The sequence below is a fragment of the Helianthus annuus genome, chromosome 15, assembly GCF_002127325.2.
Source record: "Helianthus annuus cultivar XRQ/B chromosome 15, HanXRQr2.0-SUNRISE, whole genome shotgun sequence".
In the NCBI taxonomy this organism is placed as follows: domain Eukaryota; kingdom Viridiplantae; phylum Streptophyta; class Magnoliopsida; order Asterales; family Asteraceae; genus Helianthus; species Helianthus annuus.
This window is the reverse complement of record NC_035447.2, coordinates 21435041-21507129: the sequence shown is the minus strand read 5'-3', so window position 1 is coordinate 21507129 and position 72089 is coordinate 21435041. Positions and strand designations below refer to the sequence as shown.

Genomic DNA, 72089 nt, shown 5'->3' with positions numbered 1-72089 from the left:
TCTTTTTTTAATTGGTTGCGAATTATTCGGTCATCGCCCCACAACATGGACGGGCATCTACTAGTTAGATTAAATAGCCCATTTGTCTATTAGCCCACTCATCAAGTTATGCCTTATAAGAAACTGAGTTGCCCTAATTTTAACTGACTAGATACTTTCCAGAATTTAAGCAAACACTCTGCCAACAAATGACTTCCTTCTTCACATAACCGACTTTCCTCTAAATCTCGTTTTTTCTTCAAGGTGTTGTTCATATTCAAATGGTCGTATGCATATGTAGATTGAAGTCAGGTATGATCATCTTTTTTCCCATTGATCTGTCTATTCAACTTGGGTATGCCTTAGTTCTAACATGATCATGCTTCTGCCTTAGTATGATCATGTTCTTTGCATTACAAGTTCTAAAACTCAACGGGTTTTAACGTGGTCATGTCTTTGTTCCAACATGATCATGCTTTTATTTTAGCATGGTCATGCCTCTGCTTTAACACCCGGAAGAACAAAAATGAAAAGAATTCTAACTAAAACATAATGATGTGAAAACACAATTGAGGTTTGATAACATAAAACACAATGAAAATAAAACTTACAAAAGAACCCCGATTAATGACAGTGGACGGAGAAAGAACTCCGACACGCCGTGGGGAAAGTTGTTGCGGTAGCAGTGGGCGGTGGAGTGGTGGTGGTGGATGGTGGAATGGTGGTTTCAGATCTGAAAAACCCAACAGGTGGTTGAAGGTGGCGGTGGTTTCAGATCTTATTTCCGACAAGATGGTGGCGATCACAGGTGGTGGTGTGTTGGTTATGATGTGATAGTTTATGGTTTTGAAAATGGTGGATTTGAGTATACGGGGAAGAGAAATGAATTGTAGGATGAGTTTTTTTTGAAGATAGTGAGTTTTGACTAAAATGCCCCACCTAAGACCATGGGGTATGGTGGGGCTTGGGTTGGGGCTTGGGTTGGGCATTTGGTGACACGTGGATCTTGAATATTACAAACCTAAAGCCAAGTTTTTTAGGGGTATGGTGGGGCTTGGGTTGGGCATGGCTGGGCGGCGTGGCCTAGCCACATCAACATTTTTTTATATATATTTTTATTTATAACTAAATAAAAAATAAACATACATATATTTTTTTTTAAAAAAATACATAAACATACATAATAATTATCAAAATAAAAAACAGTCATTCTTCGTCGTCTTCGTCGGTTTCGAACCCAGGAATCGTTGAAACATGTTCCACCAAATCAGCTCGAAGGTTCTGATGTATATCCCTTGATGTCACACCCCAACCGATGGCGGAATCATCGGGGCATGGCACTGAGCGAAACAGATTGTTCAAAGAAATTCCATAACAACTATTATTACCAAATAGTTTAAGTATCACGTCCCATACCGTGACCCATAAGACAAATTTAGTTATTACAGACATAGATATCCTTTAAACAAAACATGTTCCGACAACTCAGATTTAAACACATAAATATAAATTGTCTTGGTTTCTAGACTCTTTCCTAGCCTCGATTTCACAGCAGAGAAAGCAAGTAAGCATCCTAAACACCTGTCACATACGTTAAAATAAAGTCAATACATAAAATGTAAAGGTGAGCATACAAGTTTGATAATAGCATATAGAGTTCGAATAGTTTACGCATAACCAACACGTACACAGAGGAAAACGAAGCATGTTAATTATCGACATGGACCTATCGATACCAATGACTGCGGGTTGAACGTCCGAGACAATTCGCAATACATGATTACCACCGTAATCCATGCAAGTAATTGTCCTTAACAACCCCCGTGTGAATGGGTGCTGAGTCCAAACTATAGTACTACGTCGTTAAGGCAGGTAGACAACATTCCACGTGTAAACACAATCAACAAGCATTCATTAAGTCACGTAATACATGCATATTGGTTAGCGTTCAAATAGTTTGAGTAGTGTGATCGTTTATGTTTTGATATAGCAACGCATGTAACACCCAAAAGTGCTAAAAGCAAAAAGGGATCGAGTATACTCACAGTGATTGATGATGGATTGAAGGGAGCGCTGAGAGTAGGGTTAGCCTGAATAGTTCGATAGCACAACAATGAGTAATGTGGAAAATAAGGCAAGTGTGAATGGATCGAATAGGCTGGTCGATCGAACGGCAGGTTCGATCGAACGGTCTGTTCGATCGGCTGGTATATCCGATTGGACAGTCCTGTTCGATCGGCCGGTAGACTCGATCGGCTGGGCCATTCGAGTGGATTGTTTCTTCCTCTAGTGTGTTTGTGTTTGATGATTTGAACTTTTGAAGTTTTCGTTGTAGTATATGAGAACACAAGGATGTCCTTACCTTTCAGGTCGATCGATCGAACGGTCCGTTCGATCGGCCGGCTTAACCGATCGGCTGGGAACTTTTGAAGTGGTTCTCAACAGAATGTCGCTCGATCGAACAGTCTGTTCGATCGGCTGACATTCCCTACTACGAACGAGTTGTGAAAACGATTAAGTGTTGAAGCATAGTATCTCATGATCCGAAGAGTAATGTTTACCAATCGAGTAGCGTATTCGATCGAACATCACTTCGTCAATAGTATACTTCATAAAAATTGAAAGGTGTGGAACCATGTGCTAGCCGATCGGCTGGCCCGGTCGATCGGCTGGCGTGTCCGATCGGCTGGGCTGTTTGAACAGCCTAGCCGTTCGGCCAGCATTTCTGACCTGGTCGGCCTTTCGTCTAACACTTGGCTGTTTGACCACTTGTTGTCATTTCGAGGTAGTTTGATAACGAGTTGAACTATGATATCCTCCGTTCCTACTCGTTTCCTTGGCTCGGACAGGAATCACCCAAGTCCGGCCGGTGAACGGTTCGGAACGTCGGTTTAGAGTTTAACCCATCGTCGGTGAACCTTGTATATAGAATCCGAATCTTGAACCTCTTAACTGTTAGAATGATTAGTTAGCCGGTTCAAGCTCCGTTTCTACCGGTTTTAAGGTTTCGAGTGTAAAGGTTGAAGATTGTTGGAAATTATTCATAAAATGTTAAGATTTGTAAGAATCTTAGTTTGTTTATGTGGAAATCGGTCAGATCTAAGCTATCCATGGTTGAATGAGGCCAAAGTTTGGTGTTCTTCAAGAACACCATGATGACATCACTCAAGAACACTTAGATCTTGGTGATTTCATGGTTAGAAATCGAGTTTTGAAAGATAGAAAGGTGTAGAATCATGTGGTGATAAAAAAACGTACAAGAATTAGAGTGAGAACTTACCGGAGTTGAGAGAAATCTGAGAAAAGGTGAAGAAGAAGGCTGGTTCGGTCAGAGCTTTCCAAAAATGGAAAGTGTGACAATGACAGCCCTATTTATAGGCTCCAAAAGAGGAAAGTGGCAGCCGATCGGCCAGGAGCTCCGATCGAATGGGTTGCTCGATCGGCTAGGAAGATGCTAGCCGATCGGCTGGCCTGTTCGATCAGGATGTCTCCTGTTCGATCCGCCACACATTTTGAGTATTTCGTGACGATTTTCGATGTTTCGATTTCGATGGACGATGGTACGAATACGATAGAGTTCCTAGTCAAATTACTTTCAGTCCCAACTACTATATCTAACATACAATCTTCTATAAGTCACGTTTCGATGTCGGTTTCGATTGAGTTTGATTGCTTTTCGAGTTTCGATTCGATTTTCGATTGATTTGCTTGAATACCACACCAAACATATAATTAAACTCACACAAGTAACACGTAAGGCACACACACACGTATAATAACACCAGAGTTCGCATAATTCGAGTCTCGAGTTTGATTGATGAATCGATTAGCTTGGTTATTGATTGATTAACTTTATCGCATTGTTACTTCCTACTATTCACAGTCGTAAATCGGTCGTATTGATTAAACATTCGATCATTTCATTAGACAACACTTACTCCACATAATACAAAAAGGTAAAAAGAAACCTTAACAGTCAAAGAAGTCAAAGTTTACTTGGACTTTGACTTTGACTTTGACATTCGAAAACAGGGGGTGTTACAGCCTCCCCTTGTTTAGGGAATTTCGTCCCGAAATTAGGCTCGAAGGCTACACAACGCCGTGATTTACCAATTTGATGCTTCAGATCTATTTATTTAAACAAACGCGGGTACTTGGCCTTCATGTCGCTTTCGAGTTCCCAAGTGAACTCCGCGCCTCGTTTGCCTTCCCATTGGACCTTCACGATCGGGATGCAAGAGCGCCTGAGTTGCTTGGTTTGGCGATCCATGATTTCGACAGGCTTTTCCACGAAGTGTAACGTTTCGTTGACCTGAAGATCGTCGAGCGGTACGATTAGATCATGATCAGCAAGGCATTTTCGGAGGTTAGAGACGTGGAAAGTCGGGTGGACGTTACTGAGTTCCTCCAGTAGTTCGAGTCTGTAGGCGACTTTTCCGATTCTTTTTTCAGAATCCTAAAAGGTCCAACATATCGAGGCGCGAGTTTCCTTTTCTTGCCGAATCGGACTACACCCTTCCAAGGTGATACCTTTAGGAGTACGTAGTCACCAACTTCAAATTCAAGGGGCTTGCGTCTTTTATCGGCGTAACTTTTCTGTCTGTTCCGAGCTTTCACCAAGTTGTCTCGAATCTGGTGGATTTTGTCAGTCGTTTCTTGTAGAATCTCGGGACCGGTTAGTTGCGAGTGACTGATCTCGTGCCACACAATAGGCGATCGACATCTCCTACCATACAAAGCCTCGAAAGGTGCCATTTGAATGCTGGCATGATAGCTGTTATTGTACGAGAATTCCACCAATGGTAGGTGTTTGTTCCAACTACCACCAAAATCTATGACACACGCTCAGAGCATGTCTTCAAGAGTACGGATCGTTCTTTCAGTCTGTCCGTCGGTTTGAGGATGGAATGCAGTACTCAGATTAAGCGACGTAACAAGGGCCGCTTGAAACGTTTCCCACAATCGCGAAGTGAACCGAGCGTCACGGTCTGAAATGATGTCATGAGGCGTACCATGATTACGAATGATCTCGTCGGTGTAGATTTGGGCTAGTCGCTCCACCTTGTAATCCTCTCGTATAGGCAAAAAGTGGGCTGATTTCGTTAGACGATCGACTATAACCCAAATACTGTCGTGACCTGATGGCGTGGGCGGGAGTTTCGTTATGAAATCCATAGCTATACTCTCCCACTTCCATATAGGTATCGGCGGTTGTTCGAGTAAGCCAGAAGGTCTTTGATGTTCAGCCTTAACTCTTGCACAAGTTAAGCAGCTTCCAACGTATAGGGCGATATCTCGTTTCATGCCCGGCCACCAGTACTTATAGAAAAGGTCCTGGTACATCTTATCAGCGCCGGGATGAATGGAGTATCGGGATTTGTGGGCTTCGTTCATGATAATCTTTCGCAAATCGGTCTGTTTAGGGATCCAAATTCGATCCAGATAATAGAATATCCCATCGGGTTTGCTTACTAACTGAGCTCCATCGTGGTAGATTCTCTTTTTCTTCAATGTACGCTCGTTAAAGCAAGCATGTTGAGCTTCACGAATAAGGGTTTCGAGGTCGTGCTGGGCTTGGATGTTTCGGGTACTGAGCACGTAACTCTTTCTGCTGAGCGCGTCGGCAACTACATTCGCCTTGCCTGGGTGATAACGAATCTCACAGTCATAATCGTTGAGAAGTTCTACCCATCGGCGTTGACGCATATTAAGCTCTCTCTGATTAAAGATGTGTTGTAAACTCCTGTGATCAGTGTAGATTGTACACCTAGTGCCATACAGGTAGTGTCGCCAAATCTTCAACGCAAAGACAACCGCGCCTAGCTCGAGGTCATGGGTTGTATAGTTCTTCTCGTGGATCTTGAGCTGACGAGATGCGTAGGCTATAACCTTGTCTCGCTGCATGAGGACACAGCCGAGACCAAGGTTAGAAGCATCACAGTAGACAATGAAGTTGTCGCTTCCGTCGGGCAGCGTAAGAATCGGAGCGTTGCACAGCATATGCTTGAGGGTTTGAAAGGCAGTCTCTTGTGCGTTTCCCCACACAAAAGGCCTGTCCTTATGAGTAAGAGCGGTAAGTGGCACAGCGATCTTGGAGAATCCTTCAATGAATCGTCGATAATAGCCCGCTAGTCCGAGAAAAGAACGAACTTCTGACGGGTTCTTAGGCGTAATCCAGCTTTTGACAGCTTCAATCTTCGCAGGATCGACATGGATGCCCTGACTATTCACGATGTGACCCAGAAACTGAACCTCCTCCAACCAGAATTCGCACTTGGAGAATTTGGCGTAGAGTTGATTCCCCTGATGTAACTCGAGAACCAAACGTAGATGTTGCGCGTGTTCGGCTTTCGTTTTGGAATAAATCAAGACATCGTCGACGAACACGATGACGAAACGGTCAAGGTAAGGCTTGCACACGCGATTCATCAGGTCCATAAAGACCGCGGGTGCGTTGGTTAGACTAAAGGGCATAACAACAAATTCATAATGGCCATAACGGGTTCGAAAAGCGGTTTTAGGAATGTCTTCCTCTTGAATCCGCAACTGATGGTAGCCTGAGCGTAGATCGATCTTAGAGAAACATGATGCACCTTGTAGCTGATCAAACAAATCGTCGATTTGAGGCAAGGGGTATCGGTTCTTGATGGTTAGCTTATTCAATTCCCGATAATCGATGCACATCCGGAACGATCCATCCTTCTTTTTGACGAAGAGGACTGGCGCGCCCCAAGGAGAGGTGCTTGGGCGAATAAAGCCTTTTTCGAGTAATTCCTGGAGTTGGTTCGAGAGTTCCCTCATTTCGGAAGGTGCGAGTCGGTAAGGGGCTTTGGCAACGGGGTTAGATCCAGGAATGAGGTCGATGCGGAAGTCGATATCACGACTTGGTGGTAGTCCGGGAAGATCGTCAGGGAACACCTGAGGAAATTCACGAACCACTGGAACGTCTTTGACTTCAGCTTTCTTTTTCTTTTCCTTCTCCGCTACTACAATGTTGGCCAAGAAGGCTCGGTATTCCTTGCGGAGATACATGTTAGCCTGAATACAAGACATGAGCTTGAGACCTTTTGACGCCGTTTCACCGTACACACACAATAGATCACCATTCGCGAGCGAGAATCGAATCATCTTTTCGATGCACACAACTTCGGCATGGTTTTCTCGAAAAAGTCTATGCCTATTATGACGTCAAAGCTTCCGAGTTGCATTGGAATAAGGTCAATTGGGAAGATGTGATTGTTGAGTTCGAGAGTACAATCACGGAGTACTGAATTAACGGCAATAGTTCTTCCCGTAGCGACTTTGACTTCGAATGACGAGGACAGATAAGAGCGCTTACGACTAAGGAGCTTCTCGAATTCAAACGACACAAAGCAGTTATCGGCTCCAGTATCAAACAAACATGATGCATAAATACCATTTACACGGAACGTACCATTAACCACGTTGTTATCCGCCTGAGCCTGACGGGCATTGATGTTGAAGGTTCGGGCATGGGCTGCTTGCTGCTGTTGCTGAGGCTGCTGTTGTGGTTGTTGATGCTGGGGCTCTTGCTTAACCACCCTGTTCGGGTACCTGTTTGCGAAGTGGTTAGGGTCACCACATGCAAAGCAGACTCGAGCGTTGGCTGCAGGTGCTTGAGCTGCTTGTTGACCTTGAGGGGCGGGAAGTAGAGCTTGGTTAACAGTGGCTTGAACCGGGGCTTGACGGGGACCATAGCGGCAGTTCGCAGTGAAATGACCGTAAAGGTTGCAGTGAGCGCAGAAACGACAAGCCAGACCCACTGGGTGATGATATGAACACGTTGGGCAGAGTGGGTGAGGGCCTGTGTATGCACGCTTCGCTGGCGGTGCATTGATCACTGGAGCTGAGCGGTGCTGTTGCTGCTGTTGAGCTGGTACAGCTTGTAGATGAGCAGCAGTAGTTGTCACAGCACAGTTCTTGTTGCCGGAGCTGTTGTTGTTGTGCTTCTTCTTTCTTTTTGATGACTTGGAGGATTGAGCAGATGAGTCGGTGGGTGTTGCGGTGGCTTGATGCAGAGACTTGGTTTGCTTATCCCAGAAACCGGCCTTTACCCGCTTGTCGTTAATCTCAGCGGCTAGCAGGTAGGTTTCTTCGATCGTTGCTGGCTTGGAGGCGTGAACAAAATCTGCTACATAGTCTGGCAGAGCTCGGATATACTTCATGATGGTCGTTTCTGGAGTCTTGACTTGATCGGGACAGATGATACTGAGCTGCTTGAAGCGAGCAGTGAGAGCAGCGTTGTCTCCGTCTTTCTGCTTGATGACCCAAAATTCATCCTTCAGCTTTTGGCGTTCATGAGGAGGGCAGAACTCATCGATCATAATTGCCTTCAGTTCCTCCCATGTCAGCTCGTAAGCTACATCATTCCCACGCTTGTTTCGTTCAGCAGTCCACCAGTCTAGAGCACGGGACTGGAAGACGCCAGTAGCATTGAGAGTGTGGAGATTTTCGGGGCATCCGCTTTGTCGCAGAGTGACTTCGACTGAGTCGAACCAATGAAACATGGCAGTAGGGCCATCCTCACCGGTGAACTCCTTCGGTCCGCATGCTTTAAACTGCTTGAAGCTAAAAGCAGTCTTGCTTGAATCCTTAGGGTTTTCAGCTCGGGATTCTTCAGACGTTTTGCTGGCATTTTCATACACCTCACTTACGGCTTTCGCCACTTGTGTTTAAAGCTTAAAATGAAATCTAGCTTAACGGTGTTGTTGATTTGTCTCATAAACTGATATGATCCTCTTGCACGAATTCACAAAAATATTGTTTGTAAAAAGTTTATTTCTGCATGTGATGTCAACAAATGTCTCTCAGAAAATCCAAAAAGATTTTGTGTGTGTTTTAGCATAATTTTGAAAAAGTCAAAAAGATTTTCGACAACTGATATTGGAAAACTGATTTTCAAAATTCCGTGTGCTAAACATGATGGGCAGTATTTGAGGGGGAGTGTTTGTGTAAATCTAATTGTTTTCGATAAATCTAACCTTCTTCATGTGGTTCATCATAGTTTGGTAAGAGAGAGTCATGGGTTGATGCACAGGTTGTTGATATGTGATGAATCTAGGAAATTTATTTCTGGGTTAAGATTGTGCAGGAATCAAGAGATCTGATCAAGAGAATTAAAGCGTTTTTAGAGCTAGGTTATTTGATTCCGAAGGCTTGTGTAGATCAGACAACGATCCTGAAGATGTTGCTGAAGATCAAAGGAATGCCAGCAACTCGAGAGGGGGAGTCTGTAGAAAGCAAGAGAAAAGCTCGAAGACTGATCAAGACTGAAGATGAGAAGAAACAGCATGATGTGACTCGATAGTCGACTCCATCAACATCTGAGGGGGAGTCTGTTGGTGCACTACATCTGCTGATTACGTCTTGTATCGAGTCATTAGTCTTAAATGTTAGATCTGGGCACAATATACGAGAAATAGTGAGATTGTATAGGATTATAGTTATTGGGCCGCTTATTAGTCCATTAGGTATGTGGGTCGCTCATGTGACAACTGGTTGGATCGCTTTTGTGTCAACCGGGTTGGGCCGCTAATGTGACATATGTATGGACCGCTTATTGGGCCTGTCCAATAAGCGGTTCCAGATTTCTATATATACCATAGGAGCGATCTCATTTGTAACGGTTCCTGATTTTCGTACCGAGGTGCTGCCGGATCGAAAACAGATTGTACTCATCGTCAAATCAATAGAAAAAGAGTTTAAAGTGATATACTAGCTATTCCTACGTCATTTACTTGTTTTCCGCACCTGTACTTGACGAAAACACCTCTGAACGACTCGTTCGGGTCATCATACGATCCTACAACTTGCTTGGAGATGATAGCAGCGAGACGCCTGTCTCTCTTTTCTTGGCGAGTCAGGCGGTGTCGGGATCCAGACGACGACATGGTCTGCATTAGACATCGTCACGAGACTCAACACAAAAAAATCGAATCTCACCTCACACGTCTACTACTATCTAAAGCTTAGAATCACGCCGAATCATGTAATATATAAACACAGATTCACAGATATACCTAATCATGGAGCACAGAAGCACATAGAGCACATAGGTCACAGAAGCACATAAGCACGTAGAGCACAAAACACAGAAGCACATAAGCACCTAGGCATTTAATCACAGATGCAGTCAGAAAACAGAAACCTATCCTTCAAAGCTCGCGTGTCGTTTGAATAGAATGTCGAATAACATCGTATTAGCCTAACTTAGTCGTATAGCATAACATAGTATGATATCGTCTGGATTGCAGCAACTGGAGATCGAATTGAGATAGAACAGCAAATGCGAGTCGTGTGTGTCGATTGAAATGATAGCAAAATCGAATAATATCCAAAATATAAACACGCAAACAGGTAAAGCACACAGGAACACATAAAATCAACGAGTCATCCGAGTACGCGACTGCGGTTCTCAGAATCGAAACACATAAAATCGAGAGATAGATTGTCTGCGGCTACTAGACATCGACTACCCGAGGCAACTCGACTATTCACAGTAAACTTGTCATCATTTTCAACTCTAGAGGTCGTGTTTCTGCCTCGATTCTTGGGCATTCCACACGCGTTCCCTAGGTCATACTTGTGAGTTCAGGTCGTTGGAGTTCGTCGAGGCCTTGGTGAGATAAATAAAGTCCAGAACAAACTGCCAAGGTTAGGGTTTCACCCCTTGGCTTAGCAATCTCTTCCTTGTTTTAAGAAAATTCAAGGAGGAATTTCGTCAAAATGGGGGTTTCACACCTGTTTTGGTATAATTTTCCTCGTTTATTTTGGAAAACAATGCGATAAGCATGAATAAATAGATGAAATCAACGTTAGTCAGGCAATTTGGTCAGGAGTTTGCGGCTTTCACACCTATTCCTGACTGAATCGCCTGACTTTTATTGGAAATTCGAGTGCAGTAACAGTGAAGGATTGCAGAACAAGGCACATAAACTGGGTCTGATGGTTCCTAACTATAGTCTAGGTCTCTAAGACATCGACCCGGACTAGGTCGTGTCTAACCTAATTCCCTATAGTTATGGCTCTGATACCAATTTGTCACACCCCAACCGATGGCGGAATCATCAGGGCATGGCACTGAGAGAAAGAGATTGTTCAAAGAAATTCCATAACAACTATTATTACCAAATAGTTTAAGTATCACGGCCCATACCGTGACCCATAAGATAAATTTAGTTATTACAGACATAGATATCCTTTAAACAAAACATGTTCCGACAACTCAGATTTAAACACATAAATATAAATTGTCTTGGTTTCTAGACTCTTTCCTAGCCTCGATTTCACAGCAGAGAAAGCAAATAAGCATCCTAAACACCTGTCACATACGTTAAAATAAAGTCAATACATAAAATGTAAAGGTGAGCATACAAGTTTGATAATAACATATAGAGTTCGAATAGTTTACGCATAACCAGCACGTACACAGAGGAAAACGAAGCATGTTAATTATCGACATGGACCTATCGATACCAATGACTGCGGGTTGACCGTCCGAGACGGTTCGCAATACATGATTACCACCGTAATCCATGCAAGTAATTGTCCTTAACAACCCCCGTGTGAATGGGTGCTGAGTCCAAACTATAGTACTACGTCATTAAGGCAGGTAGACAGCATTCCACGTGTAAACACAATCAACAAGCATTCATTAAGTCACGTAATACATGCGTATTGGTTAGCGTTCAAATAGTTTGAGTAGTGTGATCGTTTATGTTTTGATATAGCAACGTATGTAACACCCAAAAGTGCTAAAAGCAAAAAGGGATCGAGTATACTCACAGTGATTGATTATGGATTGAAGGGAGCGCTGAGAGTAGGGTTAGCCTGAATAGTTCGATAGCACAACAATGAGTAACGTGGAAAATAAGGCAAGTGTGAATGGATCGAATAGGCTGGTCGATCGAACGGCAGGTTCGATCAAACGGTCTGTTCGATCGGCTGGTATATCCGATTGGACAGTCCTGTTTGATCGGCCGGTAGACTCGATCGGCTGGGCCATTCGAGTGGATTGTTTCTTCCTCTGGTGTGTTTGTGTTTGAGGATTTGAATTTCGAAGTTTTCGTTGTAGTATATGAGAACACAAGGATGTCCTTACCTTTCAGGTCGATCGATCGAACGGTCCGTTCGATCGGCCGGCTTAACCGATCGGCTGGGAACTTTTGAAGTGGTTCTCAACAGAATGTCGCTCGATCGAACAGTCTGTTCGATCGGCTGACATTCCCTACTACGAACGAGTTGTGAAAACGATTAAGTGTTGAAGCATAGTATCTCATGATCCGAAGAGTAATGTTTACCAATCGAGTAGCGTATTCGATCGAACATCACTTCGTCAATAGTATACTTCATAAAAATTGAAAGGTGTGGAACCATGTGCTAGCCGATCGGCTGGCCCGGTCGATCGGCTGGCGTGTCCGATCGGCTGGGCTGTTTGAACAGCCTAGCCGTTCGGCCAGCATTTCTGACCTGGTCGGCCTTTCGTCTAACACTTGGCTGTTTGACCACTTGTTGTCATTTCGAGGTAGTTTGATAACGAGTTGAACTATGATATCCTCCGTTCCTACTCGTTTCCTTGGCTCGGACAGGAATCACCCAAGTCCGGCCGGTGAACGGTTCGGAACGTCGGTTTAGAGTTTAACCCATCGTCGGTGAACCTTGTATATAGAATCCGAATCTTGAACCTCTTAACTGTTAGAATGATTAGTTAGCCGGTTCAAGCTCCGTTTCTACCGGTTTTAAGGTTTCGAGTGTAAAGGTTGAAGATTGTTGGAAATTATTCATAAAATGTTAAGATTTGTAAGAATCTTAGTTTGTTTATGTGGAAATCGGTCAGATCTAAGCTATCCATGGTTGAATGAGGCCAAAGTTTGGTGTTCTTCAAGAACACCATGATGACATCACTCAAGAACACTTAGATCTTGGTGATTTCATGGTTAGAAATCGAGTTTTGAAAGATAGAAAGGTGTAGAATCATGTGGTGATAAAAAAACGTACAAGAATTAGAGTGAGAACTTACCGGAGTTGAGAGAAATCTGAGAAAAGGTGAAGAAGAAGGCTGGTTCGGTCAGAGCTTTCCAAAAATGGAAAGTGTGACAATGACAGCCCTATTTATAGGCTCCAAAAGAGGAAAGTGGCAGCCGATCGGCCAGGAGCTCAGATCGAATGGGCTGCTCGATCGGCTAGGAAGATGCTAGCCGATCGGCTGGCCTGTTCGATCAGGATGTCTCCTGTTCGATCCGCGACACATTTTGAGTATTTCGTGACGATTTTCGATGTTTCGATTTCGATGGACGATGGTACGAATACGATAGAGTTCCTAGTCAAATTACTTTCAGTCCCAACTACTATATCTAACATACAATCTTCTATAAGTCACGTTTCGATGTCGGTTTCGATTGAGTTTGATTGCTTTTCGAGTTTCGATTCGATTTTCGATTGATTTGCTTGAATACCACACCAAACATATAATTAAACACACACAAGTAACACGTAAGGCACACACACACGTATAATAACACCAGAGTTCGCATAATTCGAGTCTCGAGTTTGATTGATGAATCGATTAGCTTGGTTATTGATTGATTAACTTTATCGCATTGTTATTCCTACTATTCACAGTCGTAAATCGGTCGTATTGATTAAACATTCGATCATTTCATTAGACAACACTTACTCCACATAATACAAAAAGGTAAAAAGAAACCTTAACAGTCAAAGAAGTCAAAGTTGACTTGGACTTTGACTTTGACTTTGACATTCGAAAACACGGGGTGTTACACTTGACTTTATTAAAAATTCATTTGCCGCTTTATCTTCGTCTGTTACGTTACCTGGTTGGGGGTCATCGTCATCATAGTAAGTAATGTCCGCTCTACCTTCATCCTCCAAAATCATGTTGTGAAGAATGATACATGTGTACATCACGTTTCCAATCTGATCCTTCTCCCATAGTCGACAAGGCATTGCCAATATTCGCCACCTTTTCTTCAAAACACCGAATGCTCGCTCGACGTCTTTACGTGCAGCCATCTGGACCCTGTTAAACTTTAATCTCTTTGGATCTGTGGTACCATGTCTTGTGAACGATTTTACGAAAACCCCCCACTATGGGTAAATCCCATCAACTAGGTAGTACCCGTACACGTACTCAACCCCGTTTACAAAGAAACTTCCTTTAGGTCCTATACCATTTACCCGATCATTGAAAAGAGGCGAGTGGTTTATGATGGTAATATCATTATGTGAACCTGGCATATCGAAGAACGCATGCCATATCCAAAGATCTTGGGACGAAACCGCTTCAAGCATGATGGCTGGCACCCCGTGATTTTTTCATCATACTTAGGTTCCGCTGAGAAGTAATCGCTTACCAACAAATCGTTAGCGGTGTGCCGTTCACGAGCGATGTACCTTCTCCTCCGTTTAGGTTGTTGAGTCTCTTCCCCATCGTCTTCGTCTTCCACGATAGCTTTCACCACCGCCACGATCGTTTGTAGAAATATTTCCGCACCATCGTCAGATGATAATGACGATTCACTATAACTTGAAGAACTTATGGCAATATTGTGTTTTATGTGTTTGATATTGTGTGAGAAAAATGTTAAATGTGGTAAGTATTTATAAAGGAATTTTTTTTAAAGTAGCCCCAACGGCTACCCCAACGGCTAGCCAACGGCTACTTTTAATGGGCCAATCACAATCCGCCAACTCACCTTGCTCCCCCGCCCCACGCCCGGCTTGAAAGTCAAGCCCCAAAGGGCCACGCCCCAACCCAAGCCCACCCGGGGTGGTGGCTTGGGCGTTTTACCCCAACCCAAGCCCCATACCCCACGGCCTAATGTTTTTTTAACTTTATCACATGTCATCATCTTATTACTTCCTACTCTTTCTACACATATCATACTTTCTATTTGACCCTCATCCTGATTAAATAATACTAAAACATAATTTCTAAGGTTTTAGAAACATTTACAGTTTTACACGATACCTTCAACTCATCACACTTTGGCTTTTGCACTGCAATAATGTGCACTACATTACATATTTACGTTATTATTCCTTTGTAATATTAGAAACCTAAGAAAACACATTAGCTAACAGTGGCGGACCAAGAAAATATTTTCAAGGGATACGGACGAGGGGTTTAATCAAACTTTCAAGTGGTGCGATCGGGATTTTACCCTATAAAATAAACTAAATTTTTTCAAGTGGTGCATCCGTCCACCCAGACCTCTATCTAGGTCTGCTCCTTATACCCAGTCAAGTGGTGCGTCCGTCCACCCCGACCTCTATCTAGGTCTGCTCCTTATACCCAGGTTCGTATCTAAGATTCAATGCCCCCTTCAAATTTGTCAATTTGGGCCATACAGGGACTTTCTCCCTCCTTACATGTTAAATCCATCACATCTACTAATTTTTAGTCGACTCCAATATTTAAACGCGAGAAAAAAAATCTCCCCCTCTCATAACATGCACCATGTGTTGTCGCCCACCCTACACACCTTTTTAAGGTGTTCATGACAATATCTAAGTGTCACATACACGTATGAACTCTAGCACGACACATGAAATTTGTATCCGAATGAAGTAACTTGATTCTTTTTCTTTCTAATGATACTATTCTAAACTTAAAAATCCAAAATTAAGAATACAAATGTGTATACAAAATTACGTTTAAGGGGTAGCGGCGCAGCTTGTTGCTCGTCTATCTGCCATTAGTTTGTAATCGTATTGAGTAAATGTTGAACGCCAATAAATGTATGACTTATGTTTAAGCTTTAAATCGTTTTAAGCTAACCACAACACAATCATCTTCGTCTGGCGCGACTACCTCCATGTTCAAAACATTTTAAGCTAACCACTACTCTCATCTAGGTATTTATCGCTTATAGATGTAAAACTTTATTGCACATATCAACTTCCTTTACACTTTACCATTACATGTTCAAAATAATATCCTATATAAATTTTTAAAAAAATAATTGATTAGAGTAAGTCATAACGTTAAAACAATGGTGCATATCAAAACTTGCTAAATATTGGTTTTAGGCACCAGTTTATAACCCAAACCGATTTGAATAAGTTTTGAATATTTTTCACCTGAATCGTTTTTTACCAAAGTTGACCAAATTGATTCGGTTTACAACTTGAATCGTTAATGACTCAAACCAGTTTGAGTTCGTTTATTTTTTTACCAAAGTAGACCAAACCAATTCTGTTTACAGCTCGAATCAATTTGCAAAGAAAGACCCAGTTTATACATCTTTTCTTTTTGAACGGCCAACAGAATTAATCCCGAGCACTCTCGGAGTATCAACTGGATCAAATGGAGTACTCCGAGAGTAACCCGCGTCCACCACCAATTCCGGGGAAAACCTGGTAACCCATCCGCCCATAGGCATTACGGTGTAAATACTGGTAAAACCCGTTTGACTCAATAATCAAACCCAAGTTTCCCTACGTCTTCTATCGTTGCCCATTAGCGTCTCACTCTGTACCAAGTAGGAGTTAAACTTGCATCTCTAAAAAAATGCAAATCTTTCATCACTTGATCTAAAGATCATTGGTCCCAGAAGATTAGTTTATTGTTAAAAAAACAAAGAGTTAACTGTCATTTTCGTCCCCGTAGTTTGGTGGAAAATGACACTTCAGTCCTAAAAAAAATTTGCGCAAGTTCCGTTCGTAACATTTTTGAAACGTGACACTTCAGTCTAAAAAGATAACGCGCCGTTAAAAACAGAAAACTAGTGCAAGGCGTTATCTTTTTAGACTAAGGAAACATGTTTCAAATATATTGAGGATAGTACTGACGCAAATTTTTTTTTTAGCGCTCAAGTGTTATTTTCCGATCAAACCACTCAGGCAAAAATGACATATAACTAAAAACAAAAACAAAAAGAATAAGTTTTGTTGGAACTTGTTTTGTTTATGAATAATATTTATTTTTTTTGTCCCTTCTACACTTACTTCAAAGGAAGAAAGATTCCCGGCTCCGCCCCGGTCATCTTCTTCAGTTCTTCATCAATAACAAAACAAATCTAATCCATTTTTTAATCCACACAATAAATAAAATAATCAAACAAAAACACAAAAAAACACACCATCTAGATCTCGAATACTTCAGAACCTTCCTCTCTCTAAAACCCCACAAAACTTGCAGCTTTTCCGGTCACCGGAAAAATCATAAATTCTCCACCAAAACAAAACAATAACACATTAAACAAACACCAATGAAACCATATTTACTCACCTTCTTATTCACCCTACCGTTGTTCACCTCCGTCACAACCACCACCCACCGGAGAATCCTCCACCAGCCACTTTTTCCGGCGAACTCAGCACCACCACCATCACCACCGGCATCATCTTCCGACAACCCCTTTTTCAACGATCACACCCCAGACCCACTGCCGCAATCACCGCCGTCATCGCCGCCACCGCCTCCGCCAGACACGCCGGTGGAAGAAGCGGCGGCTCACCGGAATGCTCCGCCGCCGGGGAGAAACTCCGGCGAGAAAATAAAAATAGTGGTTTTGGTTGGGGTTGTGAGTGTAGTAATGTTGTGGGGATTTGTTTTTTTTATTTATAAATATAAGTTGAAGAAAGATGATGATCCGACGACGTTTCGTTACGTCGGACCTGCTGAGTCACCAATAACGGCAACGGAATTAGCTAACGGAAGTTCAAATGGATCACCTTATTATAGACTCAACGGAGTTAAGGTAGCCGATAGGTATAGGCCGAGCCCTGAGTTGCAGCCGCTTCCGCCATTGAGTAAGCTTAAGCCGGCTAAGCCGGTTAAGCCACCGGCGGCGGCTATGGCTTGTTCCGATGATGAAGAGATTCATGATTTTTATACTCCAAATGGATCAATTGTGAGTACAGATGGTGGGTTTTCTGTTAAGAGTTTGAATTTGAAACCGGTTTATTATTCGAAAAGAAGTTCACCTAGATCAAGATTTTCGGTTTCTTCTTCGCCGGAAACAATGTCGGAAAACTCTCGTCCGGCCAATTCTCCGGCCAAACAACCGCCGCCGATAACGCCACCGGAAAAGCCACATTTTCTGATCAAGACCGCCTTAACATCATCTTCTAAACAACAATTGCGAAAATCGGACTCAACGAGTCCGGCTGCTAAATTAATTCCCAAAATCATAATGTCGAAGGAGGATGAACCGGGGTTGAAGTCGGACAAACTCGGGGTGAAATCCGACGGATCGATAAGCTCTTTTAGGTAAGGTCGATGGGAAGTTCGTTTACGTTCGTTAGTTTAGTAAATGAAAGAACATGAACAAAGAATTATGTACGAATAATTAAATGAACCAACACGAATAGAGGCCGCAATCATTCAAGTGTGTTTGGAAACATTCTCTAATGTGTTCGTTTATGTTCGTTTGTTCACATCGGTGTTCGTTCATTAAAGTTTTTAATATTTTTGTGTGTTCATGAACCATTGTTGGGCCGACAAAAGCTTAACGAATTAACATGGAGAATGTCTTGTTCGGTTCGATTCGTTTATGGCTATACCACTGGGGTAAACAAGCCCGGAGTCTCAAGAGCTACTCGTTATAGGCTCGGTTAAAAACGCGAACAAGCCGAGCTTTAACGAGTACGAGCTCGAGCCTGCAATAGAGCTCGTTTAGTTATCGAGCCCGAGCTCGAGCCTGAAATACAAAGCTCGTTTAGGCTCGCGAGCCACGCTCAAGCCGAGCTTTGGCTCGTTTAAGCGAGCTCGAGCCGAGCTTTTAGCTGGTTTGAGGTTGTTCTCAAAATACCTCGAGCCGAGCTCGAGCTCAAATAAGTAGGCTCGAACTGAGCCGAGCTCGAGCTCGAGCTTCATAAAAACATGACGAGCCGAGCTCAAGCCTAATCGGGCTTGGGCCGGCTCGTTTACACCATACCAGCTAACTATATGAGGTTTTGCTTGTAATTTTTGTTGATTAAATGAAGATATAATGGAGTCTCATTTTGTCTCTGATTCCAGTGGTTCATCAAAGAAAGAAGAAACACAAGAATCGGCCCCGGAAAACAGAGTCTTGGATCCAAAGAAGTCGCATAACATAGCCATACTTTTAAATGCATTACATGTAACACAAGAGGAAGTATATGAAGCACTTGTAGAAGGTAAATGACAGTTCATTTGTCACACAAAAATGAAAATTTAGTTAACGAACTCTAAAGGGGTAGACGATTTTCGTTTGGTGTAACTAACAGGCAATGCAGACGGTTTGGGTGCCGAAATGTTGGAAACACTCTTAAAAGTGGCTCCAACGAAAGAAGAAGAGATCAAACTTAAAGATTACGATATATCGAAATTAGAGTCTGCAGAGAGATTCTTGAAGGCGGTTCTTGATATCCCTTTTGCATTTAAAAGAGTTGAGGCCTTGCTTTACCGGGAGAACTTTGAGAATGAAGTGAAATACTTGAGGTCTTCTTTTCGGACATTAGAGGTATTGCTCCATGATCATTCAAAACAGTATAAATCTTTATTAGCTACTTGTAATACGTAGCTAGTTATCAGTGGCGGACCCAGGAATTTTCCCATGGGGGTGCGGAATATTTTAAAAATTTTAGGCCGCCTAGATATATAAATAAAAAATTCGGTTCGGTTCGGGTCGGGTCATGTAAAACAAAAAAAAACATCAAACTAAAATATTTGAGTGTTCAACCATCAATATTCCTTAATTTTCAAGTTTTGAATTTCAACTTTTCAAACCCTATACTAGAATCATATAATCAATAAGAGATTAAGACACAACAAACCCATCCTATAAAGACTAGAACAACCCCAAATTACCTCAAAACACATAAAAGTTTAAACTTTTTTAACCCATCCTATTATATCATGAGTCTTGAACAAAATCACATAAACATTAAAATAACAAAAAACAAAACATGTATTTGTTGTGGCCGGAATTAAGCTATTCTTCGCTGGAATGTTGCAATCGCCGTCGGGGGTGGAGGTGTCGCAGGTCGTTGGCAGTGAGGTGAGGCAGAGGGAGGGCGGGAGTCGCACAAAGCTGGCAGTCGATTGGGTTTTTTTTTTTTGTAAACTGGACTGATTTTGTTTAATTAAAGTTGTTTTTGGGTTGGGCTTGAATTGATATTAACTTATTGGGCTTGATGGAATGAATTCAAGTTTTATTAAAGGGGTTAGTGGGCTAACTTGTTTACATAATTGGGTCGGGTTTCAATCCGTGTTCACAATTTTTTTTATATAAATTCCTAACATTTTTTTTCTAAGGGGTGCGGACGAAAATTTTCAAGGGGTGCGGTCGGGATTTTTCACGGAAAATACCACTAAAATTTTTTTCAAGGGGTGCGGCCGCCCACCCACCGCATAGGGTAGGTCCGCCCCTGTGCTCATAGTTATCGAAAAAAAAAATTGTAACTGATTATGTGTTTGTGTGTAAAATTGTTTCAGGCAGCAAGTGAAGAACTAAAGAACAGTCGGTTATTCCTTAAACTCCTTGAAGCTGTTTTACAAACAGGAAACCGTATGAATGTTGGCACGAATCATGGTGAAGCTACCGCTTTCAAACTAGACACCCTTTTAAAACTAGTAGATATAAAGGGAACCGATGGAAAAACGACCTTACTTCACTATGTGGTGCAAGAAATCATCAGATCAGACGGTGTAGAATCTAATACCAAGACCGAAACAAATCCCGCTTTCAGTGAAGGGATTTTCAAGAAACAAGGATTACAAATTTCCGACGCGTTAAACCAAGAACTAAGTCATGTCAAGAAAGCAGCAGGAATGGATTCACATGTTCTTAGTGGTTATGTAACAAAACTTGAACTTGAGTTGCAGAAAATTCAATCAGAATGTGACGAAATGCAAGATTTTCAAGGGAACTTTTACGGGTCGATGAGAATGTTTGTTACAAAAGCCGAAACAGAGCTTAGAACGATCAAGATTGATGAAAAGAAGGCGTTGGAATCGGTTAAAGATGTAACAGAGCACTTTGATGGTGATAGTGTGAAAGAGGGAGTGTACCCTTTGAGAATCTTTATGATTGTAAGAGATTTTATTGGCATATTGAATGATGCATGCAACATCTTTTAGGGTTCCTATCAGTTATTGCTATACATAACCCGATTCGAGGTTCGTATATTCAATAAATTGGAAAACAAATTTCATCAATCCTACATGAATTATGAACAAACTTAGGTAGATTTAAGAGTCAAGAAAATTTTCATAATTTTGGAATTTTGCAATCAATAAAAAAAAAAAAAAAAAAAAAAACCTTCTAGACTTAATGAAGAGATGGGAACTCATCTAGCTGCTTGATGCAATCTCAAACTGGGATCATCTTCAAGATCACCGCAATCGGCATGCTCATAAACCCGGTCAAAATGCTATAGTACCATTGCGTCAATGTTAACGGCGACGTACTTGCAAAGGTACCCAAAAACTCGATTATTATCACCTGGAAAACCACAGTTGCACCCAAAACACCCACAAACACATTGTTCTCCAATATCCCGTTCAACACGTTTAGTTTCTCCATTTCTCTAGAGTTAACCTCGTTGAAAAGCTGCACGAGTTATAACCAAACCGTTATCATCACATTATTCGTGTACGGTGTATGCTTGACTAACAAGATAAGGTACCTGACAGAAGACGAATGAGTTGAATATAAGTGTGTTGAGGATGAGATCTGAATCGTGTCCAGACAGGCCGTAAAATGATTTCCCTTTGGTCTGAAGTAGCCATATTATTATGAACTGGTATAACGACTGCCCGAAGATGTTCCTCCACATAACTTTGTTGATGAAATTCCCATGTCGGCCAACTGGAGTCCTTTTCATTAGTGCATCGTTTGGAGGCTCGGTCGCAAGTGCCAGTGCTCCCAGTGTATCCATGATCATGTTCACCCACAACAGTTGAACTGCCGTAAGGGGAGTGCTCCCTAAAATAGTAACACAAAAAAAAAAAAAAAAAAAAAAAAAACAAGTAGAGGATCCGCGTTATGTGTTGCAAGTGGTAGCTTCTATCAATAAAGCAAGAACATGTGTAACTGTACCTGTTAAACAAGCTGATGTGAAGTTCACCATTAACGCAACGATGTTGACAGTCAGCTGAAACTGTACAAATTTTTGAATGTTAACGTAGACGGACCGACCCCACTTTGCGACAGTCACAATTGTTGAGAAATTATCATCAAGGATTATAACATCTGCACTCTCTTTAGCTACCTGAAGTTTGGTAAAAGATACATAAAAAAAAAAAGTTACATCTATCTGTATGGTAAAATTATGCTTAAAGGGTTAAACCTTACTAACTTACCTCGGTTCCTGCAATGCCCATTGCAAGCCCGATGTCCGCTTCATGAAGTGCTGGCGCGTCGTTCGTCCCGTCACCTGTGACAGCCACAACCTCCCCAAACGTCGTTCGCAAGTATTTCACCAGTGTATGTTTATCTAAAGGTGAAGATCGAGCCATCACCTACAGAAAGTAAAAAAAAACACGTTAAAATTCATCACATGCGCAGCGGAAGCTGTGCTTTACCTGGTCCCATTGGTTAGCAAGGTATTAGTGGGCCCGCGCTTACGAAAAAGAATATGTTATACAAACCTGAATCTTGGGAACAAGTTCATCTAACTCCTCTAGACTCTTCTCACGGAAATCCGGACCTTCGATTGCTATACCGTCGTCTCTAAGGATTCCACATTCTTTAGCTATGGCTTTTGCCGTGTTTATATTATCCCCCGTAACCATACGAACGGTTATACCAGCCGATCTACAAAGCGCAACCGACTCCTTGACACCTGGACGGACCGGATCTTTTATACCCACAATTCCTATACAAGTATACCCAGAAGACGGGATCGGAGTTTCAGCCGACACACTCTTGTCCAGGTCTATATACGCCAGACAAAGAGTTCTAAGCGCTTCACCCGCAAACTGGTCAATCGTACTTTTTAAATGGTTAAGCGACCCGTCTTTAAGATCGACAACTTCTCCATCTGCATTGATCACTTTACTACAAGCAGCTAATACTATTTCCGAAGCACCTTTACAATGCGCTCTTACACCACCGTCCGGAAGCTTCAGGACCACCCCCATTCGTTTTTTCGATGAGTTAAACGGCTCAACTCGTAGAACCGTGGACGACTGACGCTCAGATTGGAAATCACCGTCAAGCGACAAACCGAATTCAAGTATAGCCGCTTCGGTAGGCGTTCCAAGTATCTCAAGCTTCCCATCTTTGTTGATCACGACTTCTCCCCCCGTGTTGGTGAATATCGATTGTAGAAGAATCTTTAACGCTTTATCCGGTATGGCGGGTTTCCCTTGTTTGCTTACATCCATCGCGTTTAAACATATGCACGATTTGACAACGGTCATTTTGTTGGTTGTTAGTGTGCCGGTTTTATCGCTGCATATAGTTGTGGCTGACCCCATGGTCTCACACGCGGCAAGGTGGCGCACAAGCGCCTTATCGTTCATCATTTTCTTCATGGCGAATGCAAGACTTAATGTGACGGCCAGAGGCAGCCCTTCTGGAACCGCAACAACAACGATAGTGACGGCAATAGCGAAATATTCCAACAATTCCAGCGCTTCGTCACCAGACCAGCTCCACTGGGTTCCTAACGAGAACTTACGCGCAAGCAACTGTTGCACTAGAACCGCGAAAGTGACTACGGCAAAGAAAAGACCGATCTTTCCAATGACGGTTGCGACGCCGTTTAGTTTAACCTGAAGCGGTGTTTCATCGTCTCCTCCTTCGCTTAAAGTCGCCATGAGTTTTCCCCATTGCGTTCTCATCCCGACCGTCGTAACCAACATTTTGCACGAACCGTCTTGGACCTTGGTTCCAGACATCAACCAAGGGTTCTCCGCACTCACCATAACCGGTTCGCTTTCACCAGTCAAGCTAGATTCGTCTATAGAGACCGCAAAACCGGAAATGAAAAGACCATCCGCAGGGACTTGATCTCCTATCGAAAGATGCACAATGTCACCAGGAAGTAGCTCGTATATCGACAACTTTTGCCTGTACCCGCTTCTTGTAACTTGTATAGATATTTTCTTCTTCTCTTTGTCCAGATCGCGGAACTGTAACGATTGGCGATAATCACTCGTTGCAGTTACGAAAACCACCAGCAAGATACTTGCAACGATCCCAAGACCATCGTGAGCGCCTTTCGGCCACCCTTCTGTTGCAATGCCAACAACTAAAGAAACAAAAGCACACATCGCAAGGATCATAAGCGTCATGTCATGAAGTGCTTCCCATACAAACACCCAAAAGCTTCGTTGTGGGCTTTCGGCGAACTTGTTGATTCCATACACTTTTTGTCTGCGGGCTAGGCCTTCGTTATCAACAGAAATACCGTTGGTGGTTGATGTGTTAAGCTTTTGTGCAAGGCTTTCGACACCACCGTGGAATTTTAGCTTTTTAAGGTCATGGGCTTCGACAAGAGAGGCTGCTTCGTCAGCACAGATGTCGAAACCAGCTTCTTTTACATCATCAGGCACCTCGTAATCGCCATTGTGTGCTCCTGTGTACACAATGTCATTACAATGGAAAAAAAATAAGAATATTATGACAGAATGAGGAACTTGCCTTGTATGAATTGAAATGCAGCCTTTGACACCAAAACTGCAATCCTCAGCTTCTCCTGATCATTCAAGGCCAAACTGTTGAGTCATTTATTATCTAATAATTAATATATTAAATAAAAATATACTCGTTTAGGCTCGCGAGCTCGATAAGTAAAGCTCAGGCTCGTTTACAAAACAAGCTTATTTTAGGTCCAGGCTCAGCTCGTAAACGAATTTAAATAAGCTCGGCTTGGCTCGTTTACTAGAAAAATTTAAATAAGGGGTAAATGTTATTAAATATTAGAGTTAACTGCCATTTTCGTCCCTGTAGTTTGTCCACTTATGCCAGTTCAGACCAAATTTCAAATTTGTACCATTTCCGTCCCTCACATTCTTGAATCATGCCAGTTCCGTCCAAAAACGCATGAGTTAACTGGCATTTTCGTCCCTGTGGTTTGTCCAGTTATTCGATTCAGCCTTAGTTTTTTGGATGGAACTAGCATGTTTCAAGAATGCCAGGGACGAAAATGGTACAAATTTGAAATTTGGTAAACCACGGGGACGAAAATGGCAGTTAACTCTAAATATTAATTAAAACTAATATTATTTATACCAAAGCTCGATAAGGCTCGACGAGCATCACGTGTCAAGCTCGAGCTTGGGCTCGATAAGTAAACGAGCTTTATTTTAGGCTCAAGCTCAGCTCAGGCTCGATAAGGCTCGGCTAGTTATGAGCTTTTTCCCAAGCCGAACTCGCTCGTTTGCACCCGTATATCATAAGGTGTACTTGAATTAAGCTTTGATCATAATGTTTTATAAACAGAACATAAAAAGATGCATCACATATTCAATTCATGCACTAATTCAATCAGGGCACATATATTACAATCCGCATGTTGGTGTAAACGAGCCGAGCTAGTTTAGCTCTTTTCGAACGTATATTTCTAAAACTCGAGCTTGGTTCATGGATAGTTTTTAAAGATCAAGATCCACCAGGCTCAGTTCTTTTATTATTTATTAATTACTTTATATACATGTACAGTTATTTCATTTATAATTTCTAAAAAACACAATACATATCATTTACTTAATTTTATCATAAATTTATATAAAATAGGTTCATTTAAACTCACTAGCCAGCTCGATAAACAAAGCTTGGACTCGTTTAACAAACAAGCTTATTTTTAAGCTCGGTACGATTCAAGCTTTTAGCGATGTAGATCTGTTCACCAACAACAATCGCCATTTGTTCGTATGAAATCCGAAAATATCAAAACAATGAATGATCATAAAAAAAGGATAACCTGATTAGTACGTCGCATAGCGGCAGCCTCATTACGCTTGGACAGATTAGCAGTGAAGCGAAATCGTCTCTTTGGGTTCTTAACAACATGACACAAACTCCTCCATTTCTGTAACGCCTCATCGGAAGAATGTTTCGACTTGACCGCGTGAAAATTTTGATTCAAATAGTTTTCCATCCCCATTTTTTTTTCTTGTTAAATTAAAATCTCCTACAAATCTACCTTATTTATTCAACCGATCAGATCTCAAAATCAACACGCAGTATATTATTATACATTTATACGTGTAACACGTTAACCTTGCAATGTTGGACCAGAAAAAAAGAGAAATGTGGAAGAAAGAATCAGATTCTGGAGATGATTATGATGAACAAAAGGTGTAAAATGCATGGAATGAAGCTTACGCTAATGCAGCTTTCGTGCGTAAAATTGAAATGAGAGATTGAATGATTGAGGAAAATGTGAGGCAAGAAATTGAATGCGATCGTGTGGTGTTAGAGATGGATGAGCTATGGAGGAGTGTTAACGGTTTCATGACAATGTCCCGAAACTTATGCAAATAACTATGACCGCCTCTTTTCCTATTTGCTTCATCATAAACAATGCTTACGTTTTGTATTTTTTTTTTTTTAGTAAATTACAAGTTTTTTCCTTTATGGTTACATCAAATTTCACACGTTGTCCTTTTGGCCAAAAGTTGACAGTCGGTGTCCTTTACTTTTCAAAAACTTGCACGTTTTGTCCTTTAGGACAAATTTTGTTAGAAATCTCAGTTAAAAAATGTCATGTGCATAATACACATGAGGGTAAAATGGTCATTCCCTCTCAACTCTTTTAATTCCCCATTTATAACCCTCACTAAACTATCTGTGTTCATCTGTACCCCTCCTGGATCTCCGATCATCAGAATATCTTTCCGGCAGTCATATACTCATCTTGCTTTTTAATTCTTGTCACACATCCTCTATATATTGATCTATCTGTCAAATCCAGATGGCGTACCGTCGGAAACAGTCAATTTCTAGGTCTTCAACCTTCAACCAAGAGATTCATCGTTCTAACGACGGCGCCACCGCCCCTACTCCGTCGTCATCACTTGCTGCTCAGGCGATCAGAGCCTCAGCCGCTCATCGCGACTCTTCTCTCTCCTCCGCTTACGTCAGCTCTGTTAAAGACCGATCTAAGGTTTTATGCTCTTGAGTGAATAAGTTACCAGAACAATTCGTTGATGCCTTCGGCTACACATTAACGGCAACTGTCTACTAACCCTAACATCGAAGAACACACAAGAAACGTAACGCCGTCGGAGACGGAAGAAAAACAAGTATGTATGTGGGAGGCAGAGATACAAACTCCGATGCTTCCGATCGAGACGGTGGTTCTCCGTTCTCTTACTAGTGAATATCGATAGTATATTTAATTGTGGAGTGAATAAGGGATTGTAGATGTGAAATTGTGGAGTTAAATATGTGTAATTTGATGAAAATGTTGGGAAGACGAATGTATACAGAGATATATTAGATACAGAGAGAGATTGGGGCTTTTGACCCTTTTTTATTTTTTCGATGATGGTGATGAGTGAAGTAAAGGGGTTGGTGTTGGAAGTTTTGTGTAGATGAGGGGTGGTTTGGAAAGTTTTGGTACCAATGCCTTTTTATTTTTAATTACCCAATAGTCCCTGAAAAGATAAAAAGACAATAATGCCCTCATGTGTTTTGCACATGATCAGATTTAACCAAAAAATCTAATTGGGTTTGGCCTAAAGGACATAACGTGCAAGATTTTGGAACATTAAGTACAAAACTTGTCAACTTTTGCGCTAAAGGACAGCGCCTGCAATTTGGTGTAAACATAAAGGACAAAACATGCAATTTACTCTTTTTTTAACATGGTGATATTTGCGAAATTTGTGTGTGGGTCAGTTTGGGTCGATTTTTGGCCAAAACTATAACCGTGATGTGGGTTAGTAGATAATCATAACCATAGCCGATCGATTATGGTGGTTATGGTTAATCGGTTTTCAAGGTTATAATCATAACTATAACCGATCGAAATTTTATGTTTTTTATTTTTGTTTTTCACCCTTGTTGTTTGGCCACTTGTCCAATTATGCGATTTCCTTGATATGTTAAGCATAAATAATTGTCTCTAAGAGATGTTTAGGCATGCTATAAATACGGTATATGATTGATTGAATTTCAATATCGAATAAACGTAAATATGTGTTGAATAAATCATATGTATCGAACTTGGGTGTGTATAAGCATCACATAACATCATATAGTGTTGTAAATATCTGTCGGTTCTGTATAAATCATATGTAGGAGTGCAAACGAGCCGAGCGGCTCGCGAGCCACTCGAGATCGGCTTTAGAAAAAGCTCGAAACGAGCCGAGCCTTATCGAGCCCGAGCCGAGCTTGAGACTAAAATAAAGCTCGTTTGTTTATCGAGCCCGAGCTCGAGCCTCGCATGTGAAGCTCGTTAGGCTCGTCGAGCCTTATCGAGCCTTAGTGTAAACGAGCCAAGTCGAGCCGAGCTTATTCAAACTTGTTTACAAGCCGACCTCGAACCTAAAAATAAGCTTATTTAGTAAACAAGCTCGAGCACGAGCTTCACTTATCGAGCTCACGAGCCTAAAAAGTCTATTATTTATATTATTTTTATTTAATATATTAATTAATAGATAATAAACGAGCCGAGCCCAAGCCGAGCTCGAGCTTGAGAAAATACAAACGAGCCGAGCTCGAGCCTTGAAAAGCTAAAAATAAATAAGCTTATTTTAGAAGTAGAATTTAGGAGGGATGGCTTCGTTTAAAAAGCTAAAAATAAATAAGCTTATTTTTTAAAATATTAATTAATCTCATTTTCTTCCTAAAATTACAAGCATAAATTTATTTAGCAGGGTCTTCTTTATTTTCTTGATGAAAACTTTTAAGAATTAATGATAATTATTTTTATCATACTATAATAGTGGTTTAGTTTATGTTTTTAGAGAAAATTTAGATGTTGTTTGTCAACTTCTAAATGATTAAGTGTTGAAATACTAACAAGTGTGTTTTGTGACTTTATAATATGTGGGGCATAGAAAGTTGTGGTGATTTTTGAAAGTTGATGTTTATTTTCAAATTTTCAGTTTTATTTTTGCACCACACGTTAAATTTATGTACATTTTGTCAAAACAGAGCGGAGGACTACTTCAAAAGGGCTTCTATGGTTGAACCCAAGGATGCAGGAGCACTAAACAAATACGCAAGTTTTCTATGGCAAGTTCGAAAAGATTTGTGGGTTGAATTTAATATATTATAATAGTTTATTATTATATTTACTTTTAATGGGTTGAGCTATATAGAAAACCCTATCTATATAAAAAACCTTAGAAAACCCAATCTCCCGACATTTTTTTTGGAAAAAAATAACACATGTAATATACATGTTTTTAAGACTTTTGGGCCAAAAAAATCACAAAAGCGCCGAAGGGATAATTTAAAAAAAAAAAAATTCAGCAATTTCTGACTTTTTTGCCTAACACATGTTAGGCACTGAAATTTGTTTATTTTTTTAAAAAAAAATCCCTTCGGCGCTTTTTTGTTTTTTTTTGGCCCAAAACACTCTAAAACATGTATATTACATGTGTTATTTTTTTCAAAAAAAAAATGTCGGGAGGTTGGGTAAAAATAGGTGGAGATTTGGGTTTCCAGAGTTTTCTATCTAAATGAGGGTTTTCTGTCTAGCATTGTCCTACTTTTAATAACATATTTTTCTTTTTTAAACATATATTTCCTTTATCTCTTTTTAATAATTGTTTTTTTTTTCTTTTTTTAACATATATTAATTTAGCCATTAATTTGATACTTTTTTAATAATTTACGTTTATAATTTTTTTTCTAAAAACTTAAGTACGTAGTTTTGCTTGATTTCTTTCCCTGACATTCCATTATAAGTTTTGTTAAAAACAAAGTTGTATTCAAAATAAAGTATTTATTTTGTATCATAAAACGGTACGATGATAAACTAAATCGTTCTAATGATTTGACTTTCTAAACAACATGTTTTATTTTCAAATCACGTTTGTTTTACATTAACATAATTCTCGGTTTCGCTGCAACGCGCGATATAAAAAAACTAGTATTATATTATTAGTGAGTTACCATGAATAGTAATAAAATATTTATTTATTATTATAATTTTTAGAGTAAACTGCCATTTTGGTCCATGTGGTTTGGTCACTTTTGCCACTTTAATCCAAAACTCAAACTTTTTGCATCTGGGTCCCTGTGGTTTTAGTTTTATTGCCATTTTGGTCCAAAAATGAAATCAGTTCATATTTGCCTTATAAAATCCTGCTATTTTGTCATTTTCCGCAGGGGCAAAATGATCATTTCTCTTTTATAAATAAATACCATATTTTATAAGACAAATATGACCTGATTTACCTCTGAGGAAAATGACAAGATTGCAGGATTTTATAAGAAAAATATGATCTGATTTCATTTTTGGACCAAAATAGCAATAAAATTGAAACCACAGGGACCCAGATGCAAAAAAATTGAGTTTTGGACTAAAGTGGCAAAAGTGACCAAAACATAGGGACCAAAATGGCAGTTTACTCTAATTTTTATTTGCTTTTACCTTTATTTTATTTTATTAAATTAGTTAATTTTAAACATATCTTGATTTTCTATTACAACTTTTAATACATAATATTTTTCAAAAATTTTTAGTATGTCGTTGCTGACATTTCTATTTTTTTTTTTTTGCACATCTGGACAAAAAAAAATCAAAATTCGTTGTCAGTGGTTAACGTATAAGTAATCGAAGACGTAAGTGTTATTAAAACTACCTCACTTATTTTTTGTAAATCCACATTGTTTTACCTTTCGTTATTCTGTAGTGTTATGTTTTCTAAAATTCCGAATATACCGTTGCGACGTGTTTACTTTTATCTACGCTTCAATAAAAGTTTTGTTCAAATTGGACGAGTCAAATATAATTGATTTTTCTTTTGTTATTTGTTGTGACGAACCGAACCAATATCTTCTGTCAGTAACACTATAGAGAAAAAATTATATGTCTGAAGCTATAGCGAGTGCTAGTACCATACTGGTACCATGACAAACCAAATTGATATCGTCTAGCAACATTGATGCCCTGTCGGTTTTTTTCCGAACTACATCGGTACCGATGCTATTGGATCCGTTACTGATATTCATTTTATGATTTTTCGACGTGTCGATATAGTTTTGGTCATAGCATAACTTTATTTTTTAGGTTTTATCTTCCAATTGATATATTGAGTGCTAATACTGTATTAATACCATAATAATGAATCAAATCGATACCGACCTAATACCCGCCGCAATGCGCGGAGGAGTGTTACTAGTTATACATATGAAAAGAAGTTAGCATGAATAGTAAATAAATTTTTTTAATGATTTGATTTTTTAGTAATATTTTATTTAGTGTTCATTTGATTTTTTTATTAATAATATTAATTTAAATATTAAAGTAGAGGATCATAAATAAGAAATAACTTTTTAAAAGTATTTGTTTTAGGTACTGTTCATTTAATATATATTTTTAAATAATTTGTGTACGTTACTTTTTAAAAAATAATCTAAATACACATTTATGTATTTTTGACAACATTCTGATATTTTTCCAACATTCTGATATAAATCTTATTGGAGATGGATATCGTGCTGCCACCATACCAAAATGAAAACCGACTAAACAACATAAGTGTTGGTATTCATATTTATGGTTTTCAGTAAATCTTATTGAAAGTAGACACTATGTCGCTACTTTACCGAACGTACTGAACGAACAACATCGATATTTGGTGCCGGTATTTATATTTTTTCTTTTAGTTTCAATAAACTGATAGTATCACTATTAACTGTATTGTACCATATTGAGCCGGACCCAACATCTATATTGGCACCGTGTTCGTTTTATGGTTTTTGGTCTATGTAGAGCAGATGTTGATTGCTATACCGAATGCATGTATTTTGTTAGTACGAAATAAACCGAATCGATGCGGATCAAGATCCCGCCGCGAAGCGCGAGGGAAATCAACTAGTGTATATAATTACGCAATTGATATGTATAATCACACGATCTTTACGTATGGAACAACAAACTTAATAAAATTTAAAAAAAAAAACAAAATCATAGTAAGGCTATACTCAATTTTTTTTATAAAAATTATGTGATGTTTTTTTTTTCAATTCAACTCTTTTTTTAAACATCCTTTTCATTCCAATCACCGGGGCAAATTACATAAGGATAGCAGGCACACGAGCAAGAGACTGCGCCGCCATCCCCTTCTGAATAGTAAACCCTAATCTACTAAAAATATTCGATGGTCTATTTTTTCTCAAACAATAATGAAGTAGATATAAGTTATATGCGTTTAAAAAAATTTTGGAACCAGATAAAAAGTCAAAAAAATGACTTGTAGCCTAGCGGATCATGTGCGAAATAAAATGTCTCTCTTCATTAGGTTGTGCGTTGGAGTCTCACAATGGACAAAAGTGTAGAATTAGAAGTAACATTAGAAGAATGTGTGAGTTAGCCACTAAAAACTCTAAGAATCACGGCCTTTTTCTTTATTTAGCCCTTTTTCCAATTGATAACGAGTTAGAGGTTGTTTGTTTAGCTCTTAACGGTGCTTTTAATGGTTCAGACATCTTATTGGTTCAACACTTAATGGTTTAGACTGTTTATTTTGCGAGCAAATGTCTGAATGGTTCATACATTTGCCTCTGAATGGTTAGACATTATACAGAGTCTGAATGGTTAAGAGTCAAGACCTCTAAACTGAATTGTTTAGACATTTTCCTCTGAATGGTTAAGCATACGATTAACCATTATACTGGCTCTTAATGGTTCAGCCCTCTTACAGATTCAACACTTACAGATTCAATACTTAATGGTTCAGACATATTAATGGTTCAACACTAACCATTCAGAAGTTGCCAAATAGCCCATTTTTTAACGACAAATTGGATCACTGACGGACCGCTGGAGTATCATCGTGCCACCAGCAGAACCACTCGATCATATCCATCTCCACTAGGCATAATGCCTATACACCAATTAAGGAGAAAATCCAATAAATATGAGAAAACTCCGGTTGTGAGAATCGAACGTAGGACCTATTGATCCCAAAACCTTATCCCAAAACCTTATCTCAACCTTAAGTCTTAAGATACCACTAGGCTATAAAGCCCTACCACATATAGCCCTATAATCATGTTGAGTATAATATTATATTAAGTTAAGAAATCCTATCTAATAAATAAAGAACTTGGGTTGCCATGTGACACCCTTGACAATCCAAAGTTTGGGAGGGAAAGTTTTCTATAATTTAGGATTTTATATTAAAAACTAATATAACTAACTAATTATAAAGTAACTAAACTAACATGGTTGTTCCGAAATATGAAATATATGCTGCATATTAGATAACTTATCTTATATTGATTTTATATGTTTAAGACATTAATTTTGAAAAAACAGGGTGTTCGATGATTAGTGATTTGTGTGGTAAGAAAAATGACTAAATCAAAAAACGTTAATTAATTACAAATTTTGTAGCTGCATTATTATGAGTCAAGTTCACGTACAAACAGCCTTATCGTACAAAACGTACGAAAGACATGCAAAAGCAAAAGCAAAGAAAAAAAAACGCGGTGGCATTTTCGTAATTATTTGCTCGTAGGATAATTATCAAAATTGCTCTACAAAACTTTTGGTAATTTTCAATTTGTGTTTGTTATTTGTTATTGGTATGACTTTTGATAATTATGAATTTATATTTGTTATTGATACAAATGATTTTGAATTGTATTAGTTATTGGTATGATCATTAGGTTTTATTACATGTTCTCCAAACTTGTAACTCACTTTTCTATTTCTACTATATTTTTATTTTATGATCCTTGCCACCAGTGGCGAAGCATGAGATTTCCGACCGGGAGGTCGAAAACGTATATACCAAAAATTTCTATAAAACCGGGGGGTCAAAAACGTATATACCAAAAAATTTATATACGAAAACTACATACTCTCCACTAACGAGCGAAAAGTTCAGAGGGTCGGTCGCCCCCACAAAGCTACGCCCTTGCTTGCCATATATTTAAAAAAATTAAAATAATACCGAGTATTAAATATTTATGTTACAATTTTACGAATTTTATCATTTTTATAGATAAACTCGTTTACACGGGTTACTATATAAGAAAATAGATCCGGTTGATCCAAATCAAGCCGACCCATACGTCATTCAGATATACCCCTCCCCTGGCTCAACCTCCTTGTGTCTCCGTCACATCTCCAACGCCGTTCTCTCTCTCTCTCTCTCTCTCTCATCATCTTGTCAACGACGATGACCAGTGGACCAGGACTCTTCTCCGATATCGGCAAGAAAGCCAAAGGTACCGTTTCAACTCCGATCTTCTACACTCCAAATTCTCTTATTATAACCTCCGTAATATGCATGCATACACCTTTAGATTCACTCTATGTTTTCATCTGTTGTTTGTATCTGTGTAGATCTGCTGACGAGAGACTACATATCGGATCCGAAGTTTTCTGTTTCAACCAGCAGTGTTTCCGGAGTTGTATGTATCGATTTCACTTGTTTTTGTTGTTATATGATGCTGTGAAATTGGAGTATGGATTTAAGGTGTTTGTTAGGGTTTTTAGTTGATGTTTGATGCGTTTGACTTTTGTTATGCTTGTGATCTGATTGAATGTTTTGATAGGATGTGGTTGTGATGGTTTTAGGATGATTGGCCAAAATAGCAAAGTTTTTAAGTGAAATTAGACATTAATTAGGCTGAAATGAGTTGCTAGTCCTGTTAACACTTGCCTTGAGTTTGATTTGTGCATCGCGTTAGCGGCACGTCTATGTATGACAAGATAAGCTTTATTAACGACCAGAAGCTGCGTTTCTCACATATGTTTTACGTATGAATCTATTTATCGAGTAAACCTTTATAATTTCTTCATTACTTAGGTTGTTTTTACTTGCAAACATTTTACGGAATATAATTTTGACCTAGAACTACGTGAGGTGTTTTTCTCGGGTGCATCTTATAGACAAAGCCTGTTACCAAGTGGCATATAGCTTTGCTTTGCGAAATTATGAAATGTATATCTATTTATAGGTTTATTGCTTCCTTTTTTTCATAGTGTTTTCATTTCGGTTTTCTTATTAGATATTGTTATAAATGTTCTTTCACTCGGTGCTCATTTGGGCTTTATCCCTTCATTAAAGTACACTTACAGTTTAGGTAATGTCATGTGAAGTATGAACTAAAGGATTGGTTAAAGATATTGAAGTAGAGTATGTAACTAGACAGAGATGGCCTTTCGTTAGCATATGGACCAACTTTAAGGTTGTGATGGGTATATGTTCGTTCAATTTAGTAATAGTGGCTCAGAAGATTGTTATGATCTCTTACGAAGAAGACTTGTCACTCGTTGAAAGAAGACTGACTTGCTAGTTATTAGTTACTACACGTTTATAATATCTCTACAAGAAAGAAAGTATACTTTAGCTCACAAAAGAAGTTAAGTTTTTAGTAACTAGTAAAGAGAACCACACTTTAGTGAACTCCTTGTAGATGTTCTTAGAAAATATGATGAGTACATGATCACATTAGTACATTACTCCACCAACACATGATCAGCAAAAGACTACATAAAATTAACCCCACTAACTTTGCTTTATTTTGAGGTAAAAATATAAATAAAATGACAAATCACTATGCACCATGTGGAGCTGTAAAAGGACCGTTTCACATAGTACCCCCGGGACTAATAGAGCCAACGATGTCCGCTTACCAAGGTCTTGAAAAAAAGCTAATCACATATTAACTTGACCAAACACTAACACAATTAGATGGTAGTATTGCCCTTTAAGTCTTAACACCAACCTCCATTCTTTTACCATGTTGAGATGATGAAGAAATTCGTTAAACTTGTCAGCAATCAATTATTTTGTGAATACACCTACAACTCGATGCTTAATGCCAATAAGATTCAGCTTGATATCATTATGCATTTTTTTCTAGTAAAACAATAATTCAGTTGGTCACCTCTCATGTTTAATTATTGCATGAAAAGTTGGATTTTGTGCTTTTTCTGACTGTTGTCTTAGTACATGAGAATAGAATAATTCATTGGTTGATGCAAGTTCTTCTATAATTGTACAAGCAAAGTGTTTTTTTAAGCTGCCAATCTGCCAGAGCTGTGATTTTGTACCTTGTTTATGTTGCCAAATATATAGTTGGTTGTCTTTTGAAAAGTCAAGAGATTTGTTCTAGTCCAACTGTCCAAGATTAAAAATGTACATGTAGATAAACAAGTATAATGATCTCTCATATGATCAACATCATGATAGTTTTTTTTTTTTTTTTTTTTCTGACCGGCTAATTCACACACCCTCTAATCCTACTCCTAAAAATACATATTGGATATTTGTCCACTACGGGACTTAAAACCTCAACCTCATTAGGAAGGACACCCCTTTCCATACACCCTAGTATAGTACTGCTAAGCTACAAGTCCTTTGGTCACGGTAATTAATTAACTTGCAATATATGTCTTTTTTATACAAACTGGCTTAGTTAATCATACTCTTCACGTATCTCAGATATTGCTAATTGCTTCTGAGTAATTCTTTTGTGAATTCTGCATATACCTAGTGATAATCTGCATATACTAATCCTTAGTCATCGTACTTGATTGTATGGGAAATATCAAGTTCAGTTAAATTAGTTAGATTAGACTACATACCCAGTGACAATCTGTATATACTAATTTCTGTTTATTAGTGTTGACTAACAAACTAGAATCCACATGTGGTGTTAAATCATCACTTCGAGTCATAAGTTTAACAATCTTACCAATATCAACCTCTTGATGCTTGCTTTAATACGTCTGTAGTTTACACACATGATTAGGCTGATCTTGTCTCTAAGAACCCTTTGGATGGGTCTTGTAGATATCTCAATTCAACTCACCATGTCCATGTATAAGTCTTTACATTCATTTCCCACAAGTTCCAGTATTTGCTAGGTGTAAGTGCTAGCTAGTATCAGCCACAGTTGTAAACTTTGCCATTGGGCTAAATGTTTAATCACGATTTAGAGTTAGTCGGCATCTGCTCTTATGACTCAACTGCTCTAAGTTCTTTGCTATTACAACATTTATGTACTAATTTGACACACACACACCCACACACATATGAACAGCTTTCATCATCATATTTAGCGTAGAATACCTTAACATACTTAAGTGTTAATGCTATGGGGTCTTCTGGTTTTGTTTACATATGCTGATATGCAGATTGCTACCCATTACATAGACATACTATTATGAGATGATTATATGCATATGCGTTACGGCAGCAACTAATGCCTTCAAATTTTGCTTTGTTTTGTATTATTATTATTATCTTCATTTTGCCAACGATGCACACACTTTTGCTTTTTTTTTTATTATGCTAATTAGTATCGTGTATTCCTGTTTATGATTTTATGTGGTTAAAAATACTTGTTGGATTCCCATTGCCCGAAACTTGATCTTATACTCAATTACTCACCCTAAAAACCAACTTGAAAGCTGAAATAATAAATACTCTACTACACTTGCAATGTTTTTAATTATTTAAAGTTTCTAATTACTTCCAAAATATTATTTAGTATATTCTTTTGAGATTATATAATATATTTATATTCAGTTTTTATATAGGTAAACAAGCAGGTATCACCTAATACCATGTCCGTCCCAAAACCGTGAAATTATTCTCATGCTTGGTCATATCAAAATACTCGTCTTTTGATTGTTTTGGGTTTTCCCGTGAGGTTCGAGTGTCTGAACCGTTCCCTAGTGGACTATCGCTATATTACTTACAGTATACTATTTCTGAATCCATGATTTTAGTAGGGAATAAAATTAGATCAAACTTCTGCATTAGTTATAGAGCAAAGTGATGGAAACATTTAAGTGTGAACGCTCAATGTCTTGTTGTCTCTAAGCTCAAGTAAGCTGTAAGCATATCTTATATTACTTCACATTGCAGACACTTACATCAACTGCAACAAAGAAAGGTGGCCTGTCATCAGGAGATGTGGGAGCAGTGTACAAATACAAGAATACATTAATTGACGTCAAGTTCGACACAGAATCAAACGTATGTTTCTCCCTACCGTTTTATAACTTCTCTATCATGTATGACGTGCCCCTTCTAATCCCACCCTTTTATAACAGATTGCTACAACGTTAACATTCACCGATCTCGTGCCTTCAACAAAGACCGTTGCCTCATTCAAACTCCCCGATCTCAAATCCGGCAAGGTACATATTTCACAATTCACATTACTTTTGTATATATTTTGAATTTGTTTATTCATTCATTTTCTTTTGGGTGCAATAATGTGTGTTATTAATATTGTGTAGGTTGAGGTTCAATACTTTCATTACCATGCTTCTTTGACATCAGCAGTTGCTTTAAGTGAAACCCCGACAGTCGATGTATCAGCTACAATAGGTACTCCGACTTTTGTTATTGGTGCCGAGGCTGGTTACGAGACATCTTCTGGTAAAATAACTAAGTACACTGCCGGCATCAGCATCAATAAACCCGATTCTTGTGCTTCTATTGTCTTGTAAGTAGTTTTATATCATTAACATAAGAGGAAATTACGTGGATGGTCCTGTGGTAAAGGTATATTGTGGTTGTGTTCTTTCTTTTCAGAAATTACAACCATGGTCCTGCATTTGTAACACGTTTAGTCCTTTTTAGTTAATAATTCAGTTAAATTAATGTGAATGGCCATTTTACTCTTATTTTGAAACGAAAAGAGTAAAATGCCATTTTCGTCCCTGGGGTTTGGCCAGTTTTGCGACTTTTGTCTAAAGGTTTGTTTTTCCGCATCTGTATCCAAAAGGTTTGAAATCTTGCCATTTTCATCTAGCTCGTTAATTCCATCCATTTTTCTCCGTCAAGTCAGGGGTATTTTCATCTTTTTTGTTAACTTAAAGGGCAATTTGGTCCTTTTCACTTTATATACAAGCATTTTGCAAAATGTACAAGTATTCAAAATATCTTTAACGAACAAAAAAGACGAAAATACCCCTGACTTAACTGAGAAAAATGGATGGAGTTAACTAGCCGGATGAAAATGGCAAGATTTCAAACCTTTTGGATCCAGATGCAGAAGTAACAAACCTTTGGACGCAAGTCGCAAAACTGGTCAAACCTCATGGACGAATATGACATTTTTTACTTGAAAGAAAATTTATAACTATCCGAACACACCCTTCATGTTACTGTTTTTATTATCTTTTTTAATTATAGAGGTATGGTCATTTAATACAAAGGACTAAAACAGCAATATTGCCTTGCCAGTCCACAGTGACCTATCCATGTAAATTACTTTTAAAATAATTAAGTTCAAGACTTCTACGAGTATTCTTTAACTAACATCTGTCGTAACATTTTAGGGGTGACAAAGGAGACAGTATACGCGCGTCATACATACACCATCTGGACGCATTGAAAAAAAGTGGTGCTGTAGGTGAGATTTCTAGAAGGTTCTCAACGAACGAAAACACGTTCACTGTTGGAGGCTCTTATGCAATTGATAGTCTCACATTGGTGAAAGCTAAGCTCAACAACCACGGGAAGCTTGGTGCACTGCTGCAACATGAGATTATTCCCAAATCGCTCGTCACCATGTCTACTGAGCTCGACACCCGAGCCTTGGATAGAACCCCAAAGTTCGGTTTGGCTCTTGCTCTCAAACCTTGATCACATGTTGATTTTTTGAAGTTTTTTAACCACGAGTTAGCCCTTTGAAGGGAGCATTAATCAATAAGTAGTCCCGTTATACATTGGGTTTTCGAGGTGAACTACTTGAACATTCTGGGCATTTTACGCCTATTCTTTGTGATTTTTTTTCGGAATTCGGTTCCAGGAATTGGTATGAATATTTTGTTGTTTGGGTTATATTTTGCATATGAGTCGTTTTATTGGTGGGTCGGTTTTAGGGCTGTCCAAAAAGCTCGCAGCTCGTTCGAAGCTCGCTCGGATTTAGCTCGGAAAAAGCTCGGCTCGATATGGCTCGGTTTGAAAGTGAGCCGAGCCGGCTCGGCTCGGTTGGAAAGTGAGCCTAGCTCGGCTCGGCTCGGCTCGTGACGAGCCAAATTGGCTCGCTTGGTAGCTCGGCTCGGCTTAGCTCGAATTATTTTGCTTATAATATATTTTATTTTTATATACATATAATATATTACAAAAAAAGTGATTATTATTTACAAATATTTAGGCTTGTAGTTTGATATCTATGACATATTTAAATGTTGATTGTCGTGCTAATGAACAAATATTGTATTTACTTGAAATATAAAACTTATTTTGCGTTGTTGAACGTGATTTTGGCTTGTAATGTATTAGGTTGAACTTATTTTGAATATGTTCTTTTGAAGTATTAAATAATATTTTAGAATACTGAATTTTGAGAGCTATATATTAATTTTTATTTTTAAATCGAGCCAAACCAAGCCGAGCCGAGCCAGCTCGGTTTAAAACCAAGCCGAGCCCGAGCTTAGATTTTCAGCTTGGTTTCAAATCTGAGCCGAGCCGAGCCAGCTCGGTTTATAATCGAGCCGAGCCCGAGCTTGCCCTAGCTCGGCTCGGCTCGGCTCATGAACAGCCCTAGTCGGTTTGTGTATGGGTCAAAACTGATCTGTCGGTTACTTATGATGGTTAACAAAAATAGCCACAGTTTTTCTTTTCTAAGATTTCATAAATTTTTTTTTAACTCTTGATAATTAAATTTCCTAAATCTATACTATATAATAAAAGAAACCATGTTTGGGACACATGGCGATCTATGGGGCGTTCTTAATTATTTTTCTAAATATTTATTATTGAAATTCAATTATTGATAATATTAAATTTAAAATTTAAAATTTATAGAAGAGATTTTAATGATAAAAACAAAGATAACTGATAATAATATATTAATTATTATAATCATATATTAGTTATTAAAATCTAAAAAAATATAATAGCGTTTTAAATATTTATAAAGATAAAGATTTTATTTAATTGGTAGTTTGAGTAAATTGCCATTTTAGTTCCTGAGTTTTTTTTCCAAATTGCCATTTTAGTCCAAATAGTTTTTTTTCTCCTCTGGGTCCTTGACTTTTCCTTTCTTTTTCCATTTTGATCAAATTGTCTAACATAGTCTTGAAAGCAGGTTATAATCAGGGGTATTTTTGGCATTAAACTATTATGAGGTTTATAAATTATGTTGTAAACTACCACTGGTTATCACTACACAACAGTTATGCCAAAAATACCCCTGGTTATAATCAGATTTTTAGACTGAGTTAGGCAATGCGATCAAAATGGCAAGAAAATGGAAAAGTCAAGGACCCGGAGGAGAAAAAAAAACTATTTGGACTAAAATGGAAATTTGAAACAAACCTCAGGGACTAAAATGGCAATTTACTCTTGGTAGTTGCAATTGTTTTTATATTTTGATGATAAGGACAAGGATAACTGATAATCACATACTAAAATGAAAATATTTATTTTAATCAACTGTTTCGTTAAAATGATTTATTCAATACATGTAGGACATATATATTTTTTATACATGTGGTATATTTAGAATCCTACTTCTAACAAAGGATCTCATTATCCCGTTTTGCACTCCAATGAAATCTTACTATACTAGTAAATAAAAATTTTTCTGGGACACATATCACTTTCTCATACCTCTTGCTATTTATTTTTAATTTATTTTATTTCCTATTAAAATAATAATTTAGAAACTTATCTCCTTTGTTAAAAAATAATATTACAAAAAAGAATTATTAAAAATATAAATAGTGAAAAGATAATTATCATCAACAATATGAATCTTTTAAAAAGAATTACAAGATTAATAATGACGTTATATTATTTTAGTTTAAAAAATATATCTAAAATCAATTTGTAGCATTAATTTAAATTTAAATTTAAATTAATTAGAAAAACACAATCACACAAATTTAATTTATATCATATAATTCTAACATATTCTTTGTATCTAGGTTAATTAATAACACAGTTTTTAGCATATAATTCTAATATATTTTTTTAACGGCTAAATTTTTGCCATCAATGGGATTTGAACCCTCACTATGAGGCAAAGTCTTATTCTAACACCTTAATACTACTAGGCCAAAGGTCCTTTGGTGATTCTAATATATTCTATTGTATTTTTTTTTCTTTTAGTTAGGGTATAATTCTAAAGTAGTCTAAAACTAGCTAATACTACACTGTCACATCAAATCTATCTATAAACGTTTGTTTTTTATTATGATCATATTAAATAATAATAATAATTCTAAACAAAAATTAGATAAGAATAAATCTTTGTTTTTCTATAAATAATTTGTAACAAGAATTTAGATAAGGATAAATGTTTGTTTTTATTATGAGTAGATATATATACTTTGGAGTTCGGTGATTGAAATTATGGTAAATTAGGAATCAAATGTTCCTGTTTGATATATACTTAATAATTGCATTATTGTTTATTATTTATTATATAAAGTTACATTTATACAAAATAAAAAAACAAAGTAAAATGTTATAATAAGTAAATATTACTTCAATGTTCATTTTTAAAAGATAAATCTTGACGACTATTTGTGTTAACATATGACATTATATTTAATCCAACACGTGCAATATACGAGTTTTTTAAAGATATATATTTTTTATATTTATTATATAAAATTACATTCATGCAACCCGTGTAATACACGAGGTTCTAACCTAGTTATAAAATAATCAAAAGTTGTTTTCACTCCATCTTTATTTTTTATTTTTTTAATGCAAGTGATAAATAATCAAATAATTGTTGTTATTTACAAATTACACGCTACTTGTTAATAAAAAAAGTGTAACGTTTAGCTCGTGTCTAATTATTTTATTAAATTGACATGTTTCATTTAAAATATACACCCAAATCTGCACCCACAGATTCTGTATTCATCTAAAATGTTGGAGAAGTTTGATAGTTTGCTACAAAACATATAAAAAATAAGTGATACGTTAAAAAAATAATAATAAACGACAGATAGTTATTTAAAAAATAAAGTCGACTAATAGTTTTATAACCCTTACCAACTTCGGGGTCCTCCGAAACGTTGAGCCACGCTCGAGCCAACGTGTATTCCTTGTCTTTCGTCCAAACAAGGTAACTTCCCTTACGATGAGGAGTGTTCGTTTCCTTTTTTTGTGCGACCTTCTACCGCGTTTAGATGTTTCGCGATCAGGCTCGGGTTGCGTCTCCGGCACCGTATCCACTTCGGGTTCGGCTTGTTCTTGGGGTGGTTGCGAACCGCCCGGTTGGGCAACGCCGTAAGGGCTTGGAAAAAAAGGATTGGAGCCGCTAAGGTAAGCCTCGTAAGATAACAAAGTCGGATCCATCTCTTGAAAGTTAAAGTTTTGTTGCGCTTGGGTGGTATTTGGGCGATATGTGTTTGGGTTCCCGGGTCTTGACGGAACACCGAACGGGGGTCGGAAGGGATGCATGGTAAATAATTTTATAAAAGTTTGAAGGAATAGAGAGAGGTAGAGAGAAAGTATCTAATTATATAAAATTTGGGTGAAAGTGAGGTATTTTATAGGGATAAAGAGGGATTTTAATTAAAATTGAAAATTAAATTTATTATTCTTTTACCGTTTGACAACAGTCCTTTTTTGAAAGATGTGCACATTCAAGCGTTTTTTAAACAACGCTGGGGAGGTTTTTTTTGAAAAAAAAAACGCCAGAAAACGCCTAGGGGGCGTTGTTGGACGTGTTTGGCGGAGAATCACACCGGATTTTACACCACTACGGGTGGTCTTAGCATCAAATTGATCCTGAAATTTGATGGATATAGTATCATTTGATGTCGATATTTTTCGATACTAATACCAAAATTCTCTCTCTAAAATAGCTATATCCATAGTTTTTCTTCTCCAAGATTTCATGATTTCTATACTAAGTTTTCCTCAATTATGAAATATTATAAAAAATCAAAAGTCGTTTTCACTCCATCTTTAATTCTATATATTCATTCAATTTTAAACTAAAACTTACACATAATCAAATATTCATTGTTAATCACACGTTAACTTATTACCAAACATTTAAGACCTTATGCCACACAATATTCTCAGATCTCCTTCCATTCACTGACACTTCATGCCGAATCAAACCTAATTTTCAAACAAAACATTTAACAGAATACATTCAAATATTCCACAACAAAATCAACTTTACAACATCAATTTTCAAACAAAACAGTTAACAGAATACATTCAAATATTCCACAACAAAATCAACTTTACAACATCATTTCATACAAAATCAACTTTACAACAATTTAACTATTTATAACACAATAAAAAGTCAAAAAATATAATTTACTACATAATCCTTGTTTTCCATCTAGCCATACAGAACAATCAATTATAATTAACCGCATCTCTATGATTTTTTTTGAACGCTAACAAATCCTTTAAATGGGCTACTGGCGAAATTCACCATATTGGGATACACCCGTCATTCGAACCGGGGAAAACCCCTCACCTAAGGCCGAAGCCCGTGAACACTTGCCCGAAAGCACGACAATACGACTAAATGCTGGGGGCAGAAATTGAACCTTGGTCACTAGGAACACCGGGTCTCTCCCTTACCACTCCACCACTAAATCATTCAGGGGCGTAGGTTAGTAGGTGCCCAGGGGTGCATCCGCCCCCTCCAATGTTTCGGTTAGAAGTGTATAATTTTCGATTTTTCATCGGAAAATTTTAAAATTATATAGGATCGCCCCTCCAATTATTTTGCCTAAATATTTATACAATATATAAATCAAAGTAAAGTTTGTTACCACTTTAAATCTTAAAGGCCGTCGGATTGAGTTGTAATTATTTGTCCAGGTTTCATTTATCTCGTACCATTATATATATAAGGTAGGGATCCTAAGAGAAGTCCACCCTATTTGAGAAACTTGAGAAGCATTCTTGACCACACATTTTTCCAAGCTTTTCGTAATATACACATATGTATAGTATAAAATTGACTATATACATATATGTATATTGTCAAATCTTGAATTATACACATATGTATATAGTCAATTTTAAACTATACATATGTGTATATTACGAAAAACTTAGGAAAAATGTGTGGTCCAGAATGCTTCTCAAGTTTCTCAATTAGCCTAGTGCTTCTCACGTGATCCTAACCTTATATATATATATATATATATATATATATATAGAGAGAGAGAGAGAGAGAGGTCGGTTATCATACAAATACCCTTATCGTACATTACGTACGCTACAATCTCAACCGTCCGATCATCTTCCCGCATTGAATTCGCATGTTGTTTTTTATAACAATTTCGCATGTTGGTTTTTTAACATGCGATTTCATCAAAATTACCATATGCGAAATTGTTACAAAAAAACAACATGCTATTTCATCAAAATTATCACATGCGAAATTAGTACAAAAAAACAACATGCGAATTGATCAAAAATTATCACATGCGAAATTGTTATAAAAAAAAAACAACATGCTATTTCATCAAAATTATCACATGCGAAATTGGTACAAAAAAACAACATGCGAATTCATCAAAAATTATCACATGCGAAATTGTTATAAAAGAAAACAACATGCGATTTTAAAATGCGGGAAGATGATCTGACGGCTGAGATTGAAGCGTACGTAATGTACGATAAGCAATATTGTACAATACTCTTTACCTATATATATATATATATATATATATATATATATATATATATATATATATATATATATATATAGGGGCTGGTTATCGTACAAATGCGCTTATCGTACATTACATACGCTACAATCTCAGCCGTCAGATCATCTTCCCGCATTGAAAATCGCATGTTGTTTTTTTGTAACAATTTCGCATGTTGGTTTTTTAACATGCGATTTCATCAAAATTACCACATGCGAAATTGTTACAAAAAACCAACATGTTATTTCATCAAAATTATCACATGCGAAATTGAATTATCACATGCGAAATTGTTACAAAAAAACAACCTGCTATTTCATTAAAATTATCACATGCGAAATTGAATTACCACATGCGAAATTGTTACAAAAAAACAACCTGCTATTTCATCAAAATTATCACATGCGAAATTGAATTACCACATGCGAAATTGTTACAAAAAAACAACCTGCTATTTCATCAAAATTATCACATGCGAAATTATTACAAAAAAAAAACAACATGCGATTTTCATTGCGGGAAGATGATCCGACGGCCGAGATTATAGCGTACGTAATGTACGATAAGGGAATTTGTACAGTACCCTTTACCTATATATATATATATAGATCTTTTGTTTGTTAAATAATATTTAATTTTTTTATATGTAAGAACGGGTTTCTTTGAGTGAACAGAATTTTTTTAGTTTTATTTGGAACTATTAGTATTTAGTATTTGACCCGACCCGACCCGAATCGAATAGCCGGCCTGACCCAAAACATAACGATAGGAAAAAAAATTTCGGATCCCATGACTTTACACCCCTCTCAAAACTTTTAGTCAAGCTCCGCCCCCAGTGAAATAATTAGCATAAGATCTTACATGATCCACTAATCTATTTATCATCTAATTACAACCACCTAAATCTCTCTCAACACATTCCATATTCATCCATTAATACACAAACAAACTCACTTGATTTGATGTCACCATAATCTTCATGTACAATTCAATTTCATATTGTACACTCTTTCACTACCTAAAACACTTCAATGATTTCTGTTCCATATTATTCACTAAACAACTTCCTTACATCAAAATCCACCAACCTAGGGTTTCCAAACTTCCCGTCACCGTCGCCGCTCAATTTCCGCCGGAATCTGACGTCATCCTCGACGGAATTAGCTCCGATTAAAGCGAACGAAGCTTCGAGAATGTCTTCCTTAAAAATCAATTCGGATGAATCTAGTGGTATGAAATGATGTGTGAATTGTTGTGGAATATTTGAATATATTCTGTTAACTGTTTTGTTTGAAAATTAGGTTTGATTCAGCATGAAGTGTCAGTGAATGGAAGGAGATCTGAGAATATTGTGTGGCATAAGTGTTCAGTGGAGAAAAGTGATAGGCAGGAGTTGCTGAAGCAGAAAGGTTGTGTGGTGTGGATTACTGGACTCAGTGGTTCAGGTTAGTTAAAAGTTGTTGAGAGTGATTATTTGTTTTTTAGATTTGAATGTTTGGCAGTTAGTTAATTGTTGGCTTAGTTTATAATGATCAAGCTATAGTAGTTGAAGTCGTTAGTTAGGGCACAAGATAAGCAAGGCGCATAGTATAATTATGTTATTTTTGGCTAGTTAAGGCTGGTTCCAGATGAGATCGGTATTGGTACCGTATCGCAAAATACTGAAACGGAAAGGAGTTCAAGTCTAAAAGGTATACCGTATCGATGATGGTCTGTTGGTACGGTATGGACGTATCACGTCTGGTATATCGTTGAAATACCGATACGATGACGGTTTTGAACGATATCGATACCGAAATCGTTAGAAAACAAATACCGGTATTTGGTGAGAAAATTTCGTCCATAGTTTTCTTAGATGTTTCAGACCTAGTCATACTTTTTTTTGCGGAATTTGCGCATGTGCGCCTTGATGGATGCAAGGCGTTATTGCTGCGCTGGATGCCTAGACGAATGCCTTTTGCGCCTTTGACTACTGTGGATCAAATAAAGTTATCATATATGCTTACCAATTGAATTATGCATCATTCAATGCCATTTATATGATTAACCAGCAAACAAAAAGTTTGAATTGTAATGTGATTCAGTTAAGAGAACATTGGCTTGTGCATTATGGCGCAATTTTAGCTGTTTCAGACCTGTTCATACTTCATACCGATTTTTATTTATTTATTTATTTGTAAAATTGGGCCGGAATTTGCGTTTGTCTGCCCTGATGGATGTAAGGAGCCTTTTGTGCCTTTGACTACTATGGATCAAATACAGTTATCATATATGCCTATTGAAGTATACATTCATTTAATCCCATTTATATGATTAACCAACTAACATAAGGTTTAATTATAAATGTGATTCAGGTAAGAGCACACTTGCTTGTGCATTAACACGCGGTTTGCATTCTCGAGGGAAGCTAACGTACGTCCTTGATGGTGATAATGTCAGGCATGGTCTTAACAGTGATCTTACGTTCCAACCAGAAGACCGTGTTGAGAATATAAGAAGAATCGGTGAGTTTAATTCTTCCATAGCTAATGCATAATTGTAAACTCGCGTTTGCTGTACTGATTGTATACTAATTATGGATTTGTAGGAGAAGTTGCAAAGTTGTTCTCTGATGCTGGAGTTATCTGCATTGCCAGTGTGATATCTCCCTACAGAAAAGATCGCGATGCTTATCGAGCCAAACTTCCAGAGGGAGATTTCATTGAGGTTAGTTCTATACTTCTATATGTATAAATTTGAGCTTTTCTTGATTATAAAAGGTTGCATTTCATAATTACTCACATGACGTTGTGATTGATAGGTTTTCATGGATATGCCTTTATGTGTTTGCGAGGCCAGGGATCCAAAGGGTTTATACAAGCTCGCGCGTGCTGGAAAGATTAAAGGTAATTTATGGTCAAGAATTACACTTATGTCTTGATTAGTTCTTTTTGGTAACCATGAGAACCCATTTTACTCACTGAGACCCCTCCAATACCCTGCTAACTAGGGCTACAAACGAACCGTACGTTCAGCGAACAGTTCGTGAACCGTTTGGCGGGAAGTTTGTTTGTTTAATAAATGAATGAACATGAACAATAAATTTCGTTCGTTTAGTTAAATGAACGAACATGAACAGAGGCTGCTTTCGTTCATTTATGTTCGTTAACGTTTGGTAACGTGTTCGTTTATGTTCGATAGTTTATTAGTGCTTTTAATTTTTATATTTTATTTAAATACTTCAATTCTGACAAATAAAATATTTAATAAGTCATTGTTTTACATATTCCGTTCATGAACGCTTGTTTGTGTTCATTTGTTTTCATGAACATTAGTTTGTGTCCGTTTGTGTTCATGAGCGTTCGTTACCTAAAATTAACAAACAAAAACAAACACAAACGAACATGAACACGTTCATTTCCTTAACGAATGTACACGAACATAAAATCTCATTCGTTAAGTGTTCATGAACACACAAACGGACATGAACGCATATATCTGTTTCTTTAATATAAACTGACGGGTTACGTTTATATCATCGTCTTGGCAGGTTTTACTGGGGTCGATGATCCATATGAGCCGCCCCTAAACTCTGAGGTATGCTGACCCGTAAGTTAGAATGTGTGCGCAATTTTAAATACCTTTGTGGTTTGAAAAGTTATAATAATTGAAACATGTGATTGATCAAGTATGCAATCTGGAATGTGCAGATAGTAATACAACAAGAAGGGGATGTGTGTCCTCCACCTGAGGTTATGGCTGAGAAAGTGATATCTTATCTGGATGCAAACGGGTATTTCGAGGCATGATCTTTGAAGCACCCTCTCATGTGTATGTATATGCTGCCAACACGGACTCTTAATAAACTGTTGTGTATCGAGGAAATTACTCGTTTCCTGGTTCCAATCTTAGTTAACCAATCGGTTAACTGCCGTTAGATATCATACCTTCGCCCCGTTGGGAGGGGAGGTGATTAATTATCATTGATTGTTGTGTATGACTAGATGGAAAATAAGAATTATGTAGTAAATTATATTTTTTGACTTTTTATTGTGTTATAATATATTCTTGTAGAAGCTTATGGGTTCTTTGTACCTTTAGCTTTAGCCAAAATAGAAAAAATTCAACTTTTTGTATATGACACATAATCAAATACCTAAAATCTGTTATACGAAAAATAAATACGATCAAAGTAAGAAATATAACATGAAAGATACAAAAACGATACATCTAGAAAGCAAAGGTTTTACTTTGACCGCATTTGTCTAGCGATAGCAGGCAACCATCTTTCCCCGCGAATCCTTTTCAACTCCGCAACTCTCTCTTCTTCTCTTTTGGCTTTTGCTTTTGCAGCTGCATCTCTTGCTTCCAACTTAGCCAAAAACCTTTCACGTGCTTTTTTTGCTGAACATATTATATCGTCCCCATCAACTACAACCGATTTCAGTTGCCGCCTAAACTGCCAAAAAAAAGATAAAAATCTCAACACAAAATTTAACAATTACATGCTATAAACAATACAAGCTGAGTACTCTTGAAGGCCATTTGTTTAGTGCAAGCTGCGTTTTACTTAATTTATTGGTTAGGAAGTACTAGTGGGGTCTAGTGAGTTTTCCGGTAACAGGTTCTCAAAGTTAAATAAAAAAACAAAAAAGGACAAGTTGAGGCTCACCTTTTTTGATTTCTCATCAACCTCCATGTTAGGAGCTATTCTTGGTCGCTTTAGTGGTCCTTGAAGTTCATCTGATACAGTAAAACCGAAAACATATATTTAAAAGTATACACAAAAAAAAAAGAAATCGGGATTTGGTTAGATGATGAGCTTACCAACTCGATCGAACAGTATGCCACGTGGGGCGTCTCTAAACAGTCTAATGCCACCTTCATTACTGATGGAATGGTTTTCTGCAACTTCTGTGGGTTCTTTTCTCACCACTTTTATGCTTTTCTCTAATATGTCATCCAATAACTTCTGTGCCTGTGGTCATTTGCAAACAATCATCATCGAATCAAGTAGGCTATAATATCAATTCACATAGGAGATGTTAGTTAAAGTGAGAACCAGGGCCGGCTCAACCATTTTAGTGGCCTAAGGCGAAGTAAAATCTTGTGGTCTTTTCCCAAAAAAATGTATGTGATTAAAAGTTAAACCTGAAGGGCCCAAGTGTAATTATTTGAAAGATTGTGTTAAAATTTAAAAACAAGAAAAAAAATGGTGAACCAGGGATTCAAACCCGGGTCTCACCAACATCCATACATACACAAAACCACTACACTACCAACCATCAATCTGTTGATAACCCACACCCTAAATCTTTTATAAATATACTGTGGTTTCATCAAATTGTGGATGCCCTATAGTTTTGGTGGCCCAAGGCCCAAGTCTCATTTGGCTTACCCTTGGGCCGGCCCTAGTGAGAACCCCTCGATAACTAGAAAGTGAAAGAAAAATCTTTGGTAGGGGTGACAATCGGTCAGGATCTGGCAATCTTAGCCCTATGCAAGATTGTAAAATCATGTCTGATACCCGTTGGGTTCACTGGCTTCCTTATGGATATCGGGTATATCCGTTTATGATCTTACGTTGATACCCACTGAGATTCCCATCGAAAGAAACCTGATATTAGGATCACCCAAAAACAAACTTGAAATAATTCTATATTTTATATAGCGGACTTTAAAATCCTGTTACTGTATTTTTAAGACAATGTAGTATATTACTATATTCGATTTCAATACCGGTAATCGAATGAGTATCACATAAAAAACCACAATCGTCTCTGACTCGCGAAAAAAAATTGATTATTTATATAAAAGAGGCATCAATTTATATAAAAGACGTGATAGATTAGTGATCTAATTGTAAGTGATGATAAAAAAATACCTTGATTTGGTAGAGTTTAATGTTCTTGGTGTCTGCTCGACTGGGAGAACCGCCGGAGGTTGTGGTCGTTCCGTTGGCCACCGTGGAGCTGTTTGATGGAGCGGTGGATGTGACGGAGTTTATGGCGGCTCTCCACTCAGCGTCGCCGTCTTCCTCCCCACTGCTGCTAGAATCGCCGCCCATTTCGGCGGAGCAGGGTTTTGGGTTTAGTGCTGTAGGTTTGGGCTTCGGTTCACGGTTGATTGAAAAAGATTTTATTTTCTCACACATTTTGTATATCATGCTTTTTTTTTTTTTTTTTTTTTTTTTTTTTTTTTTACTTTTAACGATGTTGGTTAGGTGTGGAGAAGCATAAAGGATGGCATAAAACGTCATGTGATAGCCTAATCAGCATGAGACGTTTTAATAAAAAGCACGAGTGGATAGGACTAGAGTTAGAAGGTGGCGTTTAGAGAAAAAAAAAACTAACCAATAGAAAACTAAACCTAACTCTACTCACCAATCATCAAGCTCCACGTCACCCACCGTCTCCCCCTCCACTCACCATCACCCCACACCATTGAGAAATCCTATGCCACCATCTCCACACCATTTAGGGTTGTGTGCCGGCGTTGGAGAAGCCCACGCCAGCCTTCCCCACACCCACACTGTGTGCTATACCTTTTTTACATTTCGTATCTCATGTTGTTTTAAAGAAATGTTTTTTTAATGTTTTTAAAAGAGATTTTATCAAAACTTTTCATTTTTTGCAATTTAACTTCATAAAATTTGATTTCTTTTTTTTCCTTTAACTCAAAACATTTCATCTTTTACAATTTAATCTCACAACATTTTTACTTTCAACTTTGGTCTCTTATGTTTTTAACATTTCACAAATTTACCTTTTACATTTCGTTCTACATTGTGCGAATTTACATGGCGTAACGTACGTGTGTGCTTCAAAGTTTTTACGTTTCGTTCTAAATTTTGCGAGCTAACACAATGCAATGTGCGTGTGTGATTCAACGTTTTTAGGTTTTATTTTTCCCGTTTGACAGGTCCGTCGTAACGCGCAGGTCCTAGATAGACTTAGTGATTCTTCTATGTTTTACGTTTCGGTCTAATTTTTTCGCATTAACACGCCGCAACTTCAATGTTGGTGGTCGCTATCAGTGGTGTAGCATTGCTAAGATTCACAGAGCAAATTAATGTACCATCAATTATACATATTTTTAGTGCATAATTACCCCATAAATCTAAGTACTTTAATGACTTTTTAGTTGCAAATACAAGTTTCAAAGGTCTTAGGTTTCTAATGACAAGAAATTATAGGCTAAACTTCTTGTGTTGCTTGGGTTGAAGATGAAACTTGGTATGAATTAAATGTTTAATCTTTGGCAAAAAGGTGTGTTGTCTCTTTAATAATTCTTTCTACCCTTCTTCATTCGTAACAAGCTTCTGATTGTTTTGGTCTTTGATCTTGTGGGAGTGGTTGATGACCAAAGGAGGTGAAACTTATTAGTACACTCATCATGTGTAACAACCCATATACTAACAAGAGTTGGTGAGCCCATGTTAAAATACTCTATGTGTCACACCCCAACCAATGGCGGAAACATCGGGATGAGACGAAGTGTGTAGATTGCTCAAAACGTCATAACACTATGTGACAATAATTAATTTAAATTCAAATTTCATTTCAAAACTAAATGTCATACATAATTCAAAAGGAAATAACAACTTTGTTTCATAACATAACATAACAAACAAAATGATAGATTAATCTAGGTGTGTATCTAGTCCACCCTAAACTTGTTTCATGAATCATCCATACTTCAATAATCAACCTGCAACATGTATTAAAATAGAGTTTCAATGCAAAAGCAAAGAGCGAGTATACAAGTTTGTTTACATAGCATAATAGAATAAAAACTCATATCCAACATGAACATAACAAAATAGTTTCAACGTGCTAGTTTACGCAGTCCAAGTGATAGCCCAAGTTTCCCAATGCGTTTAAAGTACCTAACCCAAAGTTTAACGGGAGGTTGATATGTCTCCTCCTAACAATACCCCAAAGACTAACGGGGAGGTGCATTACTCCTATAGCGCTACTATTGTTAAGGCGGAACTACACACAAGAATTAAACGTTCACATTGCACAAAAAGTCTCAAGATTCACAAGTTTCATGTTTCATGTTTAAATGGATAGAGTAAGTTTCAAATAAGTTTCAAGTGTCGTGTGCGTTTAATATAGAATACATGTTGCACCCAAAGTGTTAAAAGTAGAAATGGGTTCGAGTATACTCACGGTTTACAAGTGGTGACTTGAAAAAGAACGAAATCGGGATTTGGTTAGATGATGAGCTTACCAACTCGATCGAACAGTATGCCATGTGGGGCGTCTCTAAACAGTCTAACGCCACCTTCATTACTGATGGAATGGTTTTCTGCAACTTCTGTGGGTTCTTTTCTCACCACTTTTATGCTTTTCTCTAATATGTCATCCAATAACTTCTGTGCCTGTGGTCATTTGCAAACAATCATCATCGAATCAAGTAGGCTATAATGTCAATTCGCATGTTATAATTATATAGGAGATGTTAGTTAACTAGGAACTGAAAGAAAAATCTTTGGTAGGGGTGACAATCGGCCAGGATCTGGCAATCTTAGCCCTATGCAAGATTGTAAAATAATCATGTCTGATACCCGTTGGGTTCACTGGCTTCCTTATGGATATCGGGTATACCCGTTTATGATCTTACGTTGATACCCACTGAGATTCCCATCGAAAGAAACCTGATATTAGGATCATCCAAAAACAAACTTGAAATAATTCTATATTTTATACTAAGCAGTTAAAGCGGTAAGAGTAAACTGCCATTTTGGTCCCTGTGGTTTGGTCACTTTTGTCACTTTAGTCCAAAACTCAAACTTTTTGCATCTGGGTCCCTGTGGTTTCAGTTTTATTGCCATTTTGGTCCAAAAATAAAATCAGGTCATATTTTTCTTATAAAATCCTGCTATTTTGTCATTTTCCGCAGGGGCAAAATGATCATTTCTTTTTTATAAATAAATACCATATTTTATAAGACAAATATGGCCTGATTTGCCCCTTACGGATACACTTCACAACCCCCGTTTTATTTCCAACAACCTCCACACCCCTCGTTTTACAACACCCAACAACCCAATTTCGGCTATTTTCAAAATTTGCTATCAATGGACGCTCCTCCTCAATCCCCCGCCTTCGACCCATATGCTTATCGTTCTCCACAAGTTCCTTCTACACGAGGAAATGTCGAACGTTCTCTACCTATTGACGAGGACGACGAGGACGATGAGGTAGTGCCCGAAACTCAAAATTTGGGCGACGACGACGACGAAGAATATGAATATAATGTGGACGAAGAAGCGGGCAACGAAGAAGACGAGGCTCGAGAAAAAAAAGGGAAAACGGTGAGCGAAAAATGGACAAAAAAACAAGAAGAGGCGTTGGCGAAGGCGTGGGTACATTGTTCTACCAACAAAAAAAAGGGCAATCAACAAAGTCGCGAAAGTTTTTGGGGTAAAATTTTAGAGCACTATAACAAAAGTGTCGGTGGAAGTAACCGGACCGTTCATCAAGTACGGTCTAAATGGAACCCGATGATGGCGAAAATTAACTTTTTCAACGGCCTATACCAACAAGCGGTAAAATTTATATATTTTTTAACATTGTATATTTTTTATTTTTTAACATTGTATATTTTTTATTTTTTAACATTGTATATTTTTTATTTTTTAACATTGTATATTTTTAATTTTTTAACATGTAGGATCGCACACGAGGAAGCGGATGTCAAGATCTCGACGTGATGAAAGTCGCGTTAAAAGAATTTAAAGAAAGATTTCCAAGCGGTTTTCAACACCTCGAGGCGTGGGAGGTCGTTCGAAAACACGAGAAATGGGCACAAGTGCCATTGATGGGCGAGGAAGGTGAAGGTTCGGCACCTAAAAGAAAGCCCGTTGACGTAGACTTTTCAATCCCGGATATGAACGAAGATCCCTCGCCACAAAGACCACAAAGGCGAGACAAGCGTCAAGCTACATCGTCCGAGGGAAGCTCGGCCGAGTTGGCGGCACAATTCAAAGTGTACACCGCCATGAAAGAAGCGAAGCAAGCGGTAGAATTGGAGGCGATCGAAATGAGGAAAAAAAGAGATTCGGAGGCTCGCGAGCTCATATCGGCACAACTCGAGACGATGAAAAACTACAATTTCGATCGAGATATGAAAACCTTCCTTAAGCCGCACGACGATGTTCCACCAAGTATGTTGCCGATCATCCTCGCCCGAAAGCGAGAAATCGCTAACAAGTACGGGTGGCCATGCGATTTCTAGTTTGAACGTATTTTTTTTTTCTAGTTTGAATGTATTTTTTTTCTAGTTTGAATGTGTTTTTTTTTTTCTAGTTTGAATGTGTTTTTTTTTTCTAGTTTGAATGTGTTTTTTTTTTCTAGTTTGAATGTATTTTTTTTTAAAATTTAATGAAATGTCTTTTATATAAATTTTTAAACATCAACAAAAAAAAAAAAAAATAATAATTTCGAACTCACCTAATAGGTGAGTGCCGCCATCAAAAAGGGGAATTAGGGGAGTGTATTAGGTGAGTTGACGTGGCACCATGTGATTGGTTAGGTGTAAGATGGGGGACTCACCTATTAGGTGAGCACCCCTTACACCCTTAGAGTTAGAAGGTGGCGTTTAAAAAATTAAACCTAACTCTACACCGTGGGGACTATGTAAAAGAAAGAAGAGTAGTCAAGTAACTAACCTAAGATTAGGGGATTGTTCCTTAAAAAGAACCTTTCTCTAAGATTGGGCAATGAATTATCTTTAACCGGCTCTAATTCTATTTTAACCTTAGTTACATCCTGTAAATCTATATAAAATTCGTCGGTAACCTTAGCTAGGAGCCGATTCTTTGAGTTAATTAACATCACCTCTTGCCAATAAAATATAATTCGTCCCAAGTGGATTCGGAGATCCAAAGCAACACTCTTCGTGTTCGTGCTCTTGATATTCTCTACTAATCATCTATTACTTGCTTTTATTTTATGGTTTTAATATAAAAATAAAAATGATAATTAAATAAACTAGTTGGTAATATAAAGTTAACTATTAAAAGTCGTATCCTTTGGATTCGATACTCGGTTCTTACCTTAAGCTCTACTACATAAGATAGGTACGCTTGCCTATTGTGTCTGTCTAGTCTAAGTAAAAATCACTTCTTATAAATTTAAAACTAGGTGAAAATGTCTAAAAATTATTAAATTAACCCACCTTATATGTGATAAGAGTTACTAAATTAACTATATTAACTATACCAACACATTGCAAGGCTCAACAAATCACAAACCACTATAAATAAAGAAGTCTCACTGCATTCTGCATTCTGCATATGAAACTTGACAATGCGTTCCATTCCCATCATCTCCTTTTTAGCTAAGTTGGGTAAGCAATGAGTTTAAGTTTTATTAGTCCTTTTTACTCCTAAAAATCGGCTTGGTTGTAACATCCCAAACAAAAACGAATTTGAAAATTTAACCGAATTAACCGGGATGAGCGGGTAAAATACCATTAGTGGTAAAAGGTTAACCCGATAAACATTAGGATTTAAATAAATGAACTTAATGTTAAATAAAAGATGGATGGATGCTTACTAGAAAAATAAAGTTTATAAAAGGTCTGGCTACCGGGACTTAATCTAAGTCGGATTGTAACATTCCCAAGCTTAATAAATTGAATTATCATATTCACTTAACAATTGACATGAAGTATGTAACTAGGAATATTAACCTAGTTAACATAGTTGTTTATTAATAAAGATTAATTGGGTCAAAGCCGTCTCCGAGAACTCACAAAAAAATTTGGGCCTCGGGCGACAAAAAGAATTGGGCCCAAAATTGTGCTTAAGGGAAAATGAATTAAAAAAATAAAACCTTAGTGGTGGAGCCAAGACTTGAACTTGGAATCTCTACATTATCTTAAGATGTTTTTTTTCCATTCTACCACCAACCTTTTTTTGCATAACAAATGCATACACATACTAAATATATAATTTAATAAATATATATAAAACCTTATAAAACCTTTCGGACCCTATGAAAATTTATGGCCTCGTGCGACGGCACGGGTTAGCCGGCCCTGAATTGGGTTATGAACAGTAAAACATGGAGGACTAATAGTGCATATCTAAGTTAAAAATATAAAAGTTTAAGAAAATAAAACACACACATAGTGTGTGTGTGTATAGGTCGTGCATAGAGGGGGGGGGGGGGGGCTTCTTCCAAAATCTCAAGAAAATGTCAAAATTGAAAAAGGATTCATCATGAAATCGATGCATGATCTCAAATTCGTGATCATCTAAGCTTACCAATCATGAGGCATGTTGTAAAATTAGATTTGATGAATTTCATGTGAAGAGGAACTTGAAGGTGATAATATTGAGTTCAATATTAGTGTTAGTTTGGTGAAATTGATGATGTATAGATGTTCACGATCATCATACTTGCTAGAATATGTGAAATACGTAAACCATTTAGAGATTTAAGTATACACTCATACATGTCATAAAGTGGGTTTTTGTGATATGATGAAATTGGTGTTGTTTTGATGTTCATGATTATCATATTTGCTTGTATGTGTAAGATACTTGAACAAATTAGATATTCGAGTAAATGTTCATATATGTCATGAAGTAAGTTTTGATGTCATGATGAAATTGATGTTATGATAGTGATATGATCATCATGTTTAGTAGTTTATGTGTGAAACTTGAATAGTTTGGATGTTAGGATGAATGTCCAATTGTATGATGAAATGGGTTTTTTGCATAAGAGATGAAAACCCAAAATTTTAGTATGATTGTTTGATGAATTAGCATACGATGACTAAAAACTATCTCAACACGATGTTAATAATGGTATGAAATTGTTAAATTGAAAGAAATGAGATGAATTTGGTTGAGGAATTTAGTTAAAATGGTGGCCTAAATATGATGTCCACCAAATGTTTGATAAAGTGCCTAAATGAGTTTTATTGATCTTGTTAGTGCATATATATGTCAATTGGCAGTTTTACTTTTAATATTCAAGTTGGCCTATAATAGAATTGAATGCGAAATATGGTATAAAAGTCCATAAGGGTGATAGTCGTGGTATTGATGACTAATCTAACCATCTTGTGGATATTGTATTATACTTTGACTCTTTACAAGCTAGGTGGAAGCTTGTAAAGGAATGGGTCAAGCGGGTCAAAGGCGCAAGAAAGCATGAACGGACGCAAGGTAAGTAAAGCTTACACCTCTTAAATAAAACCTCTACTTATGTAGTCGGTTAAGAACAAGATGATCAAAGAATCAGATGAACTTTTGAAATAAGTTGTTCTGACGCGAACCGATGCGGGTCGGATGAAGAAAATGGGAAGAAACCATATATTGATGGTAAACAATGAGTTAGAAAAGGATACTTTGTGGCGTAAGTCATAACGGGTCAAACGAGAAAAAAGATGAGTTTTAGTGAAAAACACTTGCTGAGGCTAACCAAAACGGATCAAAGAAGTAAAAAATAAGTTTTTGCTGAAAAACTCTTGCTGACGCGAACCAAAACGATCAAACAAATAAAAATGAATGTTGGTAATAAAGACTTGTTGACGCGAACCAAACAGGTCAAACAAGTAAAAATAAGTTTTCTGTGACAAACACTTGCTGACGCGAACCAAAACGGTCAAAAATGTAAAAATGAATTTTGGTGATAAATACTTGCTGAAGCGAGCCAAACGGGTCAAATAAGTAAAACTAAGTTTTTGATGACAAACACTTGCTGACCCGAACCAAACGGGTCAAACAAGTAAAAAGATGAATATTGTGATAAACACTTGTTGACGTAAACCAAATGGGTCAAGCAAGTAAATATGAATTTTTGGTGATAAACAATATAAATATTAATTTAGATGCTAAAAAGGGGGCGAACCAAGAATGGTCAAAAGGACAAACAAATAATGCAGGTCACGGTTCGAATCCCGGCCTCCCAAGTTTTTCATTCTTTTTAAGCTTATTTTGTTTAGTTAAGTTTTAATCAATAAGTATCTAATCTAATTAATTAATTAATTGTTAAGTTAACTTTAAAACAAAAAGAAAATTTATTTAATAGATGTTAATTTCTTTTAAGCATCAAACGTAGAATAAATTATCAATTTCATCTTATATTGGATAAATTTCACAATATAAAAATTCCAATGGTATAATGTCGAGACAACTCCTAACTTTCTACGAGATGATGAATCTCTGATCTCATCGAATTTCTCGGAATCTAGAAAACAATCGTGACACAGGACGTACCTTGCAAATGTTAAAACTCTAAAATAATTAATAAAAATAATATGGTTTTTATATTATATTTAGTGGTTTTGTATCTTACATCTTAGGGTAATTTTTTTCATCATTTGAAACTCTCTTGTTCATTGTGCGCTTATTCAAAAGAATCACAAAAGACAAATGGTGAGTAGATCTTTTACAAATTCCCCTTTTTCTCATTTAAATGTTTTGGGGTGTGTTATGTGTCCTAATGCATTTGTTTATTTCTTCAAGTTTTCATTATTCAAATACATGCAATGTTCAGTGTGTGATTATGTGGCAGTTGTAATTTGTTCATTGTTTGTGTCACTAACCATTATCGCTAATCAGGTGTCGCTAATCATTATTCCCATGGATCCATCAGGCTGACTAGGTTCCCCACGGCCATGGGTTGTAGCCTAGTATCGCTACATCATTTAGATTCACTCGTTGGTGGGCTTGAGTCTAATATTTACAGTGTTGTCATGTTCACTTCAGTTTTACAATTACACTGCCATGTTGGTTGATTGGTTATGAGTTATTTTTCTATTATTAACATTTATCATTATCATTTAATTACTGTTGGATTTGCATGTTAACATTTTCGTAAAACAAATAAACAAAAACCATTTTATTTAAAACAATAAGATTTACTCACCAACTTATGTTGACAAAAAAAAAACTATTTTTTACACATGATACGTGTAAACATGTTTGAAGCTGTTGATGATGACACGTAGGGATGAGGCCTTAGAGAATTAAACGGATTATGATATGTATTGTTTGACTGTGAAGAATTATTTGAATAAGTTGTATTGTGACGTGGATTAAATTTGATTATTAATAATATTTCAACTTTTAAATATCACGTCATAAGTTGTGAACTATCAATCATGCCCCCAATTTTGATGCAGATCGGGGTGTGACAAAATCATTATATTTTTTTAAAATTATAAGAGAAAATTGTAAGCATGCTACATGTTAAAAGTTGTATGGCCTCAAATAATAAAAAAGAAAAAAAACAAAGGAAATTATATAATTGTTTGATAATGGAATATTGTAATGTATTTTGCTTGCCCTAAAGCAGTACAAATCAAACGAATAAAAATAGAGGAGGATTCCAAAAAAGACTCCTATGATTGAGGATCCCCGTCAATACAAAATCACCAACATTCTAAACTTAAGGTTATAACAACCCTCCTGAAATTTTTTCGACACCCTAATATATTTTAAAATATCCCAATATGTCCTAAAATACACCCCGTATGTGAAAACCGAGCTCAAAATACGATATAGCATTAAAAATAAAATAAAAATCAAATTTTTATGTCGCTCGCGGGCCGCGTAGATCCCTTAAGGATCTTACGCGTGGCGCGACAGCTCTAAGACGGGGCGACACCTGGTGCTGCCACGTGTCGTCATCGTGTCGAGGCTAAGATGCTGACCAGTCAAAGCTATGCCGTATATCCCCTACTACGCGGGCCACGAAGGCCTTAGCCTCATCTTACGCGGGCCGCGAGGAAACCAAAATCAGGCCTTATATAAGGAGGGCATCAGGCCTTCAGTCAGTTCGTTCATTTCTCGACTTTCTCTCTCGAATTTCTTATAGTAGGCACTATACTCGGGTATAATATTCCCCTAATTAACGAAGTTCTGCTCCGTTGTAAGTATCATAACCCCTGGATACGTATTAGATATGCTGCCCGATTGATCTAGGGTTCCGTAACGGCTGTCGTGGTTCTGCCTGACGTAGTCGTTGGAATGCCGTCTCGGGGAGGGTATTACTAATGTTAAAATGGGTTATTATACTAACGCGTGTGCATTTGTGTAATTTATAGATAATCACCAGGAAACCCTTACAGAAAACCTAAGACAGCAATGTGAGTAATCTCCTTTTTGTAAACTGTTTTACAAAACCTTAAATATTTTACAATGTGATTAAGCAGTGATTGAGTCTTTGTAGTCTTCAATTACTGCCGGTATGTTGGGGTTTTGTATACAAAATGTGGAACACGTTACCATTGGACAAAGAGTTAGCCAATGTGTAATATGACCCACCAGTCAGGATTGACAGTACTGAATGAGTAATTGTGTAGACATAAACATTGTAATCGCTCTCAATACTGTAAATGATAAAACTCTTCTTGATTAAACTGGGATTCACTCACTAGTATTTTCCCACTGACAAAATGTTTTTAAACGCGTTTCAGGTAACAAAATGTGAAAACCAACTAGAAGCCAGCTGGACAGCACTAAAGGCTTGGAAAAAGTGGCTATAAAAGTTACCTAAATAAAAGAAGATGTTTTATTCAATAAAATAGGGTTTATCCATATGAAAATGTTTGTAATGAAAACCTGGGTTTTATCCCAATATGTTTAATATTATAAAATGTGGTGTTTTACTCTGATAGAATATTTCCTAACTACGGTCCTGATGTAATTTCCGCTGCCAAATTGATAAACACCAATACCACCGACACTGAGTTCACGGCCGCCCGTTCCCGGGACAGATAGGGGGCGGGGGTTACGACAAAGGTTGACCATCAATTACATAAATGCAGAGCCGTCCCCGAAAACTCTTGAAAAAAATTTAGGCCTCGGGCGATGAAAAAAATTGTGCCCAAAATTATGGTTAAGGGTAAATGAATTACAAAAATGAAAATTTAGTGACATAGAAAAGAATCGAACTTGAGACCTTTACATTATTTTGAGATGGTTTTTGCCACTACACCACCAGTATTTTTTTGCACAATAAACGGATAAATATACTAAATATATAATTTAACAAATATATACAAGCTTATAAAGACCTTTCGAGCCCTTTGAAATTTTGGGTCTCGGGCGTCAGCACGGATTTGCCGGGCCCAGAGCCGGCCCTGCATAAATGCATGAATAATAGTATAATAGTTTTCCTTTAATATTCCCCTTCAACTTGATCGTGGATATGCAGTAATGTTCAAGCTGGACCTGAATCTCTCGAATATATATCTTGGTAAGCCCTTGGTGAAAATGTCGACGTACTGTTCTGGCGTTGGGACGTGAAGCACTTTAAATTTGATCGATCTGAACCTTTTCACGAACAAAGTGGATGTCCATTTCAACGTGCTTGGTACGCTGATGTTGCACGGGATTGCCGGATAAATAAACCGCTGAAATGTTGTCACAAAATACAACTGTGGCTTTATTTGTTGGAGTCTTTAGCTGAAGAAGGAGATTTCGAATCCATGCGGCTTCTGCAACCGCGTTTGCCACCCCCTGATATTCGGCTTCCGCACTTATTCTAGAGATGGTCGGTTGACGTTTTGAGGACCATGAGATTAGGTTATCGCCAAGAAAAACACAATAGCCAGATGTGGAGCGTCGAGTATTCGGGCACCCCCCCCCCAAATCTGCATCCGAGTAGGCGACTAACGAGAGACTCGGTGAAGCCGATAAACGCAAACCAAGATTGATGGTTCCATGTATGTAACGTAAGAGACGTTTCATAAAGTCAAAATGAGTGTCTCATGGAGCATGCATGAATAGGCAAATTTGTTGTGCCGCGTATGATATGTCGGGCCGAGTAATAGTTAGATATTAAAGTGCGCCAGCTAAAATGAACCATCCGGTAATGGAGTCCCGTCGGTGGCACTAAGTTTGGAGTTAGTATCAATAGGAGTGTGACAAGGTTTGAAAGTGGTCATGTTTGCCCTATGAAGGATGTCCCGGACATACTGAGTTTGAGCGAGGAATAAGGACTGGTGATCCCGCGTAACTGTGATGCCAAGGAAGTGATGTAAGGACCCTAAGTCAGACATGGCGAATTCGCTGGATAACTTGGTGATGAACATGTTGAGAAGGTCAGGATGGTTAGTCGTGAGAACAATATCGTCCATGTAAAGTAGAAGATATGCTAGGTGGTTACCATTCTGGTAAATAAACAAGGATATGTCACACAAGATGTCGCAAAAGCCCAAGGTTGTGATGAAAGCCGAGAAGCGAGTATACCATGCCCTTGGTGCTTGTTTTAACCTGTATAACGACTTCTTTAGATGACACACGTGATTGGGTTGGGCGGGATCAACAAAGCCAGGTGGCTGGTACATGTAAACAGTTTCCTGAAGATGTCCATTAAGGAATGCGTTTTTTTACGTCTAGTTGATGTATCGACCATGATCGAGAGACGGCTAAGGAGAGCACTGTACGAATGGTAGCCAGTTTGACCATCGGGCTAAATGTTTCGGTGCAGTCGTTGCCTACGGTTTGAGATTGCCCATTACACACGAGGCGAGCTTTGTATCGTTCCAATGAGCCATTAGCATCAAACTTGTGACGGAATACCCACATGCAACGGATGATCGGATGGTTTGCGGGCCGGGGAACTAACTCCCATATATTATTAGCCTACAAAGCACTATATTCATCGTTCATGGCACGCAACCAATTATGGTCCGATAAGGTTTGGTATGTGAGGTAGGGACGGGTGAGATGTTTGTGGTGGCCGCTATATTATAGCTAGGGTTAGGTTTAGAGACACCGGTTTTGGAGCGGGTTTGCATGGGGTGGTCATTTGTGGTAGGCGGGGGTGGTGGCGGGTTTGGTTCCATTTGAAGGTTGGATCGGTTGTGCATGGGCTGCGAGGGTTGGTCATTTGTTAAAGTTTGGGGTGGTTGACATGCATAGGGTGGTGGGTTGTTTACGTATTGGGGTTCATGTGGGGTAGGGGAGTTGAGGTTTGGTGGGCTATGGTCCACAAAATGTTCTTTAGAGGAAGTGGTGTGCTTCTTATTGTATGTGGAATTGATATTTGAATTGGTAGGTGTGGTAGTGGGGAAGAACGAGGAAAAAAGGTGAGGGTTGATTGGAGTGGGGTCATCTAGGAAGGTGTAGGTTGTGGGGGAGGTTAATTCAGTAAATGGAAACTTGTTTTCATCAAGGACCACATGACGAGAGAGATGTACATGACCCGTGGCAGGATCGTAACATCTGTAACCGCGAAAGTCGGATGGAAAGCCAAGGAAGACACACCTGGTAGATCGGGGTAAGAGTTTATTTGGTTGTGTGGCGGATATATTGGGGTAACACGCGCTACCAAAAATGAGAATGTGATCATATGTGGGTTGGCAGAAGTAGAGGGCAGAAGCATGTGTTTGGAAATTTAGACGAGTGGTGGGTAGGATGTTGTGAAGGTATGCAGCGGTGTGTAACGCCTCAACCCAAAATTTGGTTGGAAGTTGGGTGCGAATAAGAAGAACCCGAATGATATCATTTAAGTGACGAATCATTTGTTCGGATCTACCATTTTGTTGAGAGGTTTGGGGACAGGAAAACCGAAAAAGTAGACCGTTTTGATCGGCAAAAGTTTTGAATTTATTAATATCGAATTCACCGCCGAGGTCACATTGGAAGGTTTTAATGGGTAAGTTAAATTGGGTTTGGACGAGTTTGTGAAATTTGGTAAATGTGTTAAAGGTGTCAGACTTGAATTTGAGTGGGTAAACCCAAACATAATGTGTATAGTTATCAATTAAAAGCAAATAGTATTTATATCCAGAATTACTTAAAACAGGAGATGTCCACAAGTCACAATGAACAATATATAAAGGCTTAAAAGTACAAGAAACCGAATACATAAAAGGTAAACGTTTACTGTTTGACACTTGATAAAAAGAAAAAATGGAAGAGTTAATAGTTTTATTGCATGAAATATTAAAAGTACGTTGAAGATAGTTTAGCACATTCGCTCCGGTATGTCGAGACGATCATGCCATGGTGGATGAGTGGTGGATGATAGCAAAGAAAATTCTGGCTTGGTGAAAGGGTAGAGATCTCCACTGCTATTGTGGCGGGAAAAGAGTCGTCCATCCTTGAGGTCCTTCAAAGAGAAACCAAAAGGGCCAAACTCAACGGAAACTTGGTTATCAATAGTGAATTTACGAACATATAAGAGATTTTTGATGACAGACGGTGAGTGAATGATGTTATTAAGTTTGTAGGTTTTATTTGGGAGGGTGAATAAGCCATGATCGGAACCAGTGATGGGTAGGCGTTGGCAATTTCTAACAAATATAGGACTTGGAGGTAATGAAAATGGGGTTAGTACAGTACCTGGATTGGATGTGATGTGCGACGAGGCCCCAATGTCCATGTTCCGGTGCAGCTCCTGATAGTTTAGAGTCAAAGCAGAGAGAGCAACACCAATATCACTTGGGCAGGGGGCATTTCCATTGTCTTGTCTTAAACCTGGAAGGGGGTTTTGAGCTGAGTGTTGAGCTACATGGGCCTGATATGGTTGTGGAAAGTTTATGTTTTGCCATTGAGGGTAGTGGGTCGGTTGAGATGGGCAAGGGGTGGGCAGTGGTGTCCAGGAATGGTGTAACACCTTGAAAATTTATGCCCAATAATGTATAAACACGTGTCACAAGCTCTGAACGTGAGAAAGAATACTTTGGAGGGACTAAAGTTGACAAACGGGGAAACTATGTGAATATAAGGGTCCAAAGTGTCAACAATGGATAAATATATTCTAAAATAGCCCTACATAATGTTTATACCTTCCAACGAATAAATCATGGATCATACGAAGCTAAATATGAAAGAAAGTGAGGAATTACAAACTACAGGGGCTAAAAGTGTCAACATGTGCAAAGTATACCTCTGAGTGACCTTTTGGCAGACCCGAAGCTTTGTAACGATAAAATATACTCACTAGAATATGTGGTTAAAATTTCATAAAGTTTCGTTATCGTATGAGAAAGTTATGATCAAATTCGTGTTCGAGGGGTTAAAAGCGTCAACATTGAATTCTATGGCCTTATGAGTGGTTACAAGGTTAGTCAAGGACTTAACCAAGTTAGTAAAAATCCCAAGGCCCTAAAAAATCAAGTTAGAGGGCTGAAAATGCAATTTAGGGACTTAAAACCATGTTACAAAGGACCAGGGACTGAAAATGCAAAGTTTAAAACTTGTTTGGCTGGTTCTGACAGGTCAGGCGACCTGCGTAAGGATCCCCTATAACCTCAAGCGGGCCGCGTCAGGGTGCCAGCAACAGAAAACACCTGCAGGTGTCTGTCCAGCCTGTTTAACCGACTTAAATGGGTTGTTTTCTTATACCAGAGGTTCCTCCAATGGTTTTTCATGCATAGGGGCACCTGTAAACATCTGGTAACAAGTGTAGACTTGTTTGGCATCATCTAAGGGTCTTGATTTTAATATATAAGAGAAGGGAAGTTGTAACCATTCTCACTTGCATTCACAACTTCTCTAAAGTTCACTTCTGGAGCTCTCTGGACTTCAAGCCATCTTCCTAGTGATCTCTAATCTCAATTAGGACTCTTGTAAGTGTCCTTAACCCTTCCTAATTCGTTTTAGCCTAGTTCATTAGCTAAAAGTCAAACCGTCGTAATTAAGGTTTGACTTCGTGATTAATTAAAATGTGCTCTGTCAAATCACGAATTAAAAATACCTTTAAGTAGGTAATTGTGTGGGTAACAAACCCTTAAAAGGGTATTTTCAGATTCTCATTTTAACTATGCTAATTGTCGAGTCAAAGCTTATTATAAAAAGTCAACAGAAAGGTTATTTGCAAATTAATGCATAATTAGCAATGTAGGATACATGCAACCTGTTTGATCATTAAAATAACTTGGTAATTAATGTAAGAACATGTTCCAACATGTTCAACTCGACAATTTTCAGTTTAGGCTCGGTTTGGAACCGAAAGTCGCAAAGTTTGACTTCTGCTTTGACTATCAGTTCTGACCCGTTTAAGACAAGTTTAGGATTGCCTTAGAGCTTCTTTTGAACCTATTTGCATGTTAGTATAACTCTCTGAGATTATACAACTTGGTTCATTAGATATCCTATTCACATGTATGTTTCCGTTAATCGCTTATATGTTGACCATTATGCCCATTCGACCTTAAAATATGATTTTTGAAAATGTGAAAGGGTAGACACCTTAGCTACTGATTTATAAACTTGCACCCAAAATTTGAGGTCAGTTTGAGGTCTAGATTAAGAGTTATGGTCAATAGCGTAATTAAGAGCTTCTTTACTAATTAAATGGCGTAAATTACATATAGCCTATCAAAACCCAAATTTTTATACCAAACTTTTTACCCACTGTTATAAAATAATATTTTGGGATTTTTGGAGATTTTTATTTATTTTTAGGCTGAGCATAACTTAGTGTTCTAAGATTAATTCGGTTTATGCCGGTTTTGCCATTTTAAGCCATAAAATGAGTTTTACAAATCCTTTTGACCCCAAACCAATTTCTACTAATTCGTTATGATAAATAAATTATTTTGAGCCTTCTGGAATATTAAAAATATCAGCTTTTTACAGAAAACCCGGAAATGGCTCCAAACCGCCTTTTTAAGCATTTTTACGCATAAGCGTGCACTAGAACCTTATTAAGCTTAAGGGATTGAACCTACTGATGTAATCAGTGAATTTTTATATTTTAAACAGTAGGCAAATGTTGTGAATTCAGAATTCCAGAATTGACCTTTTAGGCACATGTGAAATTACCAAAATGCCCCTTCGATGCATAGTAAGGTTAAGGGTAATAAATTTCACATAGATTTGATACCCTACTGTTATAACTTAGTAAATTAAGTATATTTACTAATTTAATCAGACCTGTAACTCAGGTTATATTTTAACCCTTTTTACACCTTATAAAATGACCAAAACGCCCTTTTGAGGCATAGTTTTGGTTTAAAACCATTTGGGGCATAATGGAAGGTATCATTCTGATACCACAACATATTTTAAGCATATTGACTTCAGAAACTTGTATTTGACTCTTATGGTTACTCATTACGCACTATACGCGTTCGGATCGGCTTATGTGACTAGTTTGGCCATTTTAGCCGAAACGGGTCAAACCATACCTTTTTGGTCTCAAAATCCATAATGTGATTATGTTACCCATATTAAACAAGTATGAAAGCTTGTTGGGTCAAAACCACATTCTAAAACGGTCTTCGCCTTATTGTGCGTTTAAAACCGTAATCTTCCTTTATAACTAACCGGTCTAAGCTTGAGACCCGTTAGAATTCTAATAGGTTATTAAAACCTTAATTTCCAGATCTAGGAGCCCAGTAAAAGCTACGGGCACTCGCTATATTTGGTTTATACTTGCTCAGGTAAATACGTTTAACTTATTTTCCCTATACGGGCTTGGGGTACGGTATATAAAATACCGCTTGGTCGGGGAATTGACCTTAACCAGTTGATGGCTAAGTGGTGTCAAATTAACCCGTTTAAAAATGTTGTTTTGTTTGTTTAACGCCTTTGGGGGTTTAATGACCATGTCCCGGATATCCTTGGCATCATTCAAAGAATGGCCACGACCTTAGCACACGGGTGTAGGCGTACACCCGTAGTGCATTTCATTAAAGTATAATCGTCGGTCGAGAGAAGTCTTGCGGCGGAATTATATTAAGTGGTGTGTCTATTAATCTTTAACCCGGCACGACCCGGGCCACTGAACGCATAACGAACATGTAATTCTTTTACAAGATTATTAAGCAAATAATTATCCCAAGTTATAAAAAGTTTTATGCCAAGGGCATTTAAATCAATTTTAAACATTTTCAAAATGAGTCAGTTAAATTGTATTTACCAGTGTAAACTGACGTATTTTTCCAAAAAGGCTAAGTGCAGGTACTACGCGTAATAGGCTGGTCACTCCTTAAGCATCCATAGAAGTCTCGCAAGCTTAGGATGCATGATGTCTGTTGAAATAAAGTTTCCTTTTCGTTTGGATCTGCCTGTGGATCTATTTCGACTATTTTGTGATACTTGAATATTACAATATTTTAAGTTGAAATAAATCTTTCTTTGCTTCCGCTGTGCATTTATATTTTTGTATGTTTGACTATGATGATATCAACTACGTCAGGGAATCCCCCACTGGGCCCACTGGTGACACGTGGAAAATAGGGGTGTGACAGGTTGGTATCAGAGCCAACGCTGAGTGAATTAAACACTAGCCTACTGTGTTTAATCTCAGTTAAATAAATGCACATTCCTCGAGTTCCGAATCTAGACAAATAACATAGGACAAACTCTGTTTTGTTTTATTTCATTTTGTCTTTATTTTATTTTATATATATATGTGTTGTTGTATCATTTTGTTGACAGGTCTAAATCATGCCGCCACGTATGAGACGCGGACGAGGAAAGGCTTCTTTCACGAGCCACGACCACGAAGTCGGACCCTCACACCGGCGAACACCTTCCATTACGATGAGTACGAGCCCACAAGAGCCGTGGAGGCTCTATGTTGAACCCGGGAGGCGTTCAGTCTCCCTCAGCTCTTCACCTTCATACTTACATTCCTTTGGGCCCCAATCAGAGAATGAGCCCAATGATCAACCACCCTCTTACATACCATTGCAAAGGTCCAATTCTCACCATTCCTTTGACGACCCAACCCCAGTCTTCCAAAGCCGGTTCAACCCGGCCAACATCTTTCCAGAACCCGTGGGATTCAACCCACTAGGACCTGAGGATCATTTCTCAGGAAACCATGCTGTCGATATGGATGAAGACACGGACCCCGTGGAACCAGCATCCGGAACACCAAACCACCCCATCGAGATCTCAGATGGGTCTTCATTTCAGGGATCACCTTATCGTGGTCCGGATAGCTACGAGGAGAGGTTCCGAAACATTGATTGGTATTTTACCCCCTCTCACCACTCCTCTCCGTATCAGCAGCAGTAGCAACAGCAACAGGATCCTTCACAGGATTCTCGTTTCGTGGCAGTCACTCCGCCACCACCACCACCAGTAGAGCAACAACCGCCTCCGAAGCCACCGAGGCGGGGAAGGTCAAACGCACGGATGTCCGTGTGAGGGGGAGTCCGTATCAGCACTCCCCAACCATCGAATGGCAGTCATTATCCGCCACTCTAGGAAGAAGAAGAAGAACCACAAATGGGGGGGTCCATCAAACCCCATTCCGGAGGTCAACTCAGTGCCTATGGCACCTCCGTTGGGTTTTGACAACCCAATACCTGCTTACGCCGGCTCAGCGGCGTACAATCCTTTTGAGCAGCCGGCTCACACCCAGTTCGACTATGCTAATGTGGACCCATACCAGGAGGCGTGGGATTACAACGCTCGACACCCTGAAGGGCCCTATGGTGGTCCATGGACTACCGGGTACCCTCCATATGTGTACCAGCAACCACTACCTCCTCAACCGCTGTACCAGCCGTCGCAGCCACAGCTTATCCCGCCGGAACGTCAGCAGGAGGTACTTGATAGGTTGAACCAGGTCGAACAAGAAGTTCGAGAAGACCGCAGGGAGCGGCAAGGCTTCTTCAAGGGTCTGTCAGACTTGCTAAAGGGGAAGTCCAAGAGAAGGGGTCATTGAAGACCTTTGTTGTTTATTTGCTTAGTTGTAATCAGTCCCTGCGTGGACTTTATGTTTCTGTACTCGGCTCCTGCGCGAGCTTGTCTTTTAGTATTCTGCTCCCGCGTGGGCATCTCTTTCATTTGACCCCTGCGTGGGTTTGTTTGTTTGTTTGTTGTTTGTTGTATTTCGCCCCTGCGTGGGCATGTTATTTGTAGAAGTCCCGTTTAGGGCAAGTGATTAACTGTTAAATCTTTGTTAGTGGAATGTTGCATTTAAATTTTCATGATTGTTCATTATAAAACAAGTATATGTATAAACTTAAAATAAAAAGTAAAATGAAAATAACATTTCCTAAAATAAAGAAGACCTACCATTAATATAAAATGGCAAAATCTAAAAAGGGACAAGACCTATCCACGTGTCATTTTAAGACAAGGCCAAGATGGTATCTCCATAATTAGATTCAGGTCCATAATTAGCATCTCAACTTAGGATTGATCTGCGTTATAAAGAGAATCTTAGGGGTAAAACCTAGCCACGTGTCGTCGCAGACATGGCCAAGATGGTAGAACCTGTCTAAAAGATTCCAAATTCTGTTGACATCTGTAAGTATGTTGACATGCTGGGCAAACTGTGACGCAGTAAAAGTCACATAGGCCATCTTTGAAAATTGGGTTAATTCAAAATTCCCTGTAAGTAAATAACCATCCCTTGGGGATGAAGTGCCTACGGGTAATATATATATATATAAATGTCCTAGGGACTAAGAGACAGTTGGAGTCTGCAACTCACTGTCTAGAATAGGGTAATGAA

At 38.1% G+C, this 72089-nt stretch overlaps 6 protein-coding genes across 6 annotated transcripts; 4 read left to right on the top strand and 2 right to left on the bottom strand.

Annotated features, from left to right (window-relative positions):
• The first annotated feature begins 16909 nt into the window (after positions 1–16909).
• LOC110911028 (formin-like protein 4) lies at positions 16910–21116 on the top strand. Its single transcript, XM_022155591.2, has 4 exons — positions 16910–18235; positions 18986–19125; positions 19216–19451; positions 20426–21116. The coding sequence occupies exons 1-4, from the start codon at positions 17232–17234 to the stop codon at positions 21068–21070; spliced, it is 2025 nt and encodes a 674-aa protein (XP_022011283.1). The 5' UTR covers positions 16910–17231; the 3' UTR covers positions 21071–21116.
• Positions 21117–21138: 22 nt separating this feature from the next.
• On the bottom strand, positions 21139–27506 carry LOC110911027 (calcium-transporting ATPase 2, plasma membrane-type). The gene is given in 7 exon segments (XM_035983702.1): positions 21139–21542; positions 21619–21917; positions 22032–22203; positions 22295–22453; positions 22583–24531; positions 24534–24636; positions 25864–27506. Coding segments are annotated over 7 exon segments (3105 nt in total). The 5' UTR covers positions 26047–27506; the 3' UTR covers positions 21139–21302.
• Positions 27507–34126: 6620 nt separating this feature from the next.
• LOC110911026 (mitochondrial outer membrane protein porin 2) lies at positions 34127–39888 on the top strand. The gene is made up of 6 exons (XM_022155589.2): positions 34127–34301; positions 34420–34487; positions 37958–38068; positions 38146–38232; positions 38335–38543; positions 39382–39888. The coding sequence occupies exons 1-6, from the start codon at positions 34253–34255 to the stop codon at positions 39686–39688; spliced, it is 831 nt and encodes a 276-aa protein (XP_022011281.1). The 5' UTR covers positions 34127–34252; the 3' UTR covers positions 39689–39888.
• Positions 39889–46612: 6724 nt separating this feature from the next.
• LOC110911024 (adenylyl-sulfate kinase 3) lies at positions 46613–49757 on the top strand. Its single transcript, XM_022155587.2, has 7 exons — positions 46613–46932; positions 47004–47147; positions 48057–48206; positions 48290–48408; positions 48503–48587; positions 49232–49278; positions 49392–49757. The coding sequence occupies exons 1-7, from the start codon at positions 46734–46736 to the stop codon at positions 49488–49490; spliced, it is 843 nt and encodes a 280-aa protein (XP_022011279.1). The 5' UTR covers positions 46613–46733; the 3' UTR covers positions 49491–49757.
• Positions 49758–49794: 37 nt separating this feature from the next.
• Positions 49795–51841, bottom strand: LOC110911025. The gene is made up of 4 exons (XM_022155588.2): positions 51566–51841; positions 50509–50659; positions 50354–50424; positions 49795–50140 (listed from the first exon to the last, which is right to left on the bottom strand). The coding sequence occupies exons 1-4, from the start codon at positions 51833–51835 to the stop codon at positions 49928–49930; spliced, it is 705 nt and encodes a 234-aa protein (XP_022011280.2). The 5' UTR covers positions 51836–51841; the 3' UTR covers positions 49795–49927.
• A 2821-nt stretch (positions 51842–54662) lies between these two features.
• LOC118487151 lies at positions 54663–55962 on the top strand. The gene is made up of 2 exons (XM_035983701.1): positions 54663–55237; positions 55363–55962. The coding sequence occupies exons 1-2, from the start codon at positions 54767–54769 to the stop codon at positions 55924–55926; spliced, it is 1035 nt and encodes a 344-aa protein (XP_035839594.1). The 5' UTR covers positions 54663–54766; the 3' UTR covers positions 55927–55962.
• The last annotated feature ends 16127 nt before the right edge of the window (positions 55963–72089 follow it).

Coding starts and splice junctions, on each gene's coding strand:
- LOC110911028 (XM_022155591.2), top strand. CDS start 17,232: ATGAAACCATATTTACTCACCTTCTTATTCACCCTACCGTTGTTCACC. Junction 18,236..18,985: donor GGATCGATAAGCTCTTTTAG/GTAAGGTCGATG, acceptor CTCTGATTCCAG/TGGTTCATCAAAGAAAGAAG. Junction 19,126..19,215: donor ATATGAAGCACTTGTAGAAG/GTAAATGACAGT, acceptor TGTAACTAACAG/GCAATGCAGACGGTTTGGGT.
- LOC110911026 (XM_022155589.2), top strand. CDS start 34,253: ATGACCAGTGGACCAGGACTCTTCTCCGATATCGGCAAGAAAGCCAAA. Junction 38,069..38,145: donor AGTTCGACACAGAATCAAAC/GTATGTTTCTCC, acceptor CTTTTATAACAG/ATTGCTACAACGTTAACATT. Junction 38,233..38,334: donor CCGATCTCAAATCCGGCAAG/GTACATATTTCA, acceptor AATATTGTGTAG/GTTGAGGTTCAATACTTTCA.
- LOC110911024 (XM_022155587.2), top strand. CDS start 46,734: ATGATTTCTGTTCCATATTATTCACTAAACAACTTCCTTACATCAAAA. Junction 46,933..47,003: donor CAATTCGGATGAATCTAGTG/GTATGAAATGAT, acceptor TTTGAAAATTAG/GTTTGATTCAGCATGAAGTG. Junction 48,409..48,502: donor CAGAGGGAGATTTCATTGAG/GTTAGTTCTATA, acceptor TGTGATTGATAG/GTTTTCATGGATATGCCTTT.
- LOC110911025 (XM_022155588.2), bottom strand. CDS start 51,835: ATGTGTGAGAAAATAAAATCTTTTTCAATCAACCGTGAACCGAAGCCC. Junction 50,425..50,508: donor CATACTGTTCGATCGAGTTG/GTAAGCTCATCA, acceptor TTACTGTATCAG/ATGAACTTCAAGGACCACTA. Junction 50,141..50,353: donor TTGATGAGAAATCAAAAAAG/GTGAGCCTCAAC, acceptor TTTTTTTGGCAG/TTTAGGCGGCAACTGAAATC.
- LOC118487151 (XM_035983701.1), top strand. CDS start 54,767: ATGGACGCTCCTCCTCAATCCCCCGCCTTCGACCCATATGCTTATCGT. Junction 55,238..55,362: donor ACGGCCTATACCAACAAGCG/GTAAAATTTATA, acceptor TTTAACATGTAG/GATCGCACACGAGGAAGCGG.